A 72,089-nucleotide genomic window follows, 5' to 3' on the forward strand; every position below is an offset into this window, starting at 1 on the left:
AGCCTAAGATTACTTGTCACATGAAGCTTCTCATGGTCCAATTTCATTCAAGATCAAGCCTAGATGGCCTTTGAAGAAATCACAAGTCCGATTCAAGATCAAGCGTGCACCACCCTTGAATCAAATTCAGCTCCAGATAAAATAGGTAAATTCAGACATTTGGAGGAAGTCTAGCAGAATGCCCTCCAACGCAGTTCAAGAACAAGCCTGTGGAAAATTAACAACAAGTAAAACACCTCATTCGGCAACTATTACCGCTACAAGACTAAAGCGGCAGGATCAATGATCAGCCTAAAGAATTTGAAATCAGGGGGAGATACTCATCAAGGGGGAGCATCCAAAAATAGATCAAGATTTTAACGAGGCAACTAATGTTGATATGTGGGCATCCAAGAGGGAGTGTTGAAAATAATAGTGGGTAATGAATGCCCACATAGAAACTGAAGACATTGGGTAGATTTTCAATGCTCATAAAAATTAATCTTGACTTGGGAGATGAAGGAAGATCATATTGTCAAAGATGTGTGCTTGGAGTTGCTCTATAAATATAGCACTCCGTATGCTTTCAATAGAGAGCAGAAAAAGAAAGAGAGGAAGAAAAGAGGAGATGAGAGAATATATAGGGTTATCTTTGTACTCCTATTATTCCAAATTATAATGAAAGCACCACTGCTGCCCGAGGACTTACTCCAGTCACACTGACTGTAGAGGAACCTCGTAAATTTTGTGTCTTGTTTTATTTATTCCACTGCACACACACCGTTGATTTTACAACACATTAAACCATGTTGAATAATGTGAGAGATTTTATATTCACACAGCCCAAATTACTTTTCCTACACTTTTTAATTTTTTTAATATTTTCTACACACCACTAACACTTGATAGAAAAATATTAAAAAAATTAAAAAGGTGTGAAAGAAGTAATTTGAGATGTGTGAATATAATCTCCTTAATGTGAAATGTCTCACACTGCCAGTCAAACAAAACAAATTACAACTTATATTACTTTAACTTTTAATTGGATCGAGGTCTTTTGTATAAAGCATCCACACCAATTAAGTAAAAGAGTGATTAAGTAGGGACACTATCAATGTGATTAGTGGGGAACCGCGGTCCGCCTCTCTTAAACTTAAACAAACCTTAATCGCTTCATGTATGACGCCGTTTGGTTCTTGACTAAATGATTAATGCTAGATAAACCAAAATTTTAAACTTAATTTGCAAACTGAATAATGTGTCACCAATAAGAGAAAAACTTGTATGGGGCTTGGCTTACCACTAGACTTCGCTGAATGGCACTACAATCCACTTAAAACTTGCCACGTGGCAAGTCTTAAATATATTCTTTTATCATTCTTTTATATTTAAAATTTTTATAATTATTTTTTTAACTAATTAATATATTATATATATTAATGTTATGTTTCCTTTTTTATTTCTTTCCCCTTATTTTTTTTTCTTCCCAAATCCCCTCCACCGATGTGGCAAGTCTTAAATATATTCTTTTATCATTCTTTTATATTTAAAATTTTTATAATTATTTTTTTAACTAATTAATATATTATATATATTAATGTTTTGTTCCTTTTTTATTTCTTTCCCCTTTTTTTTTTTCTTCCCAAATCCCCCCCCCCCCACACTTTGTTTTGCCATAGGTCATAGGACTCCCTCCCCTTTCTTTCTTTCTTTAAATAAAATAAAATAAAGTTATGCACCCACTCCAAGTTTATCATGAAAAGCAACCAAGTGTTTGTAAGCTTCAGCATCTGAATGCACCACCATTCCGAATTTCAGATCTTCTTCAAACTCCATTGCCTCAGCAGCAACCTATCAATTGGAAAAAAAAAATCGAAGATTAGACTAATATATTAATTAAAGACTCATAATAAAGAAGGTAGCAAACATAGAAGATACCCTAATTCATATTATAAATATAAAAAATCCAAAAAACCTCACCCAAACCCAAAAACCCCCAATTAAAAGAAAAGAAAATAACCCTACTACATCTATATATGTGGGTTATTCATGTCACATGATCAAAGCAACTATTGTATAAAGAAAGAAAAAAAACTTACAGATTCTTAGTTGCTTTCCATGATAAAATTGGAGTGGGTGTAGAACTTTTTGTTTTTGTTTTTTTTTTTTTTTTTAAAGAAAGAAACGAAACTGGGAGAGAAAGAAAGGGGTGAGAGTACTGAAACCTAAGATCTACGGCAAAACAAAGTTCCCCGGGGGGGGGGGGTGTGGGGTGGATTTGGGAAGAAAAAATATAGGGAGAAAGAAATAAAAAAGCAAACATAACATTAATATAATATATTAATTAGTTAAAAAAATAATTATAAAAATTTTAAATATAAAAGAATGATATTTTATATAAAAGAATGATAAAAGAATATATTTAAGACTTACCACGTGACGAGTTTTGAGTGGATTATAGTGTCACTCAACGAAACCCAGTGGCAAGCCAAGCCCCACACAAGTTTTTCTCCTATTTATCACTGTTAGATGTGTTTGAATATTGAGATTTGTGCCTATCCACTACACGAATCTCGAAATCACAAATCTTAAAATTTAAACTCATTTAATGATGATAAATATGGTGATGAGCATACATCATAGTTTATAGTGGTAAGCGAAAATACTCCCTTTATTTTTTTGGGTTGCCTAGCAACTATCCCCTACTATTAACTCTCTATCCCATCTTTGTGATCTATATCTCTATTTAAAGGGCTGCTCTATATGAACTCAAAATACAGTCAATTAGTTAATTTAAAAAAAATTAATCCAAATATACAGTGCTTCATCCTTCTAAAATTAAGTATTTGACTTCTGGTTATGATGAGTTAATCAACGATTAATAACAATGAGCGAGTTTCGTTGTCCTAGTTAAGTGAATCCCCAATTCTTACCTCCCGTCTTTTCAAGACCTTGGCTTTGTCCTACATTAAGTGGCATCAGAGAGGGTTTTCAGATTTATATTCAAAATCTTGGTGGGTGCTATGGTTTGGTAGTATTATTTTTCACTTATAAGTGAGAAGTCTTAGGTTCGAATCTCGACGGCGAATTTCATATCAAATTAGGTTACCCATTGTGTGACTTATCCGAACCCACCCTCTACCTTGGTCGTCAAAACTGATTTGGTGTTATCTTTTTTGCCCAGACAGTCATATATCGTCGGAAGCATGCGGAAATGTAGCTTTCAATGCAATAAACAGTGCATTAAACAAATTTTGGTGTGAATAGATATTGCAAAACACTGCTGCGAAAACAAAATCTTGTATAGTTGCCGGATAAATTGGAGTTCATTATTTTGTGCTCCTATTTTCAAGCCTTATATTGTTGGAAGACACTTTCAGTCAAGTTTTCAATTCTTCTTCGTGCTGTTGCGAAAACAGAATCAGTATTATCATACCTATTTTTGGTTTCACACTTTTTTCATTCCATTACAAATATGTGCGTTACGATTGTATGTTTGTAAAAACTCCTAGACATTGCTGTAATCTCAGCTTGTTAAATAACTATAATAAGATTCTGGAAGGCTTTTCGTAATTTAAACCCCTTTTCCCCTTAATAGCAGCAAACTTATTGCCTGCATGTGTCAAAACAGAGTCCATAGATCCAAATAAATCTACGTCCCTTCATTGAATTTCAGCTGGGTGCGTGGCTGAAAGTGAATAAGTAGGTATAATGTTATTGCTGAGAAGTCGAATATATCATACACACATAACTGTGCATGAGGATGAGACTTGAAGAGTCGGAACATATATAAATCTCGCATCAATTCTATGTGTGAAGAAGGAGAGGTTTTCAATGTGTTCGGAATACGAGATAGTACACCATGTGTTATTATATGAATAGAAGGAAGTTATTTTTTAAGTTGCTCAATTTTTAACACAACATCTCACCACTTGTATAATGGTTGTGGTATACCACTCCTATTCCAATCATATTGAAAAATCTCTCGCGAACAAAAATAGTCAATATTAATCATTTTTGTCGAATAACAGTACATAAAGCTCTGCACCTAGTTATATACCCTTAGCTCATCCCCAATGGGGGCTTTATCCTCCATGAACCTACTATATTTGAAGTCTTAGTAAGAAATTTCATCCCTAATAAGACGGAAAATAGGTCTAGATCCACCACTTGGGCTAGCAATTTCTTTCCTTGGGTAGAAAAAAATTAGGCTACATCTAGGCCCAAAAAACAGTGGGTCCCAAGAGAAAAGTACCTAACAATGTGAGCCAAATTTTACCACTCTTCCCCCCACTTGAGAATGCACTTATACTCTCATTTTATTCTTTTTATAACTCTTTTTCTTTACATTTTTTTGTTCCAAAGGTCCTCCTCTATTTTATTTGTATATTTAATTATTAAGATATAAAATGATATAAGAAGTTCTACGAGGCTTAATTTTATTAATTTCCAAATATAAACACACTACTTATTAAAATGACATTGGAAGTTTAGAGACCTAAACAAAAACATAAACAAACAACAGCATTACAATTTAGTTATAAGATGAAATCTTATCTTGTTTGATTTAAGAAAAGCAAACCAATGAATAAGATTTAGATATCATAATTTACTCCAATGGCTCATAAGTGATTAAATCTAACTTTGTCAGAAGGTTGAAATGTTCATAATTTTTTTTTTAAGCTAACAAGTCCAAAAATAAACTTATGAAAAGTTAATACAAAATTATTTTATCGCGTAATTAAACTACTACATAAATAAATATATATAGCCCCATATAAAGCCCGAAAGTAAATAGCCCCTTATGGGGAGATATTCTTTTATAAAGCCACATAGATTCCTCATCACTCTAAAATGGGCTATATACATCACTTTTCAATCGCATATAAAGCCCCTTACTGGAGATGCACTTAGAAACTTCAGAATGTGTGTGTGTCCATATTTATATACATTTTCTATATTTATATACATTTTATTTTAGTTTGGAAGTTGACTTTTTTTTTTTTTTTTTTCTTTATCAAGTTGGGAGTATCAATGATTGTGATCCTATGCAACTAGTTGTTGATAATAATCAACATTATTTCTTACAATGTCTTGGGCGTATGAATACCAGAAGGAAAACGATCATGATACAAGCTGAATAAGAGTAGTACTAATTAGTAAAAAACTTGTGCATGATGTTTTCTTATAACACAATTTCAAAATTTAATTAAACTCACATAACAACGATAAATAAAGACATTATCACAACTTAGGGGTGGTGAGCAATCCCATTAAAATAGAACTTAATATATACATATTAAAAGCAAAAAATTGATGCAAAATCTCCCGACGACTAATACTATTCCAAGTCATGCATGAAACATACACATTTGTCCCTTCATGCCACTTGGTTATAAGCAAACATCATGCATTTACTAATACTATTCCAAGTCATGCATGAAACCTACAAATTTGTCCCTTCATGCCACTCGGTTATAAGCAAACATCATGCACAAGTTGTTTACTAATTAGTATTACTACTATTCAGCTTGTTTCATGACCATTTTCTTTCTGTTATTCATACGCCCAAGACATTGTAAGAAATAATGTTGATTATTCAAAAGGAATCAACAACTAGTTGCACAGGGTCACAGTCAGTGATACCCCGAACTTGATAAAGAAAGAAAGTTGACTTCCAAACTAAAATAAAATGTATAAAATATAGAAAATTGTTATTAGCATTCCAAAAATCTCATTTGGCACTCCAAACTTTCTATAATTAGAAAGAAAAATACACTTGTGCGGAGTGTAGAACGTGATTTTTGTAGTGCTAATAATAGTTCACTAAATATGTCTTAACAAATATTGTACTTGGCATTGACTTAGACTTTCGCGAATAGACTTATAATTTCTGGTATCGAATAAATATCTAGATTGAAAATATTCATCGATCTACAAAATTTTCTCATGGAGGTACCCATTTTTTGCCATAGATACCAATACAGAGGCTAAAAGACACTACGATATTAAATTCATATGTGGTTGAGATATTTATGAATTTAATCATTAAAATGCATAAGCTCAATTATACATTCCAGTTAGATCAATTCTCGAAGTTTTGGTCAACAATAAAACAGGGGTACTTTCGTCATTTTAATAGTATTTTTTTAATAATTTACTTTTTGGTGCTTTTTAAATTTTTTTTTTTTTTAAATTAGTAGCTCACCATAGGCTATGAATAATGTGATTCAATTTCTCTATTTTTAAACAAGTTCAAAACATCTTAAGAGACGTATAATTCCGATTATAAAAAAAGTTTTTTGCACGCGGATAACAATGTGATTAAATAAGTTGTCAAATGACTTTTTTTTTTTGTTTAACAAACGATATTATCTACACTAAGGGGAAGGGGGTAGGCTTAGCCTCACAATGTGCTAGCAATAATGTGATTTAATCAGTTATTTATTAAATATTATTTTCTCTATTTTTAAATACGTTCAAAACATCTTAAGAGATGTGTAATGCTGGTTATAAAAAAAGTCTTTCGCACATAGATAATAATGTGATTAAATTAATTGTCAAATTATTGTTTTTTTTTTTTTAATTTTAAATAAACGATATTATCTACACTAAGGTGGAGGGATGTGGGCTTAGCCTCACAATAGGCTAGCAATAATATGATTCAATCAATTGCTTATTAAATATTATTTTCTCTATTCTTAATGTAAATTATATAGAAACCGATTTTATTATGTGAATTCAGCTGTTTTAATTGGTTTATTAGGGGTTTCTTCAAGCATGATCTAAAATTATTCATTTACTTCAAATATTTGACTTTCCTTTAGTCAATTTCGCATATAAATACATTTAAAACGTGTAAATCTCGAGTAGCGCGCCGTGATTCAAAAAATGTCTTCTGCATGCGTGTGCCCGCTTGTGCATGAAGGCTAGTATATACTAAAAGTCTAAAAGTTCTGCTATCATTTCTCTTGTCATATTCACTTTATCTTGATATTGGAGAAACCACTCATACTTTTTCAAACTCGGAATACTTTGCTGGTTTGAACCTCTTAACATTGTTTTCTTTCATCTCATCCGACAAATATCATGTTTAACTTTTAAGATTGTTTGATACTATTGATTGGTTAGATCAACTAATATTTTTGTCGAACCCATTGTTTGCAAATCTTTTAACTAGAAGAGATATGCTCAATTTTATACTTGCAAAATGCCCCCGTTGTCTCATCAGTCAATGTAGAATTTTTTTATTCCTTATAAATGAGATGTCATGTAGATGGGAAGAGGATCCTCTCCTGAGCACAGGATGGGGATCCTCCTGACCACGAAATCCGGGCTGTTCAATTGTAATCCAACGGTTACAATTATTATAACTTTTAAAGGACCCCCCTATTTGGAACCGTTGGATTAATTTTGAACGGTCTGGATTTCATGGTCAGGAGGATCCTCATCCTGAGCTCAGGAGAGGATCCTCTTCCATGTAGATGAACGAGTTAAGTACTTTATCTTCGAGGAAATTAATTTTTTAAAATGCTTGATCGTCTTTTTTTTTTTCTTTCTAGGTGTGTACAAACAATATTATGTACACTAAGGCCATCTCCAACCGAATGCTCGTTTTAGCCCTCTAACCCTTCAAGAAATTAATATTTTAATGAACAGTGCATGATCATATTTCTTATCATCTCCAACCGATGGCAAAAGGGCCATAGGGCTCGTTTTAGCCCTGTCACAAAAAACATCTCCAACCGAGGGCCAAACATAATTTATTATTTAAATTTAAAAACTATAACAACTTAAATTAAATGTAATATAATTAAATATTAAAAATAAATTGTGAAAACACTTACTTCGTCGTAGTAATTGGCTCCGCTTTCGTCGTAGATTCCTCATCACTCTAAAATGGGCTATATCCATCACTTTTCAATCGCATATAAAGCCCCTTACTGGAGATGCTCTTAGAAGCTTCAGTATGTGTGTGTGTGTGTCCATATTTATATACATTTTCTATATTTATATACATTTTATTTTAGTTTGGAAGTCGAACTTTTTTTTTTTTTTTTTTTTTTTTTTCTTTATCAAGTTGGGAGTATCACTGATTGTGATCCTATGCAACTAGTTGTTGATAATAATCAACATTATTTCTTACAATGTTTTGGGCGTATGAATACCAGAAAGAAAACGATCGTGAAACAAGCTGAATAAGAGTAGTACTAATTAGTAAACAACTTGTGCATGATGTTTTCTTATAACACAATCTCAAAGTTTAATTAAACTCACATAACAACGATAAATAAAGGCATTATCACAACTTAGGGGTGGTGAGCAATCCCATTAAAATAGAACATAATATATACATATTAAAAGCAAAAAATTGATGCAAACTCTCCCGATGACTAATACTATTCCAAGTCACGCATGAAACATACACATTTGTCCCTTTATGCCACTTGGTTATAAGCAAACATCATGCATTTACTAATACTATTCCAAGTCATGCATGAAACCTACAAATTTATCCCTTCATGCCACTTGGTTATAAGCAAACATCATGCACAAGTTGTTTACTAATTAGTATTACTACTATTCAGCTTGTTTCATGACCGTTTTCTTTCTATTATTCATCCACCCAAGACATTGTAAGAAATAATGTTGATTATTCAAAAGGAATCAACAACTAGTTGCACAGGGTCACAGTCAGTGATACCCCGAACTTGATAAAGAACGAAAGTTGACTTCCAAACTAAAATAAAATATAGAAAATTATTATTAGCACTCCAAAAATCTCATTTGGCACTCCAAACTTTCTATAATTAGAAAGAAAAATACACTTGTGCGGAGTGTAGAATGAGATTTTTGGAGTGCTAATAATAGTTCACTAAATATGTCTTAACAAATATTGTACGTCGCATTGACTTAAACTTTCGCGAATAGACATATAATTTTTGGTATCGAATAAATATCTAGATTGAAAATATTCATCGATCTACAAAATTTTCTCATGGAGGTACCCATTTTTTGCCATGGATACCAATATAGAGGCTAAAAGACAATACGATATTAAATTCATATGTGGTTGAGATATTTATGAATTTAATCATTAAAATGCATAAGCTCAATTATACATTCAAGTTAGATCATTTCTCGAAGTTTTGGTCAACAATAAAACTGCTTAACTATGATGGGAGATCCAATCACCTTTCTGGGCTTTAATTAAAAATTCTTTTTAAATTTTTGGCCCAAAAAAATAAAATAAAAAATAACGACTAGCTGACGTCAGCTAGCCGTTGAGATTCAAATTTTCTAGCCGGGGCCGACTAGCTCACTCATTTGGGCATCCCGGTTGGCCCTTTGGCTGTTTTTTGTCCAGTGGGGTCCACGTGCCATTTGGCTTGGTCTTCGGTTGGAGACGGTTTTAGGGCCATTTTCGACCTTTTAGCTCATTGGACCCTTCGGTCGGAGATGGCCTTAGGTGGATGAGGTATGTTTAGCCTCATAATGAGCTAGCAATAATGTAGTTCAAATTTGCCTTTGGCGAATATCGAACCTAAGACCTCTCACTTGCAAGTGAAAGAGAATACTATTAAATTGTAGTACTAAGTGACGATCATCTTATTCTTAAATTATCTTAATATCAGCAAAAAAAACAAAAAAACAAAAAAAAAAAAAAAAAAAAAAAAAACCAGAGAAATTTTTTATTCATTAATAAATACTCTAAAATAATAATTTTTCACAGTGCCAACATTCTCATTTATAGAGGTTTTACTGTATACCTAATTTATTGATCATATGTTGTACAAACCTCATTCTGGTGAATAAGGAAATGTGATGAATGAATATGACTTTTTTTTAATTTTTTTTTTTAAATATCTGTCACAACACTTTAACATGATCTCTTGTTCATTGCATTTGGAATCCTACTTAAGGGAAATTAACTAAAAAATAATTTTCTTAAAAATGCATAGGTTACCAAAGGATTTGACATTATGGACTCTCAATACAAATATGACAACGGACCAACAACCCTGCAACCTCCTTTCTTATTGGGCCTAAGGTCATGGCGACAAGCTTGTACCAGCTCTTATCACCACATGCAAGTCTTGAAGTGTGTCTATTGCAGTATATAAGAACCCTATCGTGTTCTCTTTAACACACACTAGAAATATAAGATGTAGTGTAAGAGTATAGCGCTAATAGTTTCAAAAAATAAGTTCGGGCTTTCCAATATTGGTTAGCTAAACTTTTCCTTGTTTTATGTTTGTAATGGACAGGATTTAAATCTAGTATTATCATTGGTGAGAACTTTTCCTTTATATAATTATGATGTAATAAAACTCACTAAGGAGAAGTATGGATTAGTTCCTAGAGTATTCATCGTGGCCGACCAAAACCATGCGATAGTGTTGGATGCGCAAAATTACATGATCAAGAACAATCTCCCAAATAAAGTGAACTACTAATTTAGTCTCTGAATTATCACTTGAGTGAAAATTAGGTCTCTAAACTATTTTTACAGAAAAATTAGTCATTGAATTATAAAAATCTACTAATTACATCCCTAATGTTAGATTCGAAGATACTATATTCAATTGTCCGTCAATTTAAGTCACGTTACTTGGATGTAATACACATTGGAGGGTAGATTGGTAATTTTACATAAATAAATAGTGTATGGAGTTAACTTTGGAGGGGAAATTAGACGTTAGAAAGGCAACCTATATGAAATGCCGAGGGCTTATAGGCAAGAAAATGACAGTATTACACTCTATAGTATGTCAAATGACTTAAAGCTACGAAGCTCTAGATAACTTTGCGTGACGAAACAAACATTTCATCGCGCCAAATGTTCACGGAAAAAAGAACCAAAAAATTTGCGGGGCAAAGCATTTTGTTGTGCAATAGTTGTTTGCCTGACAACGTAATCTATTCGTCGCACAAACTCTAAACAAAATTTGCAGCAAAATGAGGGTTTGGCGCCATTTTTTGCACGTCAAACAAAATTTTTGCGTGACAAATAACCTTCAGATTTCGTCAGTGAAGTTTCAGAAAGTTATATGAGGCAATAATGGTAGAAAGTTAAAAGGCCATGAAGATGAAACTTTAAGAGATGAAAGGCTTTGTCGCACAAGGGTTTTCCCAGTTCAAAATGCATCCTTCTCACCTCATTTCATCTCTTCCTTATCTCCTTCCCAATTCCCAATGTTTTTTTTTTCTCCTCCAAAATCCAAAACTTCCTTCTGCCCTATATCTCATATCTTCTTTCCTTTTTCCTACCTACTATCACCGTCGATAATCGAAGATATCGACAATAAGTCTTCATTTCTCCGAATTATTTTTTGGGTTATTAAAATTACTTTTTGAATGTTTAATCGTGTCTAAAATTTTGTGGGCTTGCGAATTTATGGAAATTATAATTTTGTAGATATTGCGTTTGGTAATTTCATCAGATTTCGCTGATGCTCCAACTGTTTGTCCAGATGGTCAGGCATCTGATAGTGCAACAGACAGGTAATATCTAATTTGTATGAATTTTGAGGGTTTTTTTTTTTTTTTTTTTTTTTTTTTTTTTTTTTTTGTTGCAAAGTTTTATTACATAATTAAAATAAAAGTTTATTATTTTGCTTAGTTTGTTTTTGTAAATCTTGGTTGGACGTGGACAATATGTATATCCAAGTTTGTAGGTTATGGAAAATTCTTAATTTTTAGGGGTGGTTATGCCGATTTTTTAGTAGAATTTTATGATTGGTTTTGAACATTTTTGTTTTTTTCGTAGGGAAGAAACAAAATGTCTTGCAGTGTTAGACATCTGATGAATGATCACCAGATGAGCATGCCAAGCTTGTGCATGACAAAGAGGGAGGCGCATGCCAAGCTTGTGCATGACAAAGAGGCGTTAGTGCGGAACAATTGTCAATGGAGTGACCATCTAGGAAAAAAATGCTTGAGGAGATGAAGAAGTCATTGTGAAATGAGATTGATTAATCACTAATGTGGCCATATCGATTAATGAGATTGATTAATCACGTCACTGTAGCCATATAGATTAACGTTTCTTTTCAAGTTTGTAAATATCATGAAAGTATTACATGATGTTCAAAATAGGGTATTGCTTGGCACTATGATATTACCAAAGATGTTTTATTATACATACCAATACTCATACTTTGACCATGAGATCGTTCATCTTACGCCTCATATATTAAGAGGTTCATTTGAAGTTTGCAAATGTTACGACGTCACTATTAGATGATGTTCGAATTGCATAAGTGATATAATGTGATTGACATTTGGAAAAGTTGATTTTAAAATATAAACTGTTTAATAGTTAGATCTCTTCTTCAAGATCATCCTAGAAAAAAAATTACTTAATTCAGAAATGAAAAGAATGGTTTATAATTAATTTAAAACTTACGCTGTGAAGCACAAAATTTCGTCGAGCTAAGTGTCTTTGGGCAGCGATTTATCTTATTTTGTTGCCTAAAAATGCCTTACGCAACGAAATTTACTAGGGTTTTGTCGCCTCCCAATTCCCAAAATAATATACAAGTTATTAAGTGTTATAATTTAATTTGAGTCTCCTTACATGACAAATGCTTCGTCGTGCATGGCTCTAAAAATTTTGGCGGTACACAAAAATGTGCTTCGTATTCAATTATATCTCATGCCTCGTTTCTTCTTCCTTCTCTATTTTACTCCAATCGGCATTCACTGCGCACTCCGATCTCACTGCCTTTCCGACCCTCCCTCATTCTCCCTCTTACAAGTTAAGGTAGTTTCTAATTCAAATTTTAATTTTAATTTTATTTTTATTCAAGCTTTTTAGCCAAAATGGTCCCTGAGATTTGCATAACTCATCACTTTGGTCCTTGAGATTTGAAATCAATAGAAGTGGTCTCAGAGTTTGTCCACCATCAATCATTTTGATCATTCCTTGAAAAATCTCCATATATTAGATAAGGAGAACATGACGTCGTAAAAAAAAAAAAAGAAGGAGAAAATGACATAAAGATCCTCAATTTTTGTCAAATCATTTTGGCCCATTGTTTATTAAATTGAGAGTATTTTTATCATTTGGTCCTTATTTAACATAACTTTTCAAGAAATGATTAGAATGATTGATAATGGACAAACTCAGGAACCACTTTTATTGATTTTAAATCTTAGGAATCAAAGTGATGAGTTATGAAACCCTAAATAAAAAGCCTTTTATTTATGTTATTTGGTTAATAGGGTTAATTAGGATTTTGGGTTGCATATTAGGGATTTGGGCGCGTGTAGGGTGGGGGTTTCGACAGTGGGTTATAGGTGGCATGGTGATGCGGTGGTGGTATGGGGGTTTCAACATTGGATTCTAGGGGGCGGCGTGGTGCAGGGGCGGGGAAGGGGAGTTTCAACGGTGCAGGGGTGGTGCAAGGGCGGTGGGTGAGGGGCGGGCAGATTAGGATTTTTTGTTTATGCAGCTGATCAAAATTTTGTTCAGTTTTTATTTTATTTATTTATTAATTTTTGGATTAATTTAGATTAGGATTAAATTATGATTAATGTTCAGGATTAGATTTTAGGATTAATTTTGGAGTTAATTTTTAGGATTTTAGTTGTAGATTAGGATTTTAGTTTTAGGCACTACAAGACAACAGCTCATCTACCACGACAATTTGATCACGGGCATTAAGAGTTCATTGTAAAAAATACAAATTTATCACGGGCATAGTGAGCACATGGTGTATAACAATTTTTTATCGCAGGCAAATATTAGTCCGTAGTAAAATAGTAGTTAATAACCATGCGCAAAGTTGCTTGTTGTAAATATACTAAGCCACCATGCGTGATGCTCGTCATCAATATGATTAATATCCACAACACCTTTTATTATCTACCACAGGCATAACGTGTGGTATAGTCATTCATAATTTAAAAAAAAAAAAAAAAAATAGAGAAGGCGGGACACCAAATTTTGCAAAATTTTAAACATCTTTGAAATTTGACAAATCCAGTTTGCGTGCTCTCTACCTTCTCCATGCCCTCATCTCTTCTACTTTGTCTTCCATTATGTTATAAATAGGTCAAAGTTAGAGAGGTAACCTTTACTAGTAACAGGAGCAAAGCAGGTGTAAAATATTACATTGTAACTATAGCACAAGAGGATGCCAAATAAAAGAGGTAGGAATAGATACTGATGTTATAGATCTTTCCTTTCTTACTCTGTGTTTTGATTACAATCGAGTGCTCTACTTATAGAGCAACTCACATTATTACATTTTGAAATTTGCATCACATGACTTTGAAAATACAATCATTTTGCTTCCAAAGTCTACATCACATTTGTGGGCATTGAAAAATCTGTGTGTGGGCATTCATAACAATGCTAATGTTTTCAACACTCCTCCTTGGATGCCCATATATCAACATCAGTTGTCTCGTTAAAAACCTTGATTGGGAAAACCCAGTGGGAAAAAACCATAGCGAAGGAAAAAGAGTACAACTTTACTTGGATTGTTGATATAGTGTTAAATATGCTTATGTTGCCTCATTAAAACCTTGATAGGAAAAACCCAGTGGGAAAAATCATAATCGAAGGAAAAAGAGTACAACATGCATGTATCATGGATGCTCCCCCTGATATATATTTCTCCCTGATTCCGCATTCTCCAAATTTAGTTGTTTGGTAAGTCGACGTAATCCGATACTTTGCATTATCTTCTGAAACATGCACTTTGGTAGAGATTTGGTGAACAAATCTGCTAAATTTTCATTGGAACAGATTTATCTAACTTCAATAACTTTAGCCTTCTAAAGCTCATGTGCACTGAAAAACTTTGAAGATATGTATTTAGTCTTATCGCCCTTGATGAATCCTTCCTTCATTTGGGCAACATAGCCTACATTATCTTTCATGAATGACAGTTGAAGTGTCTGTCTTTGAAGGTAAATCACATGAATTCCAAATATAATGGATCATTGATCCTAACCAAGAATATTCACGACTTGCTTCATGTAAAGCAAGTATTTCTGAATGATTTGAAGATGTAGCAACTAATGTTTGCTTTGTTGAGCACCATGAGATTGTTGTATCTCCATTCTTGAACATATATCCAGTTTGTGAGCATGCTTTATGCGAATTAGAGAGAAAACCAGCATCTGCATATCTAACAAGGATCTGGTCATTTGTGGGTTTCTTTGAGTAGAAGAGACCCATGTCTGTTGTCCCACGAAGGTATCGCAATACAACTTTGACTTCCTTCCAATGACGAATGGTTGGAGCAGAGTTATACCTTACTAACAAGTTGACTGAAAAAGCTATATCTGGTCTAGTACATTGTGCTAAATACAATAAAACACTTATTGCACTCAAATATGGTACTTCTGGACCAAGGACCAAATCATCATCTTCTTTTGGACGAAATGGATCTTTCTTAATGTCCAAAGAATGAACGACCATTGGCGTGCTGAGTGGATAAGCCTTGTCTGCTTCAGGATTTTTTCAATGTAAGCTAATTAGTGGACCAAAATCCACTAGCATAATACTCGATCTGCAAGTCGAGACAAAATTTTGTTTTTTTAAGGTCTTTCATTTCAAATTCGCTTTTCAGATATTCAGTAGTTTTATTGAGCTCTTTAGGGGGTTTCAACTAGTTTCATATCATCGATATATACTGCCACTATAGCAAATCCAGAGTTAGATTTCTTAATGAACACACAAGGGCAAATGACATTGTTGATATATCCTTCTTTAATCAAAGACTCATTGAGACGATTATACCACATTCGTCTAGATTGTTTCAGCGTACACAATGATCGCCTTAATTTGATTGAGAGCATACCTCGTGGTTTGTTAGTTGTTTCAGGCAACTTAAGTCCTTATGGGACTTTTATATATATGTCAACATCTAATTTTCCATATAGATACGCGGTGATGATATCCATAAGTCGCATGTTAAGTTTTTCTGAAACCACTAAACTTAGTAAGTAACGGAACGTAATTGAGTCCATTACAGGAGAGTATGTCTCCTTATAATCAATTCCAGGTCTTTGCGAAAAACCTTGTGCAACGAGTCGTGTTTTATATGTTGTAATCTTGTTGTTCTCATTGCATTTTCTTGTGAATACCCATTTGTAACCCACGGGGTTTATACCAGGCGAGGTTTGGACTACTGGTCCAAAAATATTTTGCCTTTTCAAAAAATGTAATTCTGCCTGGATTGCATCTTTCCACTTAGACCAATCTTGTCTCTGTTTGCATTCATCATCAGAATGGGGCTCAAGATCATCACTTAATATGATTTCAGTGGCTACCGTGAATGCGAACATGTCGTCGATGATTATTTCATTCCGATCCCACAATTCATTAGTACAAGCATAATTTATGGAGATTTCTTTGCTTTCATGTACCTCTGTTTCTTCAGGTATATGTGTCTCATCAAAGACATTTTCTTTTTCTGAAAGTAGAGAATCATGAATTGTGGATATGTCATTCATTTTTTCTTCTTGAATGATTTCATTTGGATTCAGTTGTGCCTTCGACTTTCTCTTTCGAGGGGCTGAATCTTTTGAACCTGGAGGTCTACCACGCTTCAGGCGTGCACCAGATGAATCATTCGTTGCCACTTTATTTTGTCCAACAGGGACATCAATTCTTGCAGGTGCATTTATAGCTTGTATATATGATTTTGTCATTTTCATAGCATCATTAAATGCATCTGGCATTTGATTGGCAATACTTTGAAGATGAACAATCCTTTCACTTCATTTTCACATTGAGTGCTACGTGGATCAAAATGAGACAAGGTAGGTACAACTCATGTCAGCTCTTACCGTTCTTCTGGAACGGACTATTCTCTCCCTAATGTCAGGAAAACTGTCTTATCAAAGTGACAATCAGCAAAACGAACTGTAAACATATCACTTGTCAAGGGTTCCAAATATCTAATGATAGATGGTGAATCAAAACCCACATAAATTCTGAGGTCCCATTTTAATGCGTTGTGGTGGTGCAATAGGTACATAAACAACACAACAAAAAACTCGTAAATGTGAAATGTTTGGCTGATGCCCAAACATGAGTTGTACTGATGAGTATTTGTGGTTGACTATAGGTCTTAATCGAACCAATAATGCAGCATGTAAGATGGCATGTCCCCATGCAGAAACTAGCAATTTTGTTTTCATGAGTAGAGTGCGAGCTATTAACTGAAGCCACATGATCAATGTTTCTGTCAAACCATTTTGTGTATGGACATGGTGAATAAGGTGTTCAACATCAATGCCCAATGTCATGCAGTAATCATCAAAAGTTTAAGACGTAAATTCACCAGCATTATCAAGTCGAATTGACTTAATGGGATAATCTGGGAACTGTGCTCGCAACTTAATTATCTGATCAAGAAGTCTCGCAAAAGCTACATTCTGAGTAGACAAGAGACAAACATGTGATCATCAGGTAGATGCATCAACCAAAACCATAAAATATCGAAATGGTCCACAAGATGGTTGAATAGGCCCACAAATATCCCCTTGAATTCTTTGCAGAAATGATGGGGATTCAGCATCAACCTTTAGTTGTGATGGTCAAATTATCAACTTCCTTTGAGAACAAGCCTTGCAAGGGTCAACATTTGAGATAACAATGTGTCTGCTCAATAATGGATGTCCATTAGAGTTGGTAATGATTTTATGCATCATGGTAGATCCTGGGTGTCCATTTGAATCAATGAACTTCTGGTTCATGACAGTATGTGATTCAACTGTCTTTATGTATGTATAATACAATCCACTCGTCAAACCACACAACGTCTCCAATATACGCTTTTGGGTATTATTGGAGGTAATGTATAGATACTCCATATTTTCTGCACTTTTTGTTTCAATGTGGTATCCATTTAAACGTATGTTTTTAAAACTCAACAAATTTCAAGTAGATTGAGTAGCGTACAACGCATTCTGTACAGACAATATTGTTCTATTTAGTAACATAATCTGGGCTTTCCCTGAGCCTTCAATCACATCTGATTGCCCTGATATTGTTGTTACCGTTACTTTTGTAAGCATCAATCTTTAGAAATATTTTCGATCTCGAAGTATTTTATGCGTGGTTGCGCTGTCTGCAAGACAAATGTCTCTGCTATTTCTCATGTTTTGAGAATGACCATAGTTTTTATCCATACTCTCTGAGTAAGGGAATCACAATTAAAAGTAATTTATAATAGGAAATTTAAATGCCACCTCTATTGAATTTGAAATGCTAGTTTTTAAACTACAAGTTCAGCATAATAAAAGTACATCAACTATTAATGGTTTAATTGGACTGGTATACTTAATTTCCCTTTTCCACCATGAAGTCCAAGACCTCTAGGTGGGTTGTGTTCAACTGCCCTGATAAGTCACACATTGGATCAGGTATATCCATTGGTTTAGCCTGGTCGAGGAAATTAGTCTCGACGCCTTTCTCCTTGAGGGAGGCTTGATATAGATCCACCAGATGTTTTGGGATACGACAAGTATGCGCCCAGTGCCCATTGCCATCACACCTATGACAGGTTCTATCAGAGTTTCTAGGAGCATTGTTCATACGAGGTTTGCCTTTGTGGTGATTTCCATTTTTAAAGCTCGGGCCTGAATTTTGCCTTGGAATATGGTTGTGAAACTGACCACCATGATTCTTGTCTTTTCTGTTCCACCGGCCTCACTTATGGCTACATCTTCGTTTATGATTATTGCACCAGAGGATGTGGCGTTCACTTTGAGGAAAACAGCATTCACTTCTGAGAATGGTGCAGATCCAGTGGGTTGGGACTGATGATTTTTCATCAGGAGCTCACTGTTTTGTTCAGCTACCAAGAACACAGATATCAGCTGGTTGTATTCAGTGAAGCCTCGCGCTTTATACTACTGCTGCTGGAGCATGTTAGAGGCATGAAATGTGTTGAAAGTCTTTTCCAGCATATCTTCCTATAATGGTATCCCTACAGAGCTTCATCTAAGAGGTAATTTTGAACAACGCAGAATTATACTTAGCCACTGACTTGAAATCCTGGATCCTTAGGTAAGTCCATTCATAGCGAGTCCTTGGAAGAATCACCGTTGTCTAGTGATTGTATTTGTTTTTCAATGTCTTTTAGAGAGCTAACGGATCTTCAACCGTTAAGTACTCGCTCTTTAGTCCCTCATCAAGATGGCGACGAAGAAAGATCATGGCCTTCACCAGATCTTGAAAAGATGAACTGTTTTCTTCCATAATGGTATCTCTAAGATTTCCTGCTTCCAGATACCCAGGTAAGGTACAGGGCAGCAAAATCAAGCTTTGCCAAGTTTGCTATTTTCTTTTTTGAAAGAAAACTAAGATGTGTAAGAACTTGCAATAATATGTAATATGGGGAATATAGTGTTAGAAAATCTGGTTCTTACAAATTTTTCGTTTTGATCTTCAGGCCAAAATGATAAGCACTCGAAACTTCAAGCTCAAGATTTACATGATGAATGAGGAGGGCAATTGTATCGCACCATTCTCATAACATAGAATGAGCGATTATTCCGCACCACTCAAGTAGTAGGAAAGTTTAAATATGCAGAGCAGGGTGGGCGATTATACCGCACCACCTAAAATTGCAATGAAATTAAACAGCAGACAAATTTAAATACGCAGGGTAGGGTGGGTGATTATACCGCTCCACCTAAAATTTACAGTAAAATTAGATATGCAGTCTAAGATAGGCGATGATACCGCACCATCATAGATTACAGTAAGATTAAATTTGCAATTCAAGATGGGCAATTGTACCGCACGATCTTGCATTGTAGTAAAATTAATATAAATAAACACTGGATTAGTAATCAAGATCTACACCAAACAAAAAAATCAAAGATATATGTAACTGTTAGGTTGAGAACTAAAAGCAAGCATGGTGCAAACAGTTCTTCGCTAGAGTATATCCAGTAGTTGAGGCAGAGGAAGAAGATGAACAGTAAAATCCTTAGAGAAAACGTTTTTTTTTTCGGTGAAGAGAAATGATTTCTTTCGGCGAAGAGAAACGAGGAATGGTTATATTTAGAGAGTTGTGCTGATAACGTATTATAAATAGGTCAAAGTTAGAGAGATAACATTTACTAATAACAGGAGCGAAGCAGGTGTAAAATATTACACTGTAACTATAGCACAAGAGGATGACAAATAAAAGAGGTAGGAATAGATATTGATGTTATAGATCTTTCCTTTCTTATTATGTGTTTTGATTGCAATCGAGTGCTCTATTTATAGAGCAACTAGCATTATTACATTTTGAAATTTACATCACATGACTTTGAAAATACGACCATTTTGTTTCCAAAGTTTACATCACATTTGTGAGTATTGAAAAATCTGTGTCTGAGCATTCATAGCAATGCCAATGTTTTCAACACCTTCCTCTTTTTCAGTTCCTCAATTTTTGTCCTCTTCTTTTCTCTCTCTCACAGTGGCTTCCATATCTACTTTAATCCTATGTCCCCACAAGCACCCTTGTTTATACTTCCTCTCAAACCTTCTTCACGTTTTCCCATTCGTCCCTCTGCTTATGCCAGAAGAACCCTTCTTCCTCCTCTGAGCCAACTTTGTGAAGATGGGACTCTATGCACCAGAATATCTTCAAAACTGCCATCAAAAGCTTTGTTTTTGTAGCAATTTACCCAATTTCGTTGAAAAACCTTATAAATTCGGCCTTGGTTTCTTTCTCACCTCCGCTGCTCACTCCATTGATCCGTCTGTCCATTGCTCCGCTGTCACTCCATCGATCCGTCTGTAGGAAGAGTTTACATTTGGATGAATATTCCTTTTTTGTTTTTTGGGTTGGGTAAGTTTGATTTTCATTTGTATCGTTTTTTTTTTTTTTTTTTTGGAGATTCCTTTATTAATGACTTATCGCAGTAATGTTTTTCTTGTTAAAAAACTACCCCTATGCTTATTTTCTCTTATGAATGATGGTGGATGACCATTAGGTTGCAGGGCAGTTTGCATTTGCTAGCCTTTCTCACTTTATAGCTTAGAAATTGGTATGCAAATTTTTGGACGGATTTTTGGGGTTAGGGTTTTGAATTTGATTCTCTATATTCACACTCAAAATTTGGAACTTTGCTCTTGTATTTTAGTTTTGTATTATATTTGTTCTAATACCGTTGTAGTTGTTTTGTTGGTTTGATCGTAGCTTCCATTTTCTCCACTAAACTAGTTCAGGGGCCATCATATGGTTAGTAAATTGAAGATGTTTCCCTCAATTTCATTAAATAACTTAAGCTTGAATAAATCTTGGTAACCCATATAATTGAAATATGTCCATTGTGATAAAAAATCAGTGGGATGATCGGCTTTGCTTCTTAGGTATGTGCATGAGTATGTCTTGTTCTGATTGAGATGTTAAGGGAAAAGCTCCAATGTAATAAAGAACAGTTTGTACGAAGGGCTCTCTGTCTCTCGCCTGCTCTATATATAATTGCATCAAATTACTTTGATGTAAATAAATGGCACTTCTAATTTCAAGTTGTTTTCTTATACGTTTTGGTTATGGGTGTTTAATGAATGGAGACGCAGATGGTGGCTACGAATGGTGCGACTCGTGTTCATGGCTTCTCAGAAAATGTATTTGCCTTATCCATGTTCTTTGCCTATTCATTATATATTTTTTTGTTTTCTTCCTTTATGTGTATTTTGATGTGCACTCGAGTCTTTTTCTCACACTATGCTTTATTGCTTTATTTGAATCTTTTCTGCAGTAATGGCAATTTCCCTTGTTCAAGCTTCTACCTCAAGTTGTAATTCTACCTCAAGGTCAAGGACTCCAAGATCCTTCTCTTCGGTGGCTCACTAAATAACTTCAAGAAACTTGGTTGAAATGGTAATTCCCAATTTCAAGTAATTGTTTATTTAGTACAATGATTCCATATATATTGACCGATAGGAGAATTCAAGTAATGCTTTTTCGTTAGTTTTGAGTCTGTTTGTTGTTGTCGGTGCTTATTGATTTTCAATACCACTGAATGTTTGTGATTTACATTTATAATTTCAGTTGTTCATAGGTTAATGACAGATTCATAGTATTAACTTTAAAAGGCGTTTGGAGGTGTTTAAGGAAAAGTGAAGTCTTTCAACTAGTTTCCTTGTTATTTGAGGCCTAGTTAATGCTTCCTATGTAGTTTGATATTTCATAGTATAAATCAATGGTGGTGGTGTTGTTAGCTTTGTACAGGTAGTAATTCTTTTTTAATATGTGATTATTTTAAAAAAAAAATATTGTATATTTAGTAAATTTCCAATTTTGTGGGTTTTTATATATTTTTTTTATTTTGGAATTTTTTTTTTTATAGCAGGCATTACTTGTGGTAAATTAGTAATCCACAACGACCATAGTACCGTGGTGTTAAATTCCAATTTATAACGGGCACTGTCTGTGTTTACATTATATTTGACAACGGGCATAGCCAGTGGTAGAAACTGAAACTTTTTATCACATCCAGATTACTAACGGGCACAATGTCCGTGATGGATTGCAATCCATCACGGACATTAACCGTGGTAGATGAGCATTTTTCTTCGAGTTATAATTTTAGGAATAATTTGATATTTTTTTCGTTCACAAATTTTACAATGTCACGTTTGATTACCATGCACCGTCGCTCAGCTGCTAGTGCACCTCCCGCACATCCTGCTCCGGCTAATGCTCCATCGATTGTGGCGCCTACGCCGATTACATCGTCTGCTCCTGTGGTTTCTTAGGTGCCCACGTCATCCACTGCAATGTTGGTTTTATGTGGATATTAGATGATATAATTGTTGAAAATATTGGCCAGATGTGGACATGTGTTGTATTATTGTTTACATGTTATTAGAGAATCACCTTCAGTTATGATCTTTGATACCATGTCGCGCGTATGTCTGACCAGTACAACTCGCTGATCCACGGCGTTGTGCAGACCCATTGCTCTATGCAGTGGGAACTTGAAGACAAGTGTCAAAGGGGATGAAGAAGGTGACGTAACATGAGCTGTTGGTGAGTATTTTCAATTTTTAATAATACTTTTTATAATTAAGTCTACTATTATTTATATTTTAATATTTTTGATATTTGGAGCTGAACTATAATGTTGAAAACCTCGATGCCAACTTAGCCACATACATAGAAGAGCTCTTTACGAAACAGTGCACCTAATGGAAGAGCAACCTCCATCACCATTTTGAGGCTTTTCCTGATGTGGAGTCCGTTCTTGCAAAAGGCACCCTAAGTAATTGGTGGAGAACCCAAAGGATTGGGAGTGACTGTGCAAACATTTTCAGGACCTAAAGTTTTTGGTAGGTATAATAATATTTTAGCAATATTTTTTATTTATAATATATGCACTAATAAATTTGTGTTTAACAGAAGGGATCTTAGACCAACAAGATCAATAGGTCAAACAAGAAACTTCTCCACTAGTTCGATTCGAAGCCCTTCTCATATAGGTTGGAGAAGCAACGAGTGGGAAAAGTATATTGTTCCTATAGGATTATATGTTTAACTTTTTTTTAGGAGGATTATAAGTTTCTAGAGATCAACATGTTCAAAGAAGTTTATATTTGACCTAAGGATAAGACAGCTGAGCAGTTTCATGTAAGTTTATTTAACTGTTACTTTTCTTTCATTTATAAGTATTAAAAATAATAATATGTAAGTATTTTCTTATCACAATGCTCTTGTATCGCAGCTCCCCCAGACAACCCCACTAAGGGGGTGACTTTGACCGAGGATGTGGGTCTTCAAATCATGATTGAGACGCTTGATCAGACTCTTAGTTATAGGTCTGGTAGGGTTTATCGGGGGATGGGAAATGCACGACACAATGACATTGATGCCTCATCTTCAGAGACAGCTTGAAACAACTCGCCACGTTGACGACAGAAGTTCAGGACTTGAAACGGCAGCTTGGAATCTAAGGCGACCAAATGAGCCAAATCTTCCCTTCCAGTTGTTCGATATAGATTTCTAATGTCATCGTCTGATTCCCAATCACATTAGCCATTGGGTTCCCAGCCACTTAATTCAACAGATTCCCAGCCGTCCTACCCAGATGACCTCGAGCCCCTACTTCTATAGCTTTTTGGTATTAGGGTGGTATATTTTTTTTCTTGTTTGTAAGTACATTTCTGGGTGGGATGGGAAATGCACGACATAATGACATTGATGCCTCATCTTCCGGAGAGAGCTTGAAACAACTCGCCACGTTGACGACGAAAATTCAAGACTTGAAGCGGCAGCTTGCAATCCAGGAAGACCAGATGAGCCAGATCTTACAAACCTTCCAGTTGTCTGATATAGATTTCTGATGTCTTCATCTGATTCCCAGCCACATTAGCCATCAAGTTCCCAGTCGCTCCATTCAACAGATTCCCAGCCGTCCCACCCAGATGACTTCGAGCCCCTACTTTTATAGCTTTTTTGGTATTAGGGTAGTATAAGTTTTTATTGTTTGTGGGTACATTTCTAAGTATAATATAAATAATAATTAAATTAATTATTATTTTTGTTTTAAATACCAAACCATTAAGTTAATTAAAATATCTAATTTAATAATACAATTAATAACTAAGAATAATAAATAACAAAAATAAATAATAAAAAATAATTTTTTAAAAAACTTTTGCCCAATGAAAATATGTCGTCGCCCCAAATTTAACGCTAGTACACATTCCGTCGCTTAAAATTATGCTCGCTGAAATATTTTTACATAAAAAACAAAACGAAAAAAACTCGAAAACCAAATATGATAGGACAAATTATGCCCGCCGACAACTTTCATCACACAAAGGTTTTTGAAACGAAGAGAAGTCGTCACCTAAACCTTAAAGCAATGAAATTATGTTGTGGCCTTAATATTCTTGCAAAGAAATTGCTTCATCCCTTAAAGCTTAGTGCGACGAAGTCCTTTGTTGCCTAAAGTATTTTGCACAACGAAAGGTTTTGGTTTCGTCGGGCAAATGTTTACTTCTCGAACTTTGCCCGAGTATTGAGAAACTTATATGTTACAAATGGTCTTTCCTCGGGAAAACATTTTTTTGTAGCAGTGTGTTTATTGGGCTGTCTAGCAACTATCCCCTACTATTTAACTATCTATCCTATCTTCGTACAAAAATAATACTTTTAACACATTTATGTTGTTGGGCTCTACCTCTATTAGAGAGGTGGTGTAAATGTGATTTGAAAAATGTTGCAAGTGTAGCATTACCCATTTTTGTAAGGTATCTCTTTATTTAAAGGGCTCCGTACTCAAAAGATAGTCAAGTAGTTAAAACAATCAATTAGTTAACTTAAAAAAAAAAAAAAAAAAATTATGAAGAGTGTGTTTCATCTTGAGTGAATCCCAAGTTACTATCCTCCGGTCTCTTCGAGACCCTTGGCTTGTCCTACATCAAGTGGCATCAGAGCGGGTTTTTATATTTATATTTGAAGTTCCAAGTTGAAGAAAGGGTCGGCGTCGTTGCCGCTATCACGCGAAGTTCCTTTTCACTTTACTTTTACATTTCAACATTTTTTAGTACTTTCAACTAATCTTTTATTATTATTTGAAATTAAAAATAATGTTATTTTTTGTTATTTTATAAAATAACAAATGCTAATATTTTAATATCGAATTGTGTAGGCTATGCAATTTCAGAGTGGATATGCACTTGGGCAGTTACTGTTCATTTCAAGGGATTGAGTTGCATATTGTTCAGGGGGCCTTCCTACACTGGAAGTACTTTTAGGGGATTGAGTTGCCTATTGACAGAAAATTTAACGGAAGTATAACGTTGCAACGAATTCATGAGTTGAGGTATGACATTGCAATATTTAAAACTTGAGATATGATATTATGGTTCGACTCAAAATTAAGGTAATTTTGTGTAATTTACCCAAAAAGAAAAAAAGTGCACCAAACAAGTATTATACTATTATCCAAATAAGTGAGATTGTTTTTTAAGTAATAAGTGTGGTCGTAAAAATTTGTCGTCTTCAGTTTTGACGAATTTGTACCTACAATACAATCAACACCTTTGATCAATGATCAAAACCTTGCGCACCCATAAGGTGGGGTGGGGGGAAGGGGAAGGGGGAGTTTGGTCAATGGATCTTCGATGCTTAAGTCAGTACGTCTAAAAAAAAATGAGTGTGTGTTTAAGACTTGTATGCGTAGCAAAAAAACTTATCAAAATGTGTCATGTGATACTCTAATGCCTTCTCCAGGTTGGTTTTCGACACCTCTTACCCGAAGATGTGGTTAAGTCAATTATGTTGTTGGAGAGAATTTTTTTTTTTTTTTTTTCTTAGTTATCAGCAAGGTCGTTGAGAAAGTCCGATGTTAAACAGTTGCATAATGACATTGTCGAAGTCCTGTGCAAGTTTGAACAAATATTTCCTCCATCTTTCTTCATAAACATGATCCACATGATGATTCACTTGTTGGATAAGGCAATGCTTGCCGGACCTGCCAACTATCGATGGACGTATCCAATAGAAAGGTATTTCATCTTCAGAAATTTATTAATTCGTGATTAATTGATGATTTAATTAATTTGAATCATAATATTATATTTCTACAAACAACTCAGTGAATTAAATAAAAGTGTATGGAATAAGGACAAAGCCCGAAAGATCAATTATGAAGGCTTGGGTTGTATGAGTCCCTTACATACTGTGCTATGTACCTACAAGATGTTGAGATGGCATTCAATCGTCCTTAGCGCAATAATAATGGTGGAGTAAGGAAGGAAAAACTTTCTGTTTTTGGCCAAATCGCATGACCCTTTGGTGAACTAGTACTAGGTGAGTCGTTTATCCAAAGGGACATGGAGATAGTGCATTGGTTTGTACTTAACAATTGTGACGAGATTATGGCATACCTGAATTAGCATGAAGAGTTAATGAAGCAAGAACATCATTCGCATTTATATGCCTAGAAGCACCATCAAGTTTCCTCATTGGTTTTCAAACAAGTAAGTTGTCTTTGTTTTAGTCTATTTTCATTCATAATTGTAATTTCATGTCAATTGCTTCACATTTGGTAAAACTAACATGTTAACTGTTTGTAATAAATTAGGTGAAGAAATTGAAGGAACTAAATTCGCCCGCTTACACTGAGGAATTATACAACTTGGCTATCTGAACCCTAAGCTATTGTACTTAGGTAGTCATGAATATGGCGTTAGGTTTTTGGGGGGTAGTGGTTCGTGATGACAAGTTGTGCACTAAAAATAGAGGGGTACATGTCCTGGGAATGGGCGATTGTGCAGATATTGATTTCTATAGCAAACTAACCAATGTTGTGCAATTGCTTTACAAAGATTGTTGCCAAGTGATTCTTTTTAAGTGTCGTTGGTTTGATATAGACCCACGTAGGAATAGAAGCATTATGCGAGACGATAGCAACGATGGCCAAGCAAATTTTCTACATCGAGCCTAAAAGCTAGGAGAGGATGGAAATTGTTCAGAAGATTGACCACAGAGGGGTGTATTATATTCTGAACTGAGATCCTATTAACGATGCCGACAACAACTTCGTTGACCAACAGCTCGAAACTTCAATATAAATTGGTGCAGAAACACTCTAGATACTAATATTGTCTAACATTTGACCTTAGTGACCTACCAATATACAATGCACCTGAGGGCCCGAACAACAATGTTGATGTACCAACCGACGAGGAGGAATGAGATAACAAAAATAATGAAAGTGATGATTGTGACATTTATTATAGTTTGATGAGGATTAATGTAAACTTGTGAATTAATTTTAATAATATTAATTGTATTCTATTTATTTTGTATATATTAAATTTGTAATAAATTAAAGGCTAAATAAAACAAATTAAATAGCACTTATGCTACGAATATATAAAAGGGAACTTTAACGAAAAATTACTGGTATTGTTCACTTTAACAAAAAACCACATTTTTACACTAAAAAGTCAATCCTGGTACTATTCACTTTACCCTTTATTTTGTCCTTATTGTTGAAACTCAAAATTTTCAAACCCTTTCATTAGTTTTCCTTATATAAATTTCGTCTCGCAAATATGACATTATAGCGCAAGGTTTTTAATTTCAAAGGTAAGCCAAATTTGGCAGGCTTTAAAATTTTTGGAACTTGCATGACGAACTAAATCAATTTCTCCGCACAAGTGAATTTTGTGCGATGGATTAAGGTAGATTGGTCGCTCAATCAGTCTTAAATTTAAATTGGAACAAAAAGTTGGTCACTCGAATTAATTTTTATTTTGGAATTTACGCGACGAAGTATTAATTTTTCACCGCGCAATGTGAAGTATTCGTCAGACAATGTATTCAATATTTCTTTTTCAATGGGCGAGTTTTTAAAAATCAGCAAGTCATTTGATTGAATTAATGGAATCTCTCCCACCAAAGGAGAGGGTTATCTTGATTAGGGGTGGGCACAGTCCAGTTCGCCCCGGTTTCACTTTCAAAATAGAATCAAAATCGGAAAAGTTCAACGGTGCGATTCTGCTTAAATTTATTACTAAAACCGTACGGTTCGGTTCATGACGATTCTGGTTCGGTTCATGCCGGTTTACGGTTCCAACCAAAATTATATATATGTTTTTTTTCTAATTTTCTACTTCTAAGACCAAACACATATTTCAACCACAAATTCAAGTAAATTTGAGTTTCCACTACTAGATCTACGAGATTTGTGACCGGAAGCTATAAAGTGTGCATATAATAAATCAAAAGATAGAAAGGCTCATATCAAGACCAAAGTGTAGACCTTAAACTAAAACTAAAATGTACATAATGTATAATATACTGGAAAAGAATGGAGAAAAATAATGTAGGCGAGAAAAGTGATAAAACAACAAAGGAGGGGGAGAGAAGTGAAGAAAAATATTGGGCTTATGCACATGGTCTTCTTGGAAAAATATCTTATTTATATAAAAATAATAATAAAACAATAATTTATATTAAAAGTAGTTCGGTCTAGTTCTTAATATTTCCAAACCGGAACCGTTTGAAATGGTTCGGTTCGGTTTTTGTTCACGTTTTGATATTTTTTGTCAATGCGGTTTTTTACGGTTCTTTTTTTATCACAGTTCGTTTCTGTTTCCCGGTTTGATGGTTTTTATGGCCACCCCTAATCTTGATGTGCCATGGTTTAGGCGGGCCTTTTAAAAAAGTTTATGCCGTTGTATTTGTCACCGCATTATGCCTGGCCCTACTCCTAGTACATAACTGTACTTGATAATGTATGCATGTCTCTGATTATAATGAGTTTCACACACAATGGTGATGCCTTCTCATTAATAGTTTTTTTCGTTATGTTTGATAAGATTGAATAACCCATTTTTAATATTCACTAATTTTCTTCGAATTTTGCCAGGTTACTAGTAATATTAATTTCATGAATTTTGAATTTAGAAATAAAAATGTTATTCTTATCATTTATGTATAATATCATTTGTATCATATTTCTAATAGAGATGAGATACATTTAGGCCTTGTTTGGCATGTGATATAAACGATCGAATAGTATTAATAATATTGTAGTAGTTGTTTGGTGCTTATTTGTACAAATTAAGCACCGGATATACTAAACCTGTCCCACCATTTAGTCCCTCTCACACCCGCTAATTTTACTCTCCAAAACCCCGTATAATTAGTCGGGTCACAAATCACGCTCGCTTTCTCCAACTTCTCTTTTCCTACGCATCGCAAAATCCACATCCAAGTATTGCTTCTCCCTTTTTCCTTCTCCACGTCCGATCAACATCGACGATATGTTATCTGGGTTTTTGTACAGATGGTGGCGGTGGTTGCAAGGAGGTTGAATTCCAAAAAAAAAAAATCACCTCCTTGTTAACTACATTGCGAAAGAATCAAAGGAAAATGAAGAATTAGATAGAAACTTCAGAGAGAAAAGATAGTTATATATTTCTATATTTCTAAAAAGATGATTGACTCATTACATTTGTAAATTGAAGCACCTTATATACTGAACAATACAAGGTTACTTAAGCACAAAGTAACTAATTAACGAACTAGCAAATCCCCTAACCACCTAACAAACATTCTAACTACTTAGGCTGATGTGGCAATGATAAAGAGACATATGTCTACATCCCCCCTCAATCTTAGTGGGTACCAAGCCTGAGATTGCAGCAATATAAGTATGAAATAGACTATTGAGTCTTGCAATTTGAGACATCTGCTTGATCTTCATATCTGTACTAATATGGAAAAGCTAGAACATGTCCTGCTACAACTTGCTAAAACACAAAAGATCTGCAAGAAATTTTCAAAATACTTCCAATATGGGCAACAACAACTTGTAGAAACAAAGGATAGAAGCATTTGCAAGGGAAGTTCATCTCATGAGTGCACAACAATAATATCTTCTCCTTTCTCATTTTCGTGTCCTAATTCACCCACCCATAACTTTCCTTCCTAATCTTTTAAACAAACAGCGGAATGAACAACATATCTTCTATGTAGTTTCTGTGAACACAAAACTTTACTTCCTCTAAGGCTCTAATAGGAGTTTCACACATGAAAAGAAGATCACCTATGCCTACATTGAAATATTTCAGAACACCTGTATGTTGACTTGTATAGTTTCCTATAATTTAGGATTTCCTAATCTAGGATAGATCCCATGTAATCTGGGAGAAATCTCTTTGTAATCTTCTGTAATTATTCTTCCCTATTTGGTTAGGATTCAGATTGTATATTATACCTCTTCCTAAGAAGAATAAACATATCATTCAAAGCATTCTCTTCTTGGCACCAGAGCCTAGGTTAAGCCAAAAAAAAAAAAAAACTCGTTGCTGTGTGAGGAATCCAAATCACCAAGCCGCACGACCAGATTGTGCAGCGTGCCGTCTGATCATTAGCCACACTGCCAGTTATGTTATGCGCCATATAACCAGTAAGCGGCACCATCGTTGCTGGACCAAACCCTCATGTTCGTTTGCTTCGTTGCACCGGAGTCTATATGAATTGTGTTGAAGCCCAGAACTTAGACCCCCACATTTGCCACTGTTGGCTGTCGCCTGTTGCAATCCAAAATCTGAACCCGACAATCATTTCCGCTGCCGAACCTCTTTGCTTGAACCAACCAGCCACGTCTGATCCGCCACTGAACTTGCTTGCACCCACCATCGCATCAGTCCACGAACCATTTGCTGCGAGTTTTTTTTTTCTTTTTTTTTTTTTTTGCTTGCATAAGTCCCATCCACTGCAAACTTTTGATATCTGTGTGAACTGAAGGAAGTCTAGAGAAAGGAAACAATTAAAAAAGGAAAACGCAGAAGCGTTGAAAAAGAGAAAAAAAAAAAAAAAGGAAAAAAAAAAAAAGAAAAAAAGAAAAAAGAAAAAAGAAAAAAGGGGAAAACATTGTTTTTGAGTTTTTGTTTGTTTGTTTGTTTTTTTTTTTTTTTTTTTTTTTTTTTTTTTTTTTTTGGCCCACACACTGCAATTAAAATGGCTCGTGATGAAATCATTACTGCTCGGACCTATGGTTTTTCCTATCATCTACCCAGCAACTGTCCTTATTGTGGCTTGAGAGGACATTCTAAAAATCGTTGTTTAGAACTTATTGGCTATCCTGTTAATTGGGACAAGACTCGTCATCCCGGATGTAATAAGCCGCGTGTATTGATTTGTGAAACTAAGGTACATTCTGAACATACAGTTAATGATGGTAAGGCTTTAAAGGTTTCTGCATCTATTACGAATAATACATAAATAATTGATTCTGGTGCTATTGAACATATGACTTGTGATTCTAGACAGGTACAAATCCTAAAACCATAACCAATGGTAATGTTGCCCTCATTATCGGGGAAGACGATGTCTCACTTTCTGATACCCTGAATCTTGAATCTGTACTCGTTCATTCTCTTGACTATAATTTATTATTTGTTTCTCAAATAGATGTCGCCCTGCATTGTCTTGTGATTTTTTGGCCTTCTTTTTGTGTTTTTAAAGACATTCGGACTCGCAAGACGATTGGTTATGGTATTAGGAAGGGGAAGCTCTACTATTTGGAGCTGACATCGAACAGTTCTTGAATGTTGACTCAAGCTCTTGCAGTGGAAGGAAATCAGGGGGATAAGAATAAAGCTTTGAAGATTTGGTTGTGGCATCGTCGACTTGGAAATGCTTCGTTCGACTATCTGTGGTGGTTGTTTCCTAGCCTATTTGTTAAGCATGATATTTCTAACTTTAAATGTGGTGTTTGTGAAATGGCTAAAAGTCATCATACTTCGTTTCTGCCTAGTTTGAATAAAAGTTCAATCTCATTTATGATAATTCATTATGATGTTTAGGGACCATCTAAAACTGCTACACTTGGTGATATTAATTGGTTTGTTAATTTTATTAATGATTGCACATGTATGACTTGGGTTTGTTTGATGAAGTCCAAAAGTGAAGTTACTTCTTTGTTTCAACGGTTTTACAAAATGATACAACTACAATATAAGTCACAAATACAGGTTCTCAGGAGTGACAATGACAGTGAATATGTAAACTCTGAACTTCGTGCCTTTCTTGATCATCATGGTATTGTTCATCGGACTACATGTCCATATACTCCACAACAAAATGGTGTTGTAGAATGCAAGAATCGTCAGCTTCTAGAGGTTGTTCGTGTTTCTTTGCTAGAGGCGCGTCTCCTGTTATCTTTTTGGGGAGAAACTTTCACCTCAGTTACATATCTCATGAATTATGTTCTTTCCCTATCAGTCAACTTTCAGACACTGCTTCAGACTCTCTCTTCATATGTTGATGCTTTTACAGTTCCTAACCTTCTACCTCATGTGTTTGGTTGTGTTGCCTTCGTTCATCTTCATAAACAACAGAGAAGTACGCTTGAACCTCGAGCCTTACAGTGTGTGTTTGTGGGGTATGGCTCAAATTAAAAGGGGTATCGTTGTTATCACCCTCTGACGAAGAAATTGTTTGTCACTGTGGATGTTGCGTTTCATGAGAATGGTATGTACTTTGCCAATCCCGAGTCTTCACTTCAGGGGGAGAATCAGACAGAAGTTCAAACTCTTGATTATACTATTCTAGATTTAGATAGTGTGGATGATTTGGATTTAAATGGTGATGTCTTGGAGATAAGTGGTGATCATTCACACGTAAACAATGATGTGAATGAATTTGAACTATGTGTTAATGTCTTGGAGACAAATGGTGATCATTCACATGGAAAAAATGTTGAAAACCTTGAAAGGGACGAGTCGACATCGCCAGATAATTCACTGCCTGATAGCTCACTTCCAGTTTCCACACCACCGAACAGTCATGTGTCGTCAACTACCTCACAATCGATCTTGAATCCCAATAATTGTAATCAATACTCTTCAATCTTGGATGCACCACCACCACGTCTTCTCCCTGATCGCGTCAACCAAGGTATTCCTAAACTTACTTATGAAGCCGACCCTAAATGCAAAATTAGGTATATGGTGAGTAAGCCCAACCCTAAGTCTAATGTGTTATACCTGTTAAGTAATTATGTGTCTACCAGTTAAGTAATTATGTGTCTACCAGTCATCTGTCAGAATCAAATAAGTCATTTATGCATCAATTATCTACTGTATCTATTCCTAACAGTGTGCATGAGGCTTTAGCTAATCCACATTGGCAAGCAACAATGAATCAAAAGTTGAAGTCTTTGAAGAAGAATGCTACCTGGGAGATCACAAACTTGCCAGCTGACAAGAAACTTGTCGGATGCAAATGGGTCTATACGGTGAAGTACAAAGCTGATGGGACGGTGGATCACTTCAAGGCAAAGACTATTAGCAAAAAGATATGCTAAAAAAAATATATAATTGACTATACAAATACATTTGCCCCTATGACCAAGATCAATACAATTCATGTTTGTTGTCCTTGGCTGCAAATCTTAACTGGCCATTATAGCAGTTCAATGTGAAGAATGCATTCTTGCATGGGGATTTCACAAAAAAGATTTACATGGAACTCCCACCAGGGAGTAGCATTCTAGATATGCATAGACAAAAGGTGTGAAGGCTTCGAAAATCATTGTATGGGTTGAAGTAGTCCCCAAGAGCTTGGTTCAGTAGATTTACCAAGTCTATGAGAGCATTTGGATATAAGCAAAGTAACTATGATCACACGTTGTTCTTGAAACGTCGGAATGGAAAGCTTACAACACTCATTGTATATGTGGATGACATGTTAGTTACCGGTAATGATCTGAATGAGCGTGCAGCCTTACAGAAATATTTAAGTACAAAATTCGAGATGAAGGATCTTGGGTCTCTAAAATATTTTCTCGGGATTGAGGTATCAATGAGCAAGTTAGGAATCTTCTTGTCACAGAGAAAGTATATTCTTGACCTGTTAAAAGAAAATGGCATTTCAGCATGCAAACCCGTGACTACTCCATTGGCAGAAGAAATGAGAATGAGCATTGATTTAAACCAAGCACCTGTAGATAAAGGGAGGTATCAATGGTTAGATTGATATTATTATTATTATTATTATTATTATTATTATTATTATTATTTTGCATAAGGATTTTTATCACAAATGGTCTTTTAGATTGATCAAACTCATCATTTTGGTCTCTCACTTTCAAAATCAATCAATTTTTGAAACTTAGGGACCAAAATAAGGAGTTTGATCAATTTCAAGAACTATTTGCGATAAAAACCCTTATTTAGTGTAATCCTCGTGTCACCATTTCATTGTATTTGTGTGTCCCACATATAAACTAACAGAATAGTTGACGAAATTTTAACGGAGTGACCAAATTGATGTGCGGTAGTGAATGTTAGAGACGACATTGATTGATTTTGAAAGTGAGAGACCAAAATGATGAGTTTGATCAATGTCAAGGACTATTTATGATATATATATATATATATATATATATAACTCTAATTTGTTGGGAATTTAAGGCCGGCAAATTTTTTATTTTTTTTTATTTTGATACAAACGTGAGAAATTTTTTCAGTTATACATGTTACAGCATCATCTCATACCCAGTGCTTGCAAAAGGAACATTGTTAACCATCTAAGGAAATAAGGGGGAGTTTGTTTGCCCTCACAAACTGTCACTGGATTAGACTAGACTAACTATTAGTACAGTTCGATGTTTGTTATCATGTGAGACTAGTCTTAATGAGACTAGCCCGGACTCGCCTACACTAAAGGCTTCACTAAGAGGTCTTAGTGAGACCCCCCAAAAACTACGGGCTTGCTAGTCCCGTCTCCCTATTCTGTAAGCAGCGTCGTGCGAACCCTCCTCCGTGCCTTTTCCTCACCGTGTCTGCTAGAAAACTCACCTTCATCTCTCTAAAACAGAAGTCAGAAGTCACAGAAGATATTCCATTGAAGATTGACCTTCATATCTCTACAAAAACCAAGAACGGAAAAAAGGAGAAAAAAATTCACTTCTTGCGCAATCAGCAGAGAAAGCAAGAAGGAAGAAAATAAGGGAATCCACAGTTCTCTGCCCACTCCCAACACCTCATCACGCTTAGTTCAAGAACAAAGTCGTATATGGGTTCAACCATGACCTCAATAGAGATAGAGAGGTTGGGGATTTTAAGTGAATTTTTGAGGTGGGGGATGAGATGGGTTTGTGGGAAGAGGTGGTGAGGAAGATTGAGGATTTTAGTTGCATAGTTGGTGAGGCAAATGGAGAGACTCTCTTCCATCACTTTGGTTGCATCGCTTGTATGGGTTAAAGAGAGACGGTGGGAGGGAGAGAAAGGGCCGGTGGGTGGGGGGGACAAAAATGGGGAAAAAAGGAAAGGGGGATGGAGAGGCGGAAGGTTACTGGGATTGGAGGGATGATTCTAGAAGGAAAAAAAAAAAAAGGCGCAAAAAGATAAAGTAAAAAAAAATATTAATTAAATATAAAATATTTTAATATTGCAATCCTGCTTCTTTGTCCGACATTGCATCAAACGCTTCACTAAGCTAGTCCAGCTTAGTCTAGTCTAAGTCAGTCCAGCTTAATCCCTGCAGCTAATCCAGTCCGAAATAATCCGGTGCAACAAACGCACCCTAAAAGTACTACATGATGTGGTGGTCCATAAAATATGGCCCAAAAAATAGTCTCAAACAGATGACCCTTTAAACAATGCGTACGCCTCTAGATTCCTAGTAGTGAAAATTTGTTAGATGAAATAAGATTTTAGGCACGCATGCAGATGCAGGCATGCATGTATCTTACAACCATGTGTACGTTATATTTGTAATTGAATATTAGCCTTCTGGACCAAAAAAAAAAAAAAAGGAATAACTTTTCCTCCTTAATTTCTCTGTTAATATCTTATTTTGGTTGAGTATTAACAGGTGTAACACTAGCAATGTCATTGGTGAGATTCTTCCCTTTTTCCAACCGTGAGGAAATTAAACTCTGTAAGGAGAAATATGGATCGTTCGTAGAGTATTTAGAGTGTCCAAACAAGACAATTTAATTGTTTGATTATTTATCACCCTTGTATTGGTGCATCATGTAGTCATTTGAATACAAGCTTTTTAATAAGGGTAATAAGGGTAATGCCAGGGATACCATCTATTTAAATCATATTTGTAAACTATATGATGTAGTTAATGATGAAATCATTATTAAGTGTTAATTAACATGCTTGTTTCTTATTGATAACACATCTTTGTAGATGTAATTCAAAACGCTAGTCTACGTATCATTACTCTTCTATAAGCACCCAATACCCGCCTCTTCTTTATTTTGAGCTCAACAACTCAATTAATTACCGCAAAAATAATTCGAAAGATAACACTTAATTTTATAGTACTATCACAAATGTTGCAAGAAATTCGTGCAATTATTATAAGAAAAAAAAATAACAAAATAAAAAGTGGAATTCTCTTCCCTCCTATTTTCATCATCTTTCATTCCCTCATTTCACATATTGTTTTTTGTCTTATTGTCTCAATAAAAAAAACAATATAAGATGTTAACGTGGCTTAACCGTAACCATTCAAGTAGGAGGGGATGGAAAGAGAGAGAGATTAGGAGATGAGAGAATCCTCCTCCACAAAATAATTCTAGAAAAACCAAAATTTTAAACCAAAGGATGTGGTTGTTGATGATTAGATTATTACTAAGTGTTGATTCACATGATTATTTCCTATTGGTGGAGAAAAACTTGTGTGGGGCTTGTCTTGTCACTGGATTTCGTTGAGTGACACTACAATCCACTCAAAACTCGCCACGTGGTAAGTCTTAAATATATTCTTTTATCATTCTTTTATATAAAATATCATTCTTTTATATTTAAAATTTTTATAATTATTTTTTTAACTAATTAATATATTATATTAATGTTATGTTTCCTTTTTTATTTCTTTCCCCCTATATTTTTTTTCTTCCTAAATCCACCCCACACCCCCCCCCCCCCGGGGAACTTAGGTTTCAGTACTCTCACCCCTTTCTTTCTTTCCCAGTTTCGTTTCTTTCTTTAATAAAAAATAAAAAAAAAAGTTCTACACCCACTCCAATTTTATCATGGAAAGCAACTAAGAATCTGTAAGTTTTTTTTCTTTCTTTATACAATAGTTGCTTTGATCATGTGACATGAATAACCCACATATATAGATGTAGTAGGGTTATTTTCTTTTCTTTTAATTGGGGGTTTTTGGGTTCGGGTGAGGTTTTTTGGATTTTTTTATATTTATAATATGAATTAGGGTATCTTCTATGTTTGCTACCTTCTTTATTATGAGTCTTTAATTAATATATTAGTCTAATCTTTGATTTTTTTTTTTTTTTCAATTGATAGGTTGCTGCTGAGGCAATGGAGTTTGAAGAAGATCTGAAAATCGGAATGGTGGTGCATTCAAACGCTGAAGCTTACAGACACTTGGTTGCTTTCCATGATAAACTTGGAGTGGGTGCATAACTTTATTTCATTTTATTTTATTTTATTTAAAGAAAGAAAGAAATGAAACTGGGAAAGAAAGAAAGGGGAGGGAGTCCTATAACCTATGGCAAAACAAAGTGTGGGGGGGGGGGGGAGATTTGGGAAGAAAAAAAAATAAGGGGAAAGAAATAAAAAAAGGAAACATAACATTAATATATATAATATATTAATTAGTTAAAAAAAATTATAAAAATTTAAATATAAAAGAATGATAAAAGAATATATTTAAGACTTGCCACGTCGGGGGAGGGGATTTGGGAAGAAAAAAAATAAGGGGAAAGAAATAAAAAAGGAAACATAACATTAATATATATAATATATTAATTAGTTAAAAAAATAATTTTAAAAATTTTAAATATAAAAGAATGATAAAAGAATATATTTAAGACTTGCCATGTGGCAAGTTTTAAGTGGATTATAGTGTCATTCAGCGAAGTCTAGTGGCAAGCCAAGCCCCATACAAGTTTTTCTCAATAAATAGGGTGGTGAGCATTACTACCACTTGAGGGTGGTGAGCAAAAATGCACTCATAAATAAAAAATAAAAACATAACTTTTAAGCCATTTACTACTATAGTCTAGTGGTGTTTCGAGCTGTGCTTACAAGTGAGAGGTCTTAGGTTCGATTCTTGACGAAAGTGAATTTGAACCACATTATTGCTAGCCTATTGTGAGACTTAATCCACTTCTCCACTCCCTTAATATTAATAATATCATTTATTAAAAAAAAATAACTTTGAACCAAGCTAAACTAAGTGACCATCCCTTAATATTAATAATATCATTCATTAAAAAAAAACCATAACTTTGAACCAAGCTAAACTAAGTGACCATGTTTATAGTAGTGCGTCATGCCTCTTGAACCAAAGTTCATGGACACGTAATTATTAGTAATTAAAACAATCTCATTTATCCATTTACATTTTGTACTATGGTGCATGCAACGCAGGCTAGCTAGCTAGTATGCCTGAATTAATCATATCCGTCCATATATTTATGAATACTTCTCAGCAATACTTTGGAGGTGGCAGAACAGCTCCACTGGTTTAGAGAACATGACCATATGATCAGAACCGTTTATCACTTTAACTTCATTTGGGGGATTGTTCTTGATCATGTAATTTTGCACATCCAACATTAGCGTACGGTCCTGGTTGGCCACGATGAATACTCTAGGAACTGATCCATACTTCTTCTCTGTGAGTTTTATTACATCGTAATTATATAAAGGAAAATATCTCACCAACGATAGTGCTAGAGTTAAATCCTGTCCATTACAAGCATAAAACAAAAAAAGTATTAGCTAACCAATATTGGAAAGCCCCAACTTATATTTTAGAACTATTAGCGCTCTACTCTTACACTACACCTTATCTTTCTAGTGTGTGTTAAGAGAACACGATAAGGTTCCTATATATGGCAATAGACACACTTTAAGACTTACCTGTGGTGGTGAGAGCTGGTACACGCTTGTCGCCAAGGCTTTAGGCCCAACGAGAAAGGAGGTTGCAGGGTTGTTGGTTCCGTTATCATATCTGAATTGAGAGTCCATAGCATCATATCCTTTTGTAACCTATACAATTTTTTTAGAAAATTACTTTTTAGATAATTACCCTTAAGTAGGATTCCGAAAACAATGAACGAGAGTTCATGTTAAATTGTTACCTATGACAGATATTTTTTTAAAAAAATGCCATATTTATTTATCGCATTTCTTGATTCACCAAATGAGGTTAGTATGATATATGATCAATAAATGAGTTAAACAGTAAAACCTCCATAAATGAATAATGTTGGGAAAAAAACTTATTATTTTAAAGAAGTTATTCGATAAATGAATAATTTATAACTTTCAAGATAATTTAAGAACAAGACAATCAAGTATTATAAAAATTAATTTCCTAAAAAATAAAGTACTTCTATGTTTTATGTACATGCAACATAATCTCTTTAGACTCCTTACAATTATTACAACTTGTTCATCTACGACATGTCATTTGAAAGGAATTAAAAAAATCTACATTGACTGATGAGACAAGCAGAGTATTGTGCGAGTATAAAAATGAGCATATCTCTTCTAGTTCAAAGACTTGGAAACAATGCGTTCAACAAAAGTATCAGTTGATTTCTATCAAGCACCAACAGTATCAAACGCTTTTAGAAGGCCAACATAGTATTTGTCGGATGAGATGAAAAATAATAATGTCAAGAGGCACAAACTAGCAAAATATTTCGAGTTAGAAAAAATATTGTATATGTATCAGTGGTTTCTCTAATATCAAGTGAATATGACTAGAGAAATGATCCTAAGTATGTATTATGAATTTTATGTGTTATTTCTTTATGTATTTTATAATTATTAATTTACATATTCATTGGGCCTTCAAGAATTTTAAGAAAAATGATTATCTTATGCATTTAGCAAGGTTATTATCTTAGTAATCTGACCCGAGTTGGGATTGGAAAATTTTATTATTTAACTGAGGTTATTATTTTATCGAACATTCACGTATCGAGGTTTTACGATATATAGCGGAACGTTTAGACTTTTAGTATATATGAAGTTCATTACCTCTGCATATATAGTTGAGAAATTGAGAGTGGGACCATACATAAAAGCCGTGACATATACTGCAGCAACAATTTTATGAGGGAACCTCTCCATGATAATAGATATGACTGCGCCCCCCATGCTGTGACCCACAAGGATAACCTTTTCATTTGGTGGTAGAGACACCATGAGCTTTGTTAAGGGCTCGACAAATTCCGACAACGAAGGGAGCTGCTGTACCTGAATCGGGTTGATCCCGGATGCTCCCAAGTCTAGAGCTGTGACATTGTGACCTGAGTCCTTGTGGAGAGTTGCCACCTTATACCAGATCCATGCTCCATGACAAGCTCCATGTATCAATACAAAATGTTTTGGACTTTGAGTTTGGTTGTGAATGTTGGAGGGCGGGGATGGGGTTGAGGTTCTAGCTTTTGCCAAGCAAATAAATAAAAGAAAAAACAAAAGGAGCTTCTCTGTCATGTTCTCCAATAATATTTTCTCTATCATTAACTCTCAATTTCCTTGATAGGGTTTGCCTCTCTCGTCTTACTTTTATTTATAGAAATCGATCAGAGAACTAATACTTGGGTCGAAAGTCAAAAGTCTTGACGTGAGCCATGACATTTATAGCATTCCCAACGCCACTTTGCTAGAAAAGTAGTTTCCTAACTCAGACCCACATATTTTATCAAGGAGAAATGCTAACAAAACTCTTTTAGAAGTGGGATTCTCTTTGAATTCCTATCGCCTTATGTTTTTTGCACAATATTTATAGTATTGTCATAAAAATTGATTTTAAACTGTGAAGTGACAAATAGTCCATAAAAAGTCCACTTTTGAGAGAGTCTCCTTAACATTTCTCTTGATCAAGAACCAAATGGCACCTTATGTGAAATGATGAGTAAGGTTTGTTTAAGATATGCGTCGCGATTTAATGCTAATTATATTAATATTGTCCTCACTTCATTACTCGTGTAATTGTATGAAGGCCCTCTACAAAAGTCATTGATCCAATTAAAAGTTAAAGTAATATAAGTTCTAATTTGTGTTGTTTGATCGGTGGTGTGAGTTTTCACTTCTGTACTGCTACTACTAATATCATTTCACGCATCAACATTGGACTCTTCAGTTGTCAAATGCTGCAAGGCACCCCATGTCATTGTTAGCAACGATATTTCACGTTTAAGCAAATATATAAGCCACGTTCCAAATTAAATATGGACTTTAGAACATGTGACCTAACATATATCTCTTGAAATCCAATAATTTAAGTGCAATTTTTTTTTAAATGAAACGATGATAATGAATTAGACAAGTCGAGCTATGTATTAGGCTTGATCGTTAGTAGAAACCTTAAGAATCAAACCCCAAGATTAGCCGTCAACTACAAGTAGGCTACTTCCTTCCCGCTCAGAGTGATGAGAAAAGGCTAACTCCCTGATAGAACAACCCCAACCCCCCCCCCACCCCCCGGCGCGGGTCCCCTATCTCCGAATTTATTAAATAAAGAAAAGTAAAAATAAAAAAAATACAAGCGGAGGGATGGAGCCAAAACATGCTAAGAGAAAAACAAAGAAACATCAACAAAAACAAACAACAAGATGAAACTCAAAGTCACGAGCATGGTGGCAGGTGCAAAATCTACCAGCATGAACCGCTCAATGAAAGTTAATACTTTTGCAAGCATGAAGGACCAAACTACCAAAACCTAAAATTAGGCCGTGAAGAAAGGTTATGAATGTAAGCAGAAGTTGCACAAGGAGGACAAGAGTCTCAATAAAAACCCCCAGAATGATCCACACCGAAATTAGCCAAACAATTGGCAACTGCAATACTGTCTCGAAAAATATGAGTGACACGAACATGCATACGAGAGAAAAGAGCAAGGCAATCAATCCAATGAACACATAGACGCCAAGGAATCTTGCAAGAAGTAGAAGAAAGAAAAAGGACCCACTAAGGAAGAATCACGATCCACGAATAATTCCAACCGTTTACCCAAGCCAAATCCATGGCATGAATAACCACATGCAACTCTACTTCTAAAGAATAAGCAATTCCAATGGAAGCTGCAAAACAACCTAAACAACTGCCAAAATGATCTTGAAAAATACCCCCAATACCCGCTAAACCAGGAGCACCACGAGTCGCACCATCAATGTTAACTTTAATCAAAGAAATAGGAGGTGGCAGCCATAGAACCTCATGAATACGAGGAGCTTTGGCTAGACAACCTTTAGCTCCAATGGCAAGAAGAATACAAAGATCAGACATAGTTTCGCATGGTACTAGTGCTCAAAGAATGAATCTCAGTCAGCTGCAACTTAATATCACGAACAATAGTGGAAACATGAAGAGATAATTCCTCAAAACGCAATGAATTGCGGGCCGCCCAAATAGAATAACAACTCGCGCCAATCATCCCCCACCACAAAACTTGAACTTGAGAGCCAAAACCATGTTCAAGAGGATAGGAAAAAAAACTTAAAATGTCAAAAAAAATTATGTCCACCTTAAACCAACGCAAACATGAAGACCAAATTTGGCAAGAGTACTTACAACTGAAAAAGAGGTGAGAGAATAATTACAACCGAAAAAGAGGTGAGAAGGTGTCTCAATTGCCGAGCTATAGAATGAGCATATAGACGCCAAAGAAAATCCTCAATCTTGCAAAAGAATATCGGTGACAAGCTTACCATGCATATACTTTCATAAAATAATTGAATTACGAGGACAGTAGCAAGAATGCCAAACCCAATTGAATTATGAGGACGGTAGCAAGAACACCAAACCCAATTACCCAAGTAACCAGAGGTTGTTTACTTCTTTTAAAATCATAAGCCTGAGTAAGTGTTAAATGACCATTAGTAGCATCATTCCAAACCAATAAGTCATCCACTCCAGGATCCATAGGCAAAGTAATAGAGAGCAATTTATTCCATATTGAGTGCATCCGATTATTGAGGAAAGCAGGTTGACACCAGTGGCCATTATATATAAAATCAGAAACTTTAGATTTTAATGACTTTCGCATAGACATGGGAATATCCAAAGCATCCGCAATGGGCTCAGTTAACCAAACTGCATTCCAAAAAGAAACTTTGTGATCGGTAACAATAATCCAATGAGATCTAGAGATAATATCTCCAAAAAGAGGGAGGCACAACCCAGGCCATATGGAGGAACATTTATAAGACAAACAAGGCAGTCCCAAACAATTAATAAAGCGGCCTCGAAAAAAAATTGCAGCCATAGAGGAGGTGGTCAAAATGTCCCAGAACTTCTTAAGAAGAAAAGATTTGTTTAAAGAAGCAAAATTACGAATACCAAGACCCTCTTCACTATAAGGAACACAACACTTTTTCCAAGAGACTGTCGAAAACCCTCGCGAATCTGTAGAACCAGTCCAAATAAAATTACAAGCCCAAGAACATACTTGAGCTAGAATAGAAGCAGGCCATGAATAAATTGAAAAACTGTGAGATAACATACTGACTACCACAGATTTAACCAGTGTGAGGCTACCCGCCATAGATAGAAAGTGACCATTCCAATGTGACATACGTTGCCACACCTTATCAGTTAGAGGCTCGAAAAAAGAATGTTTAGGTTTTCAACGAAAAAGAGGAACACCTAAATAAGTGAAAGGAAACTCACCACGAGAAATCCCCAACCAAGAAACAATGACAGAACGACGTGGCAGAGCATATTTTCTGATGTAAACACGAGACTTTGGCTTGCTAATAAATTGACTAAAGTTAACAACATACTTATCCATGAAAGCCATGAGGTTTTGTAAACTTCTCTTATCACCTCTACGAAACACAAGGATATCATCAGCAAAAAGAACATGTGATGGAGCCACTACCCCGTGAGGAAAGGAAATAGAATTAGTATGGCCTGAAATTACGAAGTTCAAGGATTCCTCTACTAAAAACCTCTTCAGCAAGACAAAAAAGAAGAGCAGAAAACGGATCCCCCTGATGAACCCCTCGTGAACAACCAAAAAAGCCAATTGGAGATCCATTAAAAATAATAGACAAACGTGCTGAGGCAAGAATAGCATCAATCCACTTGAAAAACGTTGCATGAAACCTAAAAGTTGATAGAACATTTGTGAGAAAACTCCAGCTTAACGTATCAAAGGCCTTAGCCACATCAAATTTAGTGGCCACATTCCCACCATAATTCCTATTATCAAGCAAATTAATACCTTCTGAAGCTAATAAGATACAATCTGAAATATTCCTGTCTTTGAGAAAAGCAAACTGGTTTGGCATAATAATTCGGGCAGCAATAGGAGCAAGACGACTAGCAAGTATCTTGGTAATAATTTTAAAAGAAAAATTAGCCAAAGCAATTGGACGGAACTGTGAGATAATATTAGCCTCTGGTGATTTCGAAATCAAAGCCACAAAATTAGAATTGAAATCAGGGAAAATATAACTAGACAGAAAAAATACGAGTGAACTGCTCTCACAACATCAACACGAACAAAATCCCAAGCGGCACGAAAAAAATGCCCACCAAAACCATCCCGACCAGGAGCACTATTAGGATCCATAGAAAATGCTATGGAACGAACTTCATCAAAGGTAAGGACAGCTAGTAATGAATTATTTTCATAGGCAGAAACCATAGGAGAAATCAACCTTGAAACCATACCTATATTAGTAGTGGAGCCATCATTAAAGAAAGCAGTAGAAAAATGATCGACAACATGTGATAGGATTAAAAGCACACCACAAAGTAGCACACAAATGTCCTATTAATTTTCCTTATTAACAATAATATTTGTCAATTGTAGCATATGAAAATAAGGGTCTTTCCCGCAGAAGATTGTTTTATCTAACTACTTAAAATGTCACAAAAACTGGGCTGCTGTCCCTACTGACCAGCCACCGAAAAATAATTATTAGACCAACTTACACTTATCTAAAGTGTACGAAATTTTATATGCAGATACTAAACACAAAGAGCTACACTCACACAAATTTTTGGGATTTTTGGAGTTGATTTTCTATTTAAATTAAATCGAACAAAAACAGGACAAAAACAGATTTTTAAGTAGTTCACAAATTAAGAAAAACGAGTTAGGGGAATTGTTATCCACCACCAAATAATCATACAAACATGTTATGTTTAATTCAAATTCTTTTTATTTCTGGATGAAGATGCTCAAGTTGGCACAATGTTAGAACTCAATCTATTACTCTTTCTTATGTAGTATGTTAAGAGAATAGCGTTTTCAACTTAACTTAGTCCCTAGCATGCATTCTAGAATGGTGTGTTCATAGATTTAACAAGTAGAAATCATTAAGAACGAAAAGAGTTTGAGTCATCACAAGGCATCGTAAGTACTAGCGTTGTCTTACTTATCCTAGAAATTGATTCACATGTTAATCGCAATTAACAAGTACTACTCTAGAACATATGTAGGTCCTCATTCGACAAGGGCAGACACAACATTAGAATCCTAGATATGCTTACTAAGTATGCATCCGTAGAAAACACATAAAAAATTCATCAATGAGACAAGTAGTGAACCAATTTTCATCCATTCATAAAAGTAATTCAAACGAAATGTCATAACAAACTTGCAATCATATTCGGGGCATCAAAACAGCCCCTAACTACTAAAAATTAGTTACACATAATTCTCAAATTAAACCAAAAGAAAGACATGAGTTTGAGAAGATAAAACCGAGAAAAGAGAATGCCAAGATTTCCTCCTTCCTTTCCTTCCTTCCCCAACACAGCAGCCTTGCCTTTTTTCCTTGCTTTCCTTCTTTTTTTTCTATCTTTTTTTCACACTTTTTTTTTCCCCTCTTTGCTGCTGCAACCTATAGGTCTTTTCTTCTTTTCTGCTGCCACAGTTTTTTCTCCATAACTCACCCCACTAACCGCCATTTAGTGATGACAATAAGTGAGAGGAAATGCTAAAACAATTGTAACTCTTTGGGCAGCCTTTATGCCCATTACTCTCACTTAATTTTCCATTTCCTCTGATATTTGAATAGGTGTTAGCTGGCTTGTTCTTGGCTGCATCAGTTTTGGCTGTTAGTTTTATGGGATTTATTGCTTTCAATGCTTTCTTGTCAGTTACAAACTGCTCAGCCTCTTAGGAATATTTCAGCGTTAAAACGGCCATAACTTCTTCTAGAAAAATGATATTAATAATCCGCGAAATGCTCCAGAAAATAGACATCCGTAGCTTTCCAAGCATATAAGGCTCATTCTCTAATTCATTCTGATCTGTCTGCAACTTGCTTCCAAAGTCAGCTGACGTGCACAGGCAGTTTTGACGAATTTGTTACTTAAAATTCCACTTGTGCTATTTTTCTTTTCTTTTCTTGACAAATCCTACAAAACACAAAAACAAAGTAAATAGTTCAAAAATATAAGGAACTAACTAATAAAAGACAAGTGAATTTGATGCAAAATATATATAGATATGAGCTTATCAACATGAGATCGCAAAGAATCAACATTTTCCACCAAGTTCGAACCAATTTGCAAAGAGGAAATAAAATTACGAGGGCAATGAATTTTAGCAATCTTATGAAAGTAACTTGTATTTCGATCCCCATCTTGTAACCATTGTAAACGAGCCTTATCCCTCTAAATATTTTCCTGAACAATTAAATCATAAGAGAGATGAGAATGCGCTCGTAACTTAGCCTCATGCCGAATCTCGGAAAACCCTAAAGTAGAAATCTCAAGCTGAATAGATTCTAATGCATTGGCATTCCGAGCAGAGTCGACTGCGGTGTTAACATTACCAAAAACATTAGAATTCCAAGCTTTCAGAAGAGGCTTCAATAATTTAAGCTTTGATTGCAAAACATACATTGGACACCCAAAAACCTGGAAAGAACCCCAAGCCTCCTTTACAAATTTGATAAAATCCGGGTGGTCCAACCAAACACGCTGAAACCGAAAAGGTGTGGGAAATTGTGCAACATACTGTTGAAAAGAGACTAAAAGTGGATTATGGTCCGAAGAATGACGTGCAAGAGTTGAGCAATTAGTAACTGGCCAGGTGTCATACCAAGAGGAAGAACAAAAACAATGATCAAGAAACATTTCAATGTGCGAAGAAATACCATGATCATTTGTCCATGTAAAAGGGGAGCCTTTAGTGTCAACCGGTAAAAGACCACACATATCAGCCATTGCCTGAAATTCCTCGCAAGAAGAATGTCGTGGTAGAATGTTACCAATTTTTTTCATGCACACATAAAACAGCATTACAATCTCCCAAAATAAGGTGAGGTCCAACAAAAATAAAACAATCATGAGCAAGTGAAAGCCAAAGAGAACGGCGTTCCACCACAGTAGTAGCCGCATAAACAAAGGAAATACCATATGCAATACCATTTACATTAAAATGAACAAAAGCATGTTGATTAAAGGCACAAACTACCTTATGAGAAGAGACTTGCACTGAATGAAAAATCCATAAGTTAGGTTGCTGAAGGCCACGATCATTAACCCCTAGTAAAGTCATACCAATTAACCTCCAAAAGTAAGGATGAACCCGGTTGAGAGGAACAAATGGTTCGGGAAGACAAATAATACCTGGAGAATATTTACAGACAATACTACGAAGAGCTCAACGTGTTGGACGATCCTAATATTCCAATAAAGCACCTTCATTGAGTAATTTTTTTAGAAGCTGTCCTAGCCTGTGTCTCGATGGGCTCAGGGCGCGAATCAGCATCAATCATTGCTTTTGTGATTTCGAAAGAACTAGAGTCATGTCGGTATCATCAATATCCTTCCCAGGAGTGGACGCACTAACGGTATTTGAAGATACCTCCGATTTAGCCATATCAAACCAAGATGTAAGATGTTGAAGATCCTTTTGTGCCCTTGAAGTAACCAAGTTAACCAGACTACGCGAAATGATAATCTCATCAGCACAAACATGGGTATTTTCAAACCCTGGAGGAGGGCGAACAGGTTCCACATCAACAGAAGGTAAATCTGAATTTTCAACCTCTTTGCTAGAATAAAACCGAAATTATTAGTAGTTGGTTTATCAGAAACCAAGATAGAAGAGGGACCCATAGTGGTCTGTTGATGAAGAACTTGTATAGGTGAAATATCATCATCACTAATATCAGTTACTATACTATCCATTTTCCTAATATCCATAGGAGGCAAAGCAACATCATGAGAAACAACCACATCTTCATTTATTTGTTGAACAAATACATCATCATGAGAAATAACTACATTCGCATTTTTTTTCTAATTCATGACTGATAGCTGCATCTATAGCATGATCTGCCATTGCGACAGCATCAAGCTTACCATTGTTAAGATCAAGAGTTGCCATATCATGAATCGGGCGATACTTCTGTCGAAAATGGCTTTTGGATATAGCTTTTGATCTGCCTGTTCTACTAGGGGAACGTCCCCTTTGATCATCCACCTTACGTACATATCGGCAATTAACAAACAAGTGACCGACCACACCACAATTGCTACATTTAGGTTGCAAGTTTTCATAAATAATATCCATTGGAAACCCATGACTATCTCGTTCAACCATGATAGAATGAGGGAGATCGCATGCTAGGTCCACATCCACCAAAACCCTTGCACAATATCCATACAATCGCTCTTTTGTTTCAATCCAATTGTAATGGAGTGCCTACCACATGAGCAAATTCCATTAAATGTTGTGGATGCCAATATTCTTGGCTCAGTCCATAAATTTTAATCCAGACTTGAGCATGAGTCTGGGCTAGAGTGTTCCCTGGTTTGAAATCAAGCTTCCATTGAGAGAGACAAAATAACCCACTAGTCAGAGTGCAAGTACCTCCTCCCCACACATGTTACATATCATCTTTGGTACTGAAATGGATGTCAAAAAAAACCTTACCCAATGGTACAAGATGCCATAAGGCAACTGGACGCCATAACGCAGCCAATGATGATCTCAAGGCTTCAGTTTTAACCGGAGTGGAACCCTTTTTGAGCAGAAGACGGCCAATAAGATTTGTTTTGAACGATTGCAACTGATTTTGGTAAACATCCTCACTAATCTTCACATAGGTTTTATCTCGACATACCAAAGGAGCAGGAAGCTGACTGAGGTGCACGGTTGATTCCACCGAATCAGAGAGAATGGAGGCACAAGTCCAAGCTTTGGAAACAGGATTTGGAGGAGACGGGACTTTCTCCAGCGTAGCCAAGAAAGACCAAGGGCAAATCGTCATGGTGAATTCAATCCAACTAATATCGTACCAAAAATCAATGACAGAGACGCCAGTAGAACCAACAAGGAAGACGACAACGGTAGAATCTTAGAGCAAACCAAGATGAATCAGATCGTCCACACCTTCCAGAGCAAACTAGATCGTCCCTCGAACTGTTTGACACCGGCAGAGAAATCAGACGCCGACTCCGCAGCCACAGAACCCTAGGGAAGCGAGCGCTGTTGGCCTTTTTTTTTTCCAATTCAAGTGCAATACACACCCGTACAGTCCCAAAACAACATCAAAATTCAATCGAAATGTGTAATCAAATCTCACATTGCAACAAACATGTGAAATTGATAAATACAACTACTACAACTTATAAGACATAAAAAATAAAAAAATAAAAAATACAAGAAAACACAATCAAAACCTGTTACCCCTCAATTCAACATAACGATTAGCATGTCAAGATTTCAAAAATCGGTCCAGACTCGCTACTAATCACAACGAAATCTCAACTTAACCACTTACATATTTCGACAGATGTTACGTTTTATCACAAAATACCTCAGTGCAATTGGTAATGAAATCATTCAATATAAGTCATAATTTATGCTAAAAAACTTTAACTACATTGCAAAAGATGAAAGATTGGTACAGTCTACTGAAGAAGATGATAGAGAGAGAAACAAGAGAGAGATTGTAGAGGAAAATTAAGCTCTCGATCAATTGATTGATATTTCTAATACAATAGGTCTAGCTATATATACAAACACACTTTACAACCTAACAAACTTCTAACAAAGCTAACAACTCAATACATCAAATGATGTCATCTGTCCATGGCATCCAACATAACATGTACATGCCACTTAATAAAAAAGACGTAGAATATTCATCCTCTGATGATTAATTACATCAATTAAGTGTCTTCTTCTTCTTCTACAAAATTATTCATTAATGATGCTTCACATGAAAAGGCTAGCGTTCCGGATTTCCATTCTAGAATGATGATGATACAGAAATCGCCTGGAGGCAGGAGAACAACTCCTGCGGTTTAGAGAACATTACCATGTGATCAGCACCATTTATCACCTGCACTTCATTCGGTGGATTTTCATCGATCATCCACCTCTGCCATTTCTCCGGTATTATAAGATCTTGGTCGCACACAATAAACACTTTACGAACTGATCCATATTTCTCATTGGTGAGTTTTATTTCATCATGAATCAGTACAGGACAGAACCTCAACAAGGATGATGCTAGTTTTACATCCTGTTAATTAATTAGTAAATCATCAACCAAGAAAGAAAAGAGAAAATGAACAATATTGTTAGCCAACCAATTGAAATATAAAGCTCACATGCAGGATACGAAGGGATGGTTATATGTACAAGAGGAAACTGATTTCTGCGCACCCTTCTATGCATAGGTGAAAAATGTGTGCTGAAATAATTTCTCGATATAAAAATGACACGGGCATACGATCGGTTTTTACGTTGTTTTTTTTTTTTTTTTTTTTTTTTTTTTTTTTTTTTTTGTTGTTAAGACTTTACCTCTGGTGGCGAGAGCTGGTACAATAGTAACGACATGATCTTAGGCCCGAAAATTGCCGAAGTTGGAGGATTGTTGGGTCCATTATCAAATCTATGGTAATAGTCCATCAAATCCACACCAGCAAACATCTGAACAATATATATTTTCAAGGATATTAGTTGTTAGTATTCACCAGATAAGTCAACTGAGACGCGCGCTTCGAGTTCATGAATTTATTACCTTCTCTACTATATGAGGGTAACTGAAAGTAGGACTAGGCATGAAAGCGGTGGCGAAAACAGCCGCCAATATTTTCTCAGGAAACATCTCCATGGCAATAGATATGACGGGCCCACCGAAGCTGTGGCCTACTAGGATAACGCTCTCCTCTGGTGGGAGAGTCTCCATGAATTTGATCAATGGCTCAGCATAATCCGAGAAGGTCTGTACATATTTTACATCCTTTGGGTGGATCCCACATGCTGCTAGGTCTAGGGCTGTGACATTGTAACCTGCAGAGGTTAGTAAAGCTGATAACTTATACCAGCACCATGCCCCGTGACAGGCTCCGTGAATCAGCACAAAATGCTTCTTATTGGCATCTGGGTTTGGGGATGAGGAAGACATGTTTCTTAACTATTTTAGCCTCTGTTTCCTTGGCATAGCTGCATTTGGTCTAGGCTTGCTTTTATATTCATGAAATCCTTCATTTGATCACTCGATCTGCATTTTGTCTTTCTATTGCGTTTGTAGTCGTGAAAATATATGTATTCTTTATTAAAAAGATTAAGATTAAGCTTAGTATCTTCGATGATAGCAATTCTAGAAAAGTCAGTAAATAAGTTAAATCAACATTGCGTTTGGATAAATAAATATAAGATTTCCCAAAATGACAGAATTTCATTTTTATAGAGCTTGTGAATTTTATTGTTCGGCTCACTTAAAAGAATAATGAAATTTAAATACGAAATGCAATGTGTGTATAAAGTCATTAATATATAAATGAGAGACTGTAGTTAATTTAACCAAAAAAAAAAAAAAAAAAACAGATTGTAGTTAGGAGATATGCTAGTAATGGTGGTAGTGACTGTGGTGTGGATAGTGGTGGCGATGGTGATAGTGGCGGGTAGTGGTAGTGTGGCGGCAACGGTGGTATGTGGTGGTGGCAACTCTTGGTTGATCAGCTTTTTGTATTTTTTATTGTTAAACTCTTACTCATAAAAATTTGGAAATGATAATTTCTATATTTCTATATTTATAAATCCAAATAAAAAATATGGTTCATGCTAATTTATAAATTATGAATTTTTTCTAAATTCTCAATTTATTTTTCTCATTCAATAAGGAAAATTATTCAGGTTTTGGTGGATGCATTGATAGCATTAGAAATCTAACAATATTCCCCACCCTAAGTTGCCCGTAGTATTCTTTTCAAACATTATATTCTTTGGTTTTATTAGATTTTTAATCTTACACAGTACATAATATATATATATATATATATATATATATATATATATATAAAATTCTTAGATTTCGTCTAGTTTGTTTATCTTGATCAAAATAAACACCATTTATATAATAAAATGCCGTCGAGCGCCGGCCGGTAGTGACGTTTGTATACTAGTATTGCAAAAGTACTATGACTATTATTGGTTTAAACGCCTACATACAGCCGTCTAGGGCAGATGCCGTTCTTTATGTTGAAATGGTAGCAGGCCATGGTCGATTTTGTTTTAAAAAAAGGTTTTAACTTTTAGAGAAAAAATTGGGATTCAAGGATGAAACGAAATGCAGGGAGGCAAGGGAGAGTGAAGCATATTTCTCTTTGCATATTTCTTTAACAAGAAAAAACCCTAGCATATAGAGGCTTGGATAAGTCTGATTTCATAAACCAATCTCAGCCATCTAGTGCATCAGGTGCTGGGATCCTTCCACTTGGAATGGATCCAGCAACACAGTACAATAGAGATAAGAATAAAACACAGTTGTTCATCTTTCCTAAAACAGAGGGCTAAACTAGCCGTTACAAAATTTAAGCCTAACAGCTACTACTAAACAAGGAAAGTCTCTTCATCTTCTTCTTCATCTGCAAGATTCAAACATCTGCAGGTTAAACTCAAATTAGTGAGAAGCTTAATTCTCAACAGCCTATCCTAAGCTGCTCACTGATTTCACTCCAAGTTTGAGTCTTAAGTAGTTGAATCTCTCTCTAGGCAATGCCTTTGTAAAAATGTCTGCAAGTTGTTCTTCACTTCTGCAGAACTTCACATTAATCACCCCTTCTTGTAGTGCTTCCCTTATAAATTGGAACTTCCTGTTTATGTGTCTAGTTTTCTGGTGAAAGACAGGATTTTTCACCATGGAGATTGCAGACATGTCGTCACAGAATAAAGGTGTTGCGTCAACTTGCATTTCCCCAAAATCATCGAGCACAAATCTTAGCCAAATAGCATGGGCCATGGCTTTTGCTGCTGAGACATACTCAACCTCTACAGTTGATAAAACAACTGTGTTTTGCTTCATAGAAGCCCAAGAGAAAACCCCACTACCAAAGCTAAATGCATATCCTGAGGTGCTCCTGCAATCATCCTCACTCCCTGCCCAGTCTACAGCACAAAACCCTACAAGAATTGCATCTCTATCTTTTGTATACTCAATTCCATAGCTCAGTGTGCCTTGCACATATCTCATAACCCTCATTGCAACTCCAAAATGTTTCTTTGTAGGATTATTCATGAACCTTGACAACAAACTAGCAGCATACATCAAATCTGGTCTAGTTGATGTCAAATACAGAAGGCTGCCCACAATTTTCCTGTATATGCTTTCATCTGCCAATTCACTTCCATCTATCTTCTTGAGTTTTTCACCAGTTGGTAGAGGAATAGAGATAGGTTTACAGTCTTCAAGGCCAAACTTCCCAAGTAATGATTTTGCATACTTGCTTTGATGAATAAATACACCATTTTCAGTTTGTAAGATTCCCATTCCTAAGAAATGATGAAGTAAGCCTAAATCAAACATCTCATACTTCTGCATCATCTCCATTTTGAACTCACTGAGTAGTGTTTTGCTGCTTCCAGTATACACAATGTCATCAACATATATTGAGACAATGAGTATACCACATTCTTCATCAGACTTGATGAACAAAGTAGCTTCACTTGTGCTCCTGATGAACTTGCAACTGGTGAGATGTGCATCAATCTCACTATACCAGGCTCTAGGTGCCTATTTTAAACCATATAAGGCCTTTTTCAATTTGTAGACCTTATGGCAAGCATTTTTAACTTCAAAACCTTCAGGTTGTTCAATGTATACCTCTTCTTTAAGTATGCCATTTAAAAACGCAAATTTCACATCTAGTTGGAATAATTTCCACCCCTTTTGTGTAGCTAAAGCAATAAGAGTTCGAATTGTATCCAACCTTGCCACTGGTGCAAAGGTCTCATTGTAATCAATTCCAAGCTTTTGTGCATACCCTTTTGCCACCAGTCTAGCCTTATGCTTCTGAATTGTTCCATCTAGATTTAATTTAGTTTTGAACACCCATCTCACCCCAATAACAGGTTTATCCATGGGTCTATCAACTAGCTACCAAGTGTCATTCTTTTCAATTGTATCGATTTCTGCATTTATAGCTTCTTACCATGCTTGATCTTGTGCTGCTTCTTGATAATTTTCTGGTTCAACAAAACTTATGTGACATCTAGCATATATCTCTTCTAAACTCCTTAGTTTTACAGGTGTTGAACTAGGAGTTGAGTTTTGACTCAGTGATTCACTTCCGCTAGTTGATGCACTACTAGAACTCGAACTTGGTTGAGAACTCTGAGCAGTTTCAAACTGAGTCTCATTTGGACTTTCCTGCACATCACCATCATACACTTGATTCTCAAAAACGAAAGGCATTGCAAGTGTTTCAACTTGCTTGTATTCCCAATTCCAACACTGATCCTCATTGAATAAAACACTTCTGGAGAGGATGATTTTCTTTGACTGCAGGTTATAAACTCTATACCCTTTTTCACAGCTTTCATACCCCATAAAAATACCTTTGCTAGCCTTTTCATCAAACTTTTTTCTTAGCTATGAAGGTATGTGTGTATAGCATATGCATCCAAACATTCTCAAATGTTTTATACCAGGTTTTCTACCTGTGAAAGCTTCAAATGGAGTCTTGTCCTTCACTGAGATTGTAGGATATCTATTCTGCAAGTATACTGCAGTTTCAACTACTTCAGCCCAAAAAACCACAGGAATGTTCTTCTCAACCATTATTGACCTTGCCATTTCACCAATGGTTCTATTTCTTCTCTCAGCAACTCCATTTTGCTGAAGGGAGTATGCAACTGTTAATTGCCTCTCCATTCCAGTGTTAGAACAAGAATCTAAGAATTCATGAGAGGTATATTCACCTCCTCTGTCACTTCTTAGCTTCTTAAGCTTGAAACCACTTTGTAGCTCCACAAAGGCTTTAAATTTTTTAAACACATTGAACACATCAAATTTGTTTCTGAGGAAATACACCCAACACATCCTTGAGAAATCATCAATGAATGTGATGAAGTACCTGTTGCCACCAATGGAATCATTCTGTATTGGTCCACAGACATCAGTATGCACCAGTTTTAGTGGATGGATTGCTCTCCATACTTTTTCTTTATCAAATGGTTCTCTGTGCATCTTCCCAGAAACACAACTCTCACATATTTCCTTCATCTCAGATAGGTCAGGTAAACTAAGCACCATTCCTTCTCTCTGCATCCTTTTCAGATTGCTAAAGCTCAAATGACCAAATCTTTTATGCCAGATCCATGACTCTTCTCCGATTAAGGTTTTTCTAGCTATTGGATTTATAGATTCTAGGGACAATGGAAAGCATCTATTCCCTGCCATAACTACCTTGGCTACCACATTCTCAAGGTTGTTGTCATCAAAGATTACAGCCATATTACCACCAAACAGAACATAATAGCCATGCTCCATCATTTGACCAACACTCAACAGATTTTCATCTAATCCTAGAACCAACAGAACTTCATTGATATATCTCTTCCCATGCTTTGTATTCACTATCAGTGTTCCCTTGCCTGTTGCTTGAACCAAGTCACCAGTCCCCATTTTAACTTTACAAGTAACTGATCTGTCAAGATTCAACAGTAGAGATTTTTGAGAGGTCATGTGGTTGCTGCAAACACTATCCACAAACCACACAGATCTATCCTGAGCTATTAATGCAGAGTGACAAGCATAGAACATTGTACCAGTGGTCAAATCTTCCTCCTTTGCATAGTTAGCAACATGTTTGTTATTGTCACAATCCTTTGCAATATGGCCAAATCTGCTACACTTGCCACATTTAGGTTTTCCCTTATACCTACAAATGCCAAAATGATATTTATCACAAGTTTGACACTATGGCTTCATGGCACCTCAACTGCTGCTTCCTTGTTTGCTTTGTAAAGTGTTTCTGTTGCCCCAATTTCCACCATTTTGGTTGTTCCAACTGGAGTTACCATTACCATTCCAATTGCTGCTTTGTGACCAATTTCTCCCTTTCTTGTTTTGTTGCCATTTATCGTTCTGTTTACTATGTGCACCTTTATAATTTCCACTAGTGCTGCCATGAATACTACCTCCAATTTTTAGGCTACTAAATGCCCTCTCAGTACTAGTAACTTTGTCCTTCTCATCATGTAAATCCTACCTTTTGTCATAGACTTTAACCGAGGCTAAGACTTCATCAACCCTTATAACATCCAGATCTCTAGTCTCCTCTATTATAGACATTATGGACTTGTATCTTCTGCTTAGATTCATTAATAGCTTCTGCACAATCCTTTTCTCAGGCACATCCTCACCTAATGATTTTAGATTATTCACTATCTCAAAGAACCTAGCCAAGTAGTCATCTAAGACTTCACTATCATGCATTCTCAGATATTCAAACTCAGCTCTAATGGCTTGCAGTTTAACAGCTCTTACCTTTTTGTCTCCTCTGAACTCTCTTCTCAGAATTTCCCAAGCTCCTTTAGCAGTCTTCTCATTTTTGATGCGAGGGAAGAGCTCATTTGTTATAGCTCCCTGAATGAAACTCAGCGCCTTGGCGTTTTTGATTTTGTCTTCTCTGGAGATGGTGGGTGCTTCCATTGGAACTTGCTCAGCCTCACTTTCTTCATCTCCAGAGCCTTCTTCCTTAGGAATCTCCTGCAGTTGTACTCCGAGTTCTACCACATCTCATAGATCATGTGCTACAAGGATAGTTTCCATTTTAACAGCCCAAAAATCGTAGTTTTCACCATCAAACTGTGGAGCTCGTAAATCTCCATCGGAAGAACTTGATCCCACCATTTCTTAGTGACTATCAGTGAACCAATCAACAAAGGAACCACCTTTAAGGTTTTCTGGGTTTTCTTCGAAGCTAGATTTCACTCACAATATCACACCCTTCTTCGGAATCAAACCTAGAGCTCTGATACCATGTTGAAATGGTACCAAGCCATGGTCGATTTTGTCTTAAAAAAGGTTTTAACTTTTAGAGAAAAAATTGGGATTCAAGGATGAAACGAAATGCAAGGAGGCGAGGGAAAGTGAAGCAGATTTCTCTTTGCATATTTCTTTAACAAGAAAAAACCCTAGCATATAGAGGCTTGGATAGGTTTGATTTCAAAAACCAATCTCAGCTCTCTAGTGCATCAGGCGCTGGGATCCTTCCACTTAGAATGGATCCAGCAACACAGTACAATAGAGATAAGAATAAAACACAGCTGTTCATCTTTCCTAAAACAGAGGGCTAAACTAGCCGTTACAAAATTTAAGCCTAACGGCTACTACTAAACAAAGAAAGTCTTTTCATCTTCTTCTTCATCTGCAGGATTCAAACATCTACAGGTTAAACTCAAATTAGTGAGAAACTTAATTCTCAACACTTTAGTTGTCTTAACCCAACGTTGTTTACAGAAACTATTTTGTTCTGATTTTCTTACTATGAAATTAAGTGATACCTTTTGAATTATTATACGGTAGTTGATTAAGTTGTTGAGCTATCAAACTTGATGAGAACAAGCCAAGGGTCTTGAAGAGACGAGAGATAAGAACTTGGGATTCAGTGCGTCATGCCTCTTGAACTAAAGTTCATGGACACGTAATTATTGGCAGCTGAAAATAACTCTCATTTATTCATTTGCATTTGGTACTATGGTGCATGCAACGCAGGCTAGCATGCCTGAATTAATCATGTCCATTCATGTCTTTATGCATATTTCTCAGCAATATTTTGGAGATGGAAGAACAACTTCACAGGTTTAGAGAGCATGACCAAGTGATCAGAACCGATTATCACTTTCACTTCATTTGGGGGATTGTTATTGATCATGTAATTTTGCACATCCAACACTATCACACGGTCTTGGGCGGACACAATGAATACTCTACGAACTGATCCATAATTCTCCTCCGTGAGTTTTATTAGATCATAATTATATAAAGGAGAAATCTCACCACCGACAACGTTAGACTTAAATCCTGTCCATTACAAATATAAAACCAAAAAATATTAGCTAACCAATATTGGAAATCCCCAACTTATATTTGGGAACTATTAGCGCTCTACTCTTACACTACACTTTTTCTTTCTGGTGTGTGTTAATTAAGAGAACACGATAGGGATCTTATATACTGCAATAGACACACTTCAATTAAGTTTAGGACTTACCTGTTGTGGTGAGAGCTGCAAAAAGCTCGTCGCCAAGACCTTAGGCCCAAAGAGAAGGGAGGTTGCAGGGCTGTTGGTCTCGTTATCGTATCTAAATTGAGTCCATAAAATCAAATCTTTTGGTAACCTATACATTTTTTAACAAAATTATTTGTTAGTTAATTAAAAAAAAAAGGGCTACAAATTAAAAAATAAAGACAAATTCAATATATCAAATGTAACTTCCAACACTAAATGAATATATTTCAAAAAAATTAAATAATTTTTAATTCTAACATTTAAAAATGTTTGCATGTAAATATTTTATTATTAAAATAATAACATGGATAAATTCCAAAGGACCTGATAAAAAATTAAAAAGAAATAAAATTTCAATCAATATAATAAAAAAAAATAAGTGATGAGAACTTGATTTCTCCTGATATATAAGTAATCTCTTAACTCCTAATTATTACAATTATCACAACTACTTGTTCACCTATGACATCTCATTTGAAAGGAATAAAAAAATCTAAATTGACTGATGAAACAAGGAAAGCATGTGCGAGTTTAAAAATGAGCATCTTTGTATTACCCTAAAATGTTAAAATATATGATTATAATATGATTATATGGAAAACATTTATCGATAAGGGGAAAGATGAAAATGCCCCTAGTTGATTAAACGAAATTTTATGAGGGCGTATTTTCATCCTTATATATTTTATCATATTTCTTGACATATCTGAATAGAGGACAATTCCACGAGTGTAGGCGAAAACCATTCGTTAAACGGGATCATAACAAAGAAGTTATTAACGATTGAACTCAGGGACAAAATAGTCATTTTGTCATTAATTTGGAAGGCTGGATCGAGAAAAAGATGGGGGAGAAGAACTCGCTTCCCTTCCAGGGGAGGACTCCCTCTTCTCTTGAATATTTTTTTGGGGGTGGTTGGAGAGGACACCCATGAGGAACGATTCCTGCGAGTCTGATAACCAAAACACTACCAGGGAAAAGAAAAAGAACTGGGAGAGGATGTGCAGATAGTCCTGACGAGCAGCCTTACGAGCTTATTGGTTTCTCCCCATTAGTCGACCCAAAATAAAGAGAAGAAAGGACAAATGGAAGGAAGGGATTAGAAATTAATTAGGAGCAGAAAGAAGGGAGTTGAAGATATTCGTATCCTTCTCGTTTGGGATGTCAACCTGCAGTATGGGTTCATATTGTTAGATATTATATGCTTGAGGTAGTTAGTTAAGGTTGTTTAGAATATGTGTAGAGATTATGACAAGTGTCAAGATCTTGGGAGTATTGTAATAGCTTAGTACTTAAGCAATGTAACTAGATATATACAGAAATATAACTGTATAGAAGTTTAACATTTGATGAAATATACGAAGAGAAAACTTTCTCTCTGTCCAAGACTTTTCTGCACTTCTTTCTGCACTTCTTCTGTTTACATGGTATCTTTCGCCTGAGAAGCTTTGTGCTTGAAGGTTTTGATCTTGGTTCTTTTGCTTCCGCTCCTCTATCTCCATTGCTGATCATTTCTCTTCTTCTTGGGATCTTGATCGTTCTCTCCTTCCTCGACTGGGTGCGTTTTCGTGTCTGCACACCAACTGTTTGTTCTAAGTTCTTAGAGAAACTTTCATCTGGGTTTTCTCTTGTTTTGTGCTACAATGGTGACTTCTGATCAGCTGAAGATTCTTCAGTCCCCTATTACGTCTCTTATATCAACAATTTCTTCTTCTGTTACTGTTAAACTTGATGATTCCAATTATCTCACTTGGAATTTTCAGATCGAATTGCTACTTGAAGGTCATGGTCTCATGGGTTTTGTGGATGGGTCGCATTCCTGTCCTGCTCGGTCTGTTGTAACTAGTTCTGCTGATTCCTCCATTTCTGCTGAAACTGATGCGTTCAAGATTTGGAAAATGCATGATCGGGCGCTGATGCAATTGATTACAGCGACCTTATCTCCGTCTGCTGTTTCGTGTGCAATCGGGAGTGCTAGTGCTTCTGACTTGTGGATTCGTCTCAAGGAACAGTTTTCGATTGTTACTCGGACTACTATTTTTCAGATGAAGTCAGAATTGCAAAACATTAAGAAGGGCACTGATTCGATCTCAATGTATTTGCAAAGGATTAAAGAAGCTCGTGATCATCTTGCTACTGCTGGGGTTCACTTCGATGATGATGATATTGTCATCTTAACCTTGAATGGTCTCTCCTCTGAGTATAATACCCTGCGATCCATTATTAGGGGTCGAGAGAATGTTATTTCCATGAAAGACCTGAGATCTCAGCTACTTGCTGAGGAAGCAATGGTTGAAAATGTGCCTGTTACTCCTTTCCTGTCTGCGATGGTTGCTAGGAATAATAGCACTGACTCACGGTCTTGTGGTGAATCTTCCAAGGCTGAGACCTCCTTCCATGGTCATTCATATGGAGGCTCCTCTGGGTTTCGCTCTAACTACAACAAGACCAAAAACAAAGGGAAATTCCAATTTGGTTCTCAGAATCGGTTTGGGAACTCTAAGCCTAACTATGGGAACTATACTGTGAATCATGCTCCGGGTATTCTTGGTACATCTCCACCAAGACAACAGAGTTTTTCTGGTGTTTCTTGCCAGATATGTGGGAAGTTTGGCCACCTGGCTCCCAATTGCCGATTCCGGAATTCTGAAGCTGCCAATGCAAATGCTGAGGGGTGTCAAATCTGTGGGAAGAAGAATCACAGTGCTAAATATTGTCATTTTAGGAACTCCAATGTGTCATCTTCCACTCCTACAGCTATGCATGTTACCAATACTCAGTCTAGTGACCCGAATACTTCTCCTCAACAGTTCTGGCTCACTGATTCAGGAGCATCCTCACATATGACTACTGATATTAGTAACCTGTCCCTGGCTTCTCCATATCCCACTAATGAAACAATTCAGACTGCAAGTGGTGCAGGTTTATCAATATCTCATATTGGCTCTTCCACACTACACACTCCATTAAAACCATTGCAGCTTAATTCGATTCTATATGTTCCTAGCTTGTCTCAGAATCTATTATCTGTACATAGATTATGTCTGGACAATAATTGTTGGCTGATCTATGATGCGTTTTGTTTTTGGATCCAGGACAAGGCCACAGGGAGGATTCTCTTCCAAGGACGTTGCAGTAATGGATTGTATCCCATTCCTCTTCCGGCTAGGAGTAATGCTGTACCTCCAAAGTCTCATGTTGCATATCTTGGACGTCAAGTCTCTTCTAGCCTTTGGCATCATAGATTAGGTCATCCCTCCAATTCTGTAGTCTCGGTCATGTTAAAGAAATGTAATCTGTCTGTATTACCTGATTCCTTGTCTGTGCTTTGTCGTACATGTCTGGAAGGCAAGTTTTGCAAACTGCCCTTTGCTCATTCTGTGTCTAAGTCAATTCACCCCTTTCAAGTTGTTCATAGTGATGTATGGGGTCCATCTCCTTGTAAGTCTGTCGATGGCTTTAGGTATTATGTGACATTCATTGATGAATGCACAAGACACTGTTGGTTGTTTCCCATTCTCAATAAAAGTGAAGTTTTCTCCATCTTTGTTGGTTTTTATAACTATGTTTCGAATCATTTTGCCACTTCAATTAAAACTTTACAGAGTGATGGTGGGGGTGAATACCTTAGTAAATCTTTCCAACAATTTCTGGTGTCTAACGGAGTGCAACATCAATTGTCCTGTCCCTATACCCCTGAGCAAAATGGCTTAGCCGAGAGGAAACATAGACATATAATTGAAACAGCTCTTACCTTGTTACAAACAGCTGCCTTACCTCCACTTTTTTGGTCCTTTGCATGTCAAACTGCTGTATACCTTATCAATAGAATGCCATCACCTACTCTTCACAATCAGTCCCCTTTTGAGCTATTGTTTAATGCTGTTCCCGATATTCATCATCTCAGAATTTTTGGGTGTTCAGTTTTCCCATTGTTAAAACCATACAACAGTACCAAGTTACAACCCAAAACTATCAAATGTATTTTCTTAGGCTATGCTTCCAAATACAAGGGGTTTATTTGTTATGACTTTCTCCATGCTAAATTTTACATTTCCAGACATGTGATATTTGATGAGTCTGAGTTTCCATATTCCAGCTTCTCTTTGCACAGTCCTGTTCCTATCACTACTCCTTCTACACCGGTATGTGTCTCCTCATCTCCCTCTATATCCATTAATCAACAAAATCATGTAGTTCCCTTTCCAGTCTGTCATCCCACGTCTTTGTCTCGCTCAGATCATCATAGCAGCTCCCCTGATGCTACCTTACAATCTGTTACTGCATCCAGAACTTCACAATCCCCTGTGGCTCCTGCGATTCCATCTGGTTCGTCTGGTGGTGAATCTGCTGCTGATCCTAATTGTGAGTATGGTGTTGTGGTTCCGCATGAATTTCACCCTGATCATTTGCAGGTCATCCTTCCCATTCCTCCTATGAATACTCACTCAATGCAAACACGTGCTAAAAATGGTATTTCCAAGAAGAAAGCCTATCTTTCTGTTGTACAAGATGATTGCTCATTGGCTCTGTCTCAGATTGAACCTGCCACTTATAGGTCAGCTCTCAAGTCTCCTTTGTGGTTGTCCGCTATGGAAGAAGAGTTGCAAGCTCTTAAAACTCAAAATACTTGGTCTTTGGTTCCCTTACCTCTCAATAAGAATTTAGTAGGCTGCAAATGGGTGTTTAAAATCAAGAAACATTCTGATGGTTCTATTTCCCGGTATAAGGCACGGCTTGTTGCCAAAGGGTTCAATCAAGAAGAAGGCATTGATTATGGGGAAACCTTTAGCCCTGTTGTCAAACCTACCACAGTGCGGCTGGTTCTAGCTTTGGCAACTCATTTTGGTTGGTCTCTGCAGCAACTTGATGTGAAGAATGCATTTCTTCATGGGGTTCTTCAAGAGGAGGTCTATATGTCGCAACCACCAGGCTTTAGTGATTCCAATCATCCCACACATGTTTGCCGTTTACATAAGTCCTTATATGGCTTAAAACAAGCTCCAAGGGCTTGGAATGAGAGGTTTACTTCGTTTCTTCCTTCTCTGGGGTTCCTGTCTACATATTCCGACCCTTCCTTGTTTGTTAAGCATGATGCACAATCTGTGATTATTCTTCTCTTGTATGTTGATGACATTATCATTACTGGTAGTGATTCACAGGCTATTATCGCAGTCATTACAGCTTTGACTAAGGAGTTCGACATTAAAGATTTGGGTCCGCTTCATTATTTTCTTGGAATTCAGATTACTCAGAACTCTGGTGGCCTGTTTCTTTCTCAATCCAAATATGTTTCAGATTTGCTGGTCAAGGCAGATATGGTCCATTCCAAACCCTGTTCCACACCTTGTTTACCATATAATCGGTTACTCAAGGATGATGGTCATCCTTTCACTAATCCTTCTTTATATCGCAGTATTGTAGGTGCTCTTCAGTACCTTACTTTCACTCGACCTGATATCGCTTTCTCCGTTCATCAGGTGTGTCAGTTTATGCACTGTCCTATGGATTCCCATTATGCTGCTGTGAAACGTATTCTCAGATATCTGAAATGTACTGCGGACCTTGGTATTCAGTTCACACACGGGGAGTTGGATCTACATGCATTTAGTGATGCTGACTGGGCTGGCGATCCCAATGACCGGCGATCCACAACTGGTTCAGTGGTGTATTTAGGGCCTAATCCTATTTCTTGGTCTTCGAAGAAACAAAATACAGTCTCTAGGTCCTCAACCGAAGCTGAATATCGGGCTCTTTCCAGCACTACTTCTGAAATTGATTGGATCCGACAGCTTCTTCATTTTATGAAGGTTGATGTCCCTTGTCCGACTACATTGTTTTGTGATAATATGTCTGCCATAGCGCTTGCTTATAATCCGGTTATGCATCAGCGGACAAAACATATTGAGATCGATGTCCACTTTGTGCGTGAAAGGGTTGCAAACAACCTTCTGCAGGTGCATTTTGTTTCTTCAAATGAGCAGTTTGCGGATGTCCTCACCAAGGGATTGTCTACTCCTTTATTTCAAACGCACTGTTACAATCTCAGACTTGGCAAGCCTCATCCTGAGATTGAGGGAGGATGTTAGATATTATATGCTTGAGGTAGTTAGTTAAGGTTGTTTAGAATATGTGTAGAGATTATGACAAGTGTCAAGATCTTGGGAGTATTGTAATAGCTTAGTACTTAAGCAATGTAACTAGATATATACATAAATATAACTGTATAGAAGTTTAACATTTGATGAAATATACGAAGAGAAAACTTTCTCTCTGTCCAAGACTTTTCTGCACTTCTTTCTGCACTTCTTCTGTTTACACATATTCTCAACTCTCTTTATCTTTTCCGTTTAGCTAATTCTTATTAATATTTCTTTCAGTTAATTTGTCGTGGATTAGCTATTGTTTGCAAAACTAGTATTTTATATATGCAAATGCCTAAACCCTAAATGGTATAAAAGCCGAAAGGGATGTTTTGTTTAATTGCCCTGTTTCTGAAGACTTGTATTTTGCAGAAAGCTATATTGTTGTACTACTACCCTTGGCAAAGTATTTCGACTAGTCCACTTCGGGAAGCTAGTTGTTTTCCAAATGATTGTATACTAAACACATAATTACTCATAAAGAGAAAATATATGCAGGTGGTTTTATCTACATGTGTATCAAAGTACATGCATATCTTCCTCACTCAATTTTTACAATCCAATCGGTTGGTTTTGAAGGAGACAAACTATTTTATTTACTACAATTAGTCCATCTAATTATTATCAAACCATAGTTAGATTATTGCTTTTATATGTACTATTGGCTCTATGTGTTTTGATATAGAATTTGAAAGGGGTATGCATATAGTAATTGATTGTGAATGTATTTAAATTATATTGGTTGGTAAGGCTAGGGCTGGTATAGATATCAATAGTTTGACAAATCTGATTCGGTGTGATTACTATTTTGATTAAGTGCTTCATGTTTATACATCACTTTCTTTGTTTGAATGTTAAAATGGGTGTCTTAATAAGTATACATATCTATATGCATTACTACACTAAAACCAAAACCAATTAATTTGACAATTCACGTTCTGAAGCTATGTGCCTATACGTCTCATAAGGGTTACTATGTTTACATGTATGTAGTAATGACTTGCAGTGGTGATAGGAGTTTATTGAAATGGTGAACTACGAAAAGCTTGATCCCACTCAAGGGTACGTAGGCAGTTTAACAGAGGTTAGATGCAGCCTTAAATAATCGAGAATTATACTTGTTGGGAAGTTGATTTAAGAAAAGTAATTCGATGAATAAGATGAAATTAAGTCTTAGGTTTTTGGTAAATAAATTTTGGTTGTAGATTTTATTTGTAGATTTTGTGAGTAATTAGGAATTCAAATAAAGAATAGTGTTTAATGGTAGTAAAATAAACAAGAGTATTGAATTCGGCCTATCATCAAAATTATTTCTTGAATATAAATATTTCGGGACAGGGCGTTACAATCTTGCTTTTTGTTAATTAAAAGATTGGCAAAGAATGGGTTCAACAAAAGTATCAGTTAATCTCTATCAACCAATCCCAATATCAAACACTCTTAAAAGTTCAACATAGTATGTGTGGAATGAGATGAAAAAAAAACAAGAATGTTAAGGCACAAACCAGCAAAATATTCCGAGCTAGAAAAAGTATTGTATGAGTGGGTTTCTCCAATATCAAGAGAAAGTGAATATGACTAGAGAAATGATCCTTCCTAAGTATGTATTATGAATTTTATGTGTTATTTCTTTCATGTATTTTATTAATATTACTTTATATATTCACTGGATTTTGAGAAAATTTATTATCTTATGCATTTAGTGAGATTATTTTCTTAATACATTGACCTGAGTTGGGACCAGAAGATTTTATTATCAACCAAGGTTATTATTTTAGAGAACAATCAGTTTATTGAGATTTCTGTATATGGCAGAACTTTTAGTATATATGAAATTCATTACCTCTGCAAATATAGTTGAGTAATTGAGAGTAGGACCAGACATGACAGCCGTAACATATACCGCAGCAGCAATTTTCTGAGGGAACCTCTCCATGAAAATAGATATGACGGCTCCACCCAAGCTATGAGCCACAACGATAACCTTTTCATTTGGTGGTAGAGACACCATGACCTTAGTCAAGGGGTCGACGTTTTCCGATAACGAAGGGAGTTGCTCTACCTGGATCGGGTTGATCCCGGATGCTCCCAAGAGCTGTGACATTGTGACCTGAGTTCTTCAGGAGAGTCGCCACCTTATACCAACTCCATGCTCCATAACAAGCACCATGTATAAGCACAAAATGTTTTGGACTTTGAGTTTGGTTGTGAATTGGGAATGGGGTTGAGGTACTAGCTTTTGCTACGCACATAAATAAAAGGTAAAACAAAAGGAGCTTCTCTGTCATGTTTTCCGTTTTCGGTATCATTAACTCTCAATTTCCTTATTTGGTTTGCATCTCTCGTCTTCCTGCTATATATAGACAAAGATCACCGAACTAACAATTGGCTTAAATGTTGACACGTATTAAAGTTCAAAAGTATTCCCAACTCGAATACTTTAGAAGATATGTGACGAAACATATATCTTGAAAAGATGAATGGGAAACCATTGACTAACAAATTGTTGAACCTTGTGCAACCCATGCTTGCCTTATAACAAATTGTTAAAGGGTGATGGGAAACCATTTAATAATCCAGCCTTATATAGAAGTATTTAATAATCCAGCCTTATATACTAAACCCAATTTTTTTTTTTTTTTTTTTTTTTTTTTTTTTTGCATCAAGTTTGTCAATTCATACATTGTCCTATGTAATCACACTTTGTTGCTTTAAAAAAGATATTTAGATATTTGAAAGGCACCCAGAATTTTGGGATTGATTTGGCAAAGGGGAATTGGATTTGTATGCTTTTAGTGATGCTAATTGGGCAAGTGACCATAATGATAGGAGGTCTACAACTGGATTAGTTGTTTTCTAGGATCTAATCCTATATCACGGTCTTCAAAGAAGCAAAATACTGTGTCTAGATTATCCACTGAAGCTGATAATAGAGCACTTTCTTCTACTGCAATTGAGATAGAATGAATTAAACAACTTCTTGCTTTTATGCATATTGATGTTTCTTCTCCACATACTTTGTTCTATGACAACCTTTCTTTTATAGCTCTTGCTTATTATCCCATTCTGCATCAACGCACTAAACATATCGAGATTGATATTCAATTTGTTAGAGAAAGGGTTGTAAGAAGATTCTGCAAGGTGCATTTTGTAGCTTCTAATGAGCAGTTTGCAGATATATTTACTAAGGGATTGTCTGCTCCTTTGTTTCAAACTCACAGTTTCAATCCCAGGCTTGGAAAATCCAATCATGTGATTGAGGGGAATGTTAACAGTATTCATCTTTTAATCCTATGGTTAGTTAGACGAGTGTTATTAATCTGTGAGCTAAAAGTTAGCTTAGTTTGTAAGCAATGTAGTTTGGATATATATCCTTGTAGATAACTACCTTGTAATCATTCTGAAATCATTAGTAAAAGATCCACTTTCTTCGTCTCAATCTCTTTCTCTCAATCTCTCTTTCTTTTTCTTGCTTGAATATCTTTCTTCGCAAGATACCTTCATCTATGTTTACATGGTATCAATCGACGGAAAAGCTTAACAACTTGACGGTTCATCAATCTTGAATCTTCTATTTCCTCCCTCATTCTCTGATCTTCGCTTGACGAATTCTTCTTCATTTCTAGGGTTCTTGATCCATGTTTCTGTGTGGTTCTTCGAATCTTGATTTATGCATATCAGTTGTTTGTGAATATTCTTCTGAGACCACTTTTCTAGCTCCAAATAAAGCCCGTTACAAAAGATGCTCTTAGTATAAAAAAATATCGTTTGTTTAAAAAAAAAAAAAAAAAAAAACACACACACACAATGGATTTTGGACTATTTAATTGTGCAATGCGCCGCACGTCATTCTTAGACAACACTTCACGTTTAAGCAAATACAAAAGCCACAACCCAAATTAAATTTCCAATCTGGGAAGTTCACAAGTGGATCCAATATGGACATGGACTTTAAAAGATATATGACACATAACATATCTTGAAAAGGTTTCTTTACATTTGTCAATGATTTGCTTCTTACTTAAATAAGAAATATGACTTTAGCTCTTGATATTTATTGGCGAGATATTAGACTCCCTTAAAAGTAGAATTTTTCACTACCTCATATTTTTTGGCCCAATGTTTTATATGTTGGTGCGGGAATTGTATCAAAAACATGAGGTAACGAAGAGTTCATGAAAAGTCCATAGAGAGTCCTACTTGTATAAATCCTAACATACTTCTATTATTTGGATGAAGACCAATGACTAGGCTTTACATACGCAAATTTATTAATTATAGTTGACTTCACAAATTTTTTGTTTGTGCATGGTCAAGAGCGTCTCCAAGTGAAATGTCAAAAATGCCACATAGACATACAATAGTAAAAAATGGCAACAAACACTCTGCAACCGAGCCTACATTTTCTTACGTTACCACTGGATCAATTGAAGGCAAAGTCTTATGTTGTCAATTTGACAATAGCTGTTAAATTTATTTAATAAGTGATGCAATATATAATAAAGTGTTGTTGTATTTCCAAGTATTTGATTGGTTGTCTCAATATTGGACTCCACAAAGAGATGAAAAAAAATTATAAAATGACATTATTATTTAACTTATCGAGTGGAGCAAAAAATTTTATGAACTGTCAAGTTGCCACATAAGCCACCAAATATCTTGTAACATCCCACATCGACCAACAGAGAGGGGGTGATGTGCCTTATATGTACATGCCCACCTCCATATAGCACGAGGCCTTTTCGGAGCTCATTGACTTCAGGTTTCATCGGAACTCTGAAGTTAAGCGAGTTCGCACGAGAGCAATCCCAGGATGGGTGACCCACTGGGAAGTTCTCGTGTGAGTTCCGAGAAACAAAACCATGAGGGTGTGGTCGGGGCCCAAAGTGGACAATATCGTGTTACGGTGATGTCGAGCCCGAAATATGGTGAGGGCCAAGGCCAAGATGTGACAATAGGGCACAGCTTTCACATGATCATTCACCTCCCACACCGCACGCTCACCTTGGATCCAAATTTGGTGTCAGCCTATCGTACAGACCACAATAGGTGGTTCTGAGTCATAGGTAACCCGCGATTCATCGCACAACCTTCACGTGATCGTAGCACTTGAGCGTTCTTATTTACACCCAACATGTCGTACAAACCACATTAGGTGGTTCCGACTAGTGTGCAGGCATAGGTTGAAGAGCTATAAGTTCAGCCATACAGGTCACGTTAGGTGACTCCGACTGACATATTGTTTTACTTTGATTTTCACACCTGGCTTACATATTTCAGTGTTGAAATGTTATGACATGGCATACTTGGTTTTTACTGCCTTTGTGCATTGTTTTACGTATATATGTAGTATTATTTTCTGGAAACTATAAGGGTTTTACACCAAGGGGTTATAACATTTTCAAAAGGTTTTTATTAAAACTTTATTTTCAAGCCCACTCACCCTTGTTTTTTGCCCCTCCAGGTTTTAGCTGCTGAATTATCGTATCGACTAGCATTCTTGGTGAATCTTAGTATAGGTGGCTACTTCTGAGGGTATAATCCTTACCCACGCTATTGTACTTTACTTATGCTCTGACGTCGCGTGTAAGATGGGTTCATTCCCGCTCACAGCGCACTCTGTATTTAGGCACTTTTAGTTTAAATTTATTCAATTTTCCACATCACTACATTTTATGGCTTTGTCACCTTCCAGGTATCAGCCAGCACAGCTCAATTTGGAGTCCTGGTGGACATTCTGGGTCGGGGTGTGTCATATCTTTCTCCTTTTTTTTTTTTTTTTTTTTTTTTTTGAACAAACGATATTATTTATACTAAAGAGGAATTGGTGGGTTTAGCCTCGCCACCAAATATCATTTTGATGTTTAAAGTTGGACATTTCCGTTGGAGATGCTCTAAAATACCTTTAATTACATTTTTTATATATTTAATTAAATGGAAAGCTAACAATCCTCTTGGTCACCTTCTCACATCTCCTCATATTTACCTATATTCTACTAGCACTCAAAACTAAACAATTTTTTTTTCTATTTTTTTTTTCTTTATTTTCATCATAAAGTGCCCCTCATTATGTTCAAACTGATGTAGGTCTATTTTAATGAGGGAAATTGGCTAGAGAGAATAGAAGGGAGCGAAGGGCTTAAGGAATTTTGTGGTGATGATTTATCACCCCATTTTGCATTTATTTATAGTGCTTAGAGAGAGAGAGAATCATTGCTCTTCAAGTAAAACAATTACAACTAGAAAATTATTGAAAAGATCTCATAGGATCCTACACATAATTTACTAAGATTTACACAATCACACTCCTAATAAATTTAGAAACCCAACACACATATTTAGTGGAATTTATTGTAAAATTCTATTGAATTGGCATGTGCAAGTATATTAACCGGTGGGGATGGGATTTTCAGTTTTTTCCCTTTTATTGATCTAATTTCTAGTATGTTTTTTCTTTTCAACATCTAATTTTTAATATGTCGTTGCTGCCTATATTTTTTTGCGCAAATTAATTTACCTATATTTTTTTCCGATATGTAAACTATTGTGCATGCAAATATAGGTAAGTTAACGTACAAATCTTGATGCATTAATAATGTACATGCAAAACTAGGCATCCTTAGTCAAATGCAGGTAAATAATTTAGCATACCGGTAAAGTAGTGAACTTACAAAAGTAAATTTTTCGAAGCGGATGCACAATTGATGCATTGTTGAACTCTTAGAAGAAGTCCCGCACCTACAAAATAATGTAATCTTCACGAAATTGAGACGCCTAGAGTCCAATACCATGAAAGCAGAAGGAAATGGGGTTATGAAATCCGTGATGAAATCGACGACTATAGGGAACCATTTGGCGTCAAGGAAGTCATCGCAGTCCAGTTCCGGTCTATCATCGATTGTTGGAGAAGACAAGGAACCAAGAAGAAATCGGGTACGTCGAACAGCTTTGAAGCATGAGTTGTATGATTTTTGGCATTTTACATTGATAAGTGGTTCAAATTCGCCTTT

General features: G+C 35.8%; 3 protein-coding genes, 1 long non-coding RNA gene and 1 pseudogene across 8 annotated transcripts; 2 read left to right on the plus strand and 3 right to left on the minus strand.

The window, feature by feature from the left end:
- Nucleotides 1–20,376: 20,376 nt before the first annotated feature.
- On the plus strand, nt 20,377–24,492 carry LOC148698694 (uncharacterized). Of its 5 annotated transcripts, none has more exons than XR_015956738.1 (6): nt 20,377–21,580; nt 21,715–21,836; nt 22,882–22,988; nt 23,119–23,287; nt 23,358–23,585; nt 23,680–24,492. It is a non-coding gene; the product is annotated as an uncharacterized LOC148698694 (long non-coding RNA). The 5 variants fall into 5 exon arrangements; XR_015956736.1 differs by having other exon boundaries at nt 20,408–21,580; nt 23,070–23,287; XR_015956735.1 differs by having other exon boundaries at nt 20,857–21,191; nt 21,298–21,580; nt 22,882–23,287.
- Nucleotides 24,493–31,442: 6,950 nt separating this feature from the next.
- On the plus strand, nt 31,443–33,792 carry LOC148698695 (uncharacterized). Its single transcript, XM_088678789.1, has 6 exons — nt 31,443–31,634; nt 31,751–31,846; nt 32,291–32,368; nt 32,459–32,782; nt 32,888–33,436; nt 33,499–33,792. Exons 1-6 carry the CDS (start codon nt 31,443–31,445, stop codon nt 33,790–33,792), a joined length of 1,533 nt encoding a protein of 510 aa, XP_088534915.1.
- A 4,866-nt stretch (nt 33,793–38,658) lies between these two features.
- LOC137749035 (methyl jasmonate esterase 1-like) lies at nt 38,659–40,990 on the minus strand. The gene is made up of 3 exons (XM_068489217.2): nt 40,469–40,990; nt 39,341–39,469; nt 38,659–39,163 (listed from the first exon to the last, which is right to left on the minus strand). Exons 1-3 carry the CDS (start codon nt 40,952–40,954, stop codon nt 38,891–38,893), a joined length of 888 nt encoding a protein of 295 aa, XP_068345318.2. The 5' UTR covers nt 40,955–40,990; the 3' UTR covers nt 38,659–38,890.
- Nucleotides 40,991–50,661: 9,671 nt separating this feature from the next.
- Nucleotides 50,662–51,825, minus strand: LOC137747825 (methyl jasmonate esterase 1). Its single transcript, XM_068487966.2, has 3 exons — nt 51,439–51,825; nt 51,219–51,347; nt 50,662–50,937 (listed from the first exon to the last, which is right to left on the minus strand). Exons 1-3 carry the CDS (start codon nt 51,823–51,825, stop codon nt 50,662–50,664), a joined length of 792 nt encoding a protein of 263 aa, XP_068344067.2.
- A 6,631-nt stretch (nt 51,826–58,456) lies between these two features.
- Nucleotides 58,457–67,374, minus strand: LOC148698696 (methyl jasmonate esterase 1-like; annotated as a pseudogene).
- Nucleotides 67,375–72,089: the final 4,715 nt, after the last annotated feature.

This window comes from Pyrus communis, chromosome 2 (genome assembly GCF_041283825.1).
Source record: "Pyrus communis isolate YQ-2024b chromosome 2, ASM4128382v1, whole genome shotgun sequence".
Classification (NCBI taxonomy): domain Eukaryota; kingdom Viridiplantae; phylum Streptophyta; class Magnoliopsida; order Rosales; family Rosaceae; genus Pyrus; species Pyrus communis.

Bases quoted from the DNA above. Each gene is read 5' to 3' on its own strand.
- LOC148698695 (XM_088678789.1), top strand. From the start codon at position 31,443: ATGGCTCGTGATGAAATCATTACTGCTCGGACCTATGGTTTTTCCTAT. The intron at 31,635-31,750 runs GTACATTCTGAA...TTGTGATTCTAG, and splicing joins TATTGATTTGTGAAACTAAG to ACAGGTACAAATCCTAAAAC. The intron at 32,783-32,887 runs GTGTTTGGTTGT...TCAAATTAAAAG, and splicing joins TTCCTAACCTTCTACCTCAT to GGGTATCGTTGTTATCACCC.
- LOC137749035 (XM_068489217.2), bottom strand. From the start codon at position 40,954: ATGATAGAGAAAATATTATTGGAGAACATGACAGAGAAGCTCCTTTTG. The intron at 39,470-40,468 runs GTAATGAACTTC...AAAATTGTATAG, and splicing joins TCTCAACTATATATGCAGAG to GTTACAAAAGGATATGATGC. The intron at 39,164-39,340 runs GTAAGTCTTAAA...TGTAATGGACAG, and splicing joins ACCAGCTCTCACCACCACAG to GATTTAACTCTAGCACTATC.
- LOC137747825 (XM_068487966.2), bottom strand. From the start codon at position 51,825: ATGTCTTCCTCATCCCCAAACCCAGATGCCAATAAGAAGCATTTTGTG. The intron at 51,348-51,438 runs GTAATAAATTCA...TATATTGTTCAG, and splicing joins ACCCTCATATAGTAGAGAAG to ATGTTTGCTGGTGTGGATTT. The intron at 50,938-51,218 runs GTAAAGTCTTAA...ATTAATTAACAG, and splicing joins ACCAGCTCTCGCCACCAGAG to GATGTAAAACTAGCATCATC.